At 39.7% G+C, this 72,089-nt stretch overlaps 1 protein-coding gene across 1 annotated transcript in view; it reads right to left on the minus strand.

The window, feature by feature from the left end:
- Window positions 1-72,008: 72,008 nt before the first annotated feature.
- LOC125233935 (transcriptional regulator ATRX homolog) overlaps window positions 72,009-72,089 on the minus strand; it is a 3,804-nt gene continuing 3,723 nt past the window's right edge. Inside the window, exon 4 of the mRNA XM_048140110.1 lies at window positions 72,009-72,089. This exon is cut by the window's right edge and continues 1,090 nt beyond it. Coding sequence (XP_047996067.1) covers window positions 72,029-72,089 — 61 coding nt within the window. The 3' untranslated portion in view covers window positions 72,009-72,028.

The raw sequence follows: 72,089 nt of genomic DNA on the forward strand, positions 1-72,089 counted from the left end.
AACTTCGTGTTTAACATTCGGTCAAGGTCGCTAAGGTTATAAGTCGCCTTAAGTTATACGTTGCTGGTAAAGTTTACCTATTAGGAGTTAGTTTCAGCTTCGGGTACAAAATGGTCTGTTATGTAACGGATGTTTAAACCCTGTAGGTTTCGTATACTGTTTGAACCTTTTCAGGCAACTAAGCCCAACATTTTGATTTATGTAATATTCTGCGATATCTTCGATAAATATATTTAGACGCTTATTTCAATATTTTAAAAGATACCATAGTTATAAACTTATCAGTCATAGAATCATAACATTAACAACAAACAAAAGTAGAAAGCTTAAGGTAGTATGATGTCGAAGTATTGTCGAAGTAATGTCGAAGTAATGTCGAATGTTCGTCACAATAAGAGGGTTTTCACATTATTCGATCTGATATCGGATGTAGGAAGAATTGCAAAGGCAGATATCAAAGATGGCGCCTGTCGCTAGTTCATAGACCAACACACTTTTAGATCTGATACCTATGGGTCATTTACCTGAAATATTTTTTTTTAATTGAATTATGCTCCTATTGGGCTATTGCACAATACACGCGCATCATTTCCATGTCTGTGTATCATAATGCACGCACACAAACGGCAACTGTGACTGTATGCTCAATGAGCTAACAACTACGACACGCTCGTTCTAAAATGTTAATTATTATGTTTAGAAGATATTATTATGTAAGGTACAGTGGGGCAAATCTCGCCTGGGGGACAAATGTAACTGGTCCATTTTTTCCATGTTTTACAATATTTGCATTATTAAACAGAGTGTCCACCGGTTATATATGGTAGCCGTGTTCAGTGGATACATGTAGAACTCAACATAATAGTGTAATAATGGAAAAATGGATCAGTTACAATGCCTAAACGAGATTTGCCCCGCTTTACCTTATCCTTAAAGGAAGCTTTTTTTATTTTTATTTTCTATTTTTATTTTAGGACATTCTTACACAGATTGACTGAGCCCCATGGTAAGCTCAAGATGGCTTGTGTTGCAGGTACTCAGACAACGATATATATAATATACAAATACTTATATACATAGAAAACATCCATGACTCAGGAACAAATATCTGTACTCATCACACAAATAAATGCCTTACCGGTATTCGAACCCGGGACCGCGGCGTAGCAGGCAGGGTCACTACACGCTAGGCCAGACTGGTCGTCAAAAGCTTTTACATCAAGTGACAAATTTCCTCGAGATTTCCTTATTAAGAAAATTATTTCCTTAGATAGGCAATAATGCAAAACGTCTTAGTTTCCTTATCCCAACACGGCACCCCAGAAATATCCATTTACATAGAGAATTATGGCCTGTAAAAACAAAAATAAAACGAGCACCCGGCAACAAAGATCTGGGTCAAAACCTACGCTAACTTTTTGCCTGAATTGTGTACGTACTCGTAACCAAATGAACAAACGCTTGCGATAGTAGATATCTATCTCTATCGCTTTTCCGTATTGGCGTGACAGAGATCGGCGTCTAGCGTCAACGTTTGTCATTTCAGATAGGCCGGGATCTAGGAAACGTCATGACACCTAGCTAACGCCACAATCGCTTACGCTAAGTGTGTCGTAGCCACACGTGACAGAGCCAGACTACGCTTCTATTGGCTCCTTTTTGTGACGCGAGAGTGTGCGAAGCCGAATGCACAAACGCTCACAAAACGCTCACGATAATACATCTTTCGTAGCTATCTATCTCTATCGCTCTTGCGTATTGGCGCGACAGAGGCAGACTACATTTCTGCAGCGTTTCGATGGCGTTTCGTTTCGATCGCCACGTAGCCTCAACGATGTGTCGAAAGTGTAATCGTCGTTGCGCTCCGTATGATATCGTCATCTCACTATAGTTCTTCTGTATTTGCGCGACAGAGCCAGCTGCATATCGTACGCTAGCATCAACTATTGTACGTGTGGCTAAAGGCCCTGATGAATATTTTAATGAGGTCCATTGAAAAGCCCTTAAGTGGATAGTTGGTCCGTAATTGGGGTCACTAAGCCACGGTTATTAAACACCTAGTACCTTGTTCGCAACCTGAGTAATATCTTACTGAATTACTCAACCGTAGACAAACATAAACAATACATAGAGCTCATAAAACTGAAGGACATTTAAAAAGAACTTTTTGTTCTCGTGAGTTTCCAATGACAGTTTGTGAATTTGTGATATGTCTCTTATAAATCTTAATTTACTTACCTTCATGAGAAATTGTGCATCATAACTAGATTCAATTTAAATAAAATAGGTTTTTGAGGCGTATCAAGGATGTTGGCAGCATTTCAGCATTTCCACTGTAACGCAGTGCTGATAGTTTACGAGAATGCCACACGCTCTTTGGTCACAAGTCGCGTCTGATTTTAACTTGTATTCCAATTTTGCTTTCCAGCTAGCTGACTTTGGGATCCATTTCAACTAATCCATATTTTACTCTTTAACTAGGGTGCCCACTGAACACTCGTGCCATATGTGACCAGTGGACATATATGACGCGCTAGTTAATACTTACTTTAAAACGTTGACAATATTTCGATTAACTAGTTGAAATTGTCCCCAAGTCGAAAAGGCCCGATACACCCTTACAAATACTTACATGCATCCTGAATAATTGGTAATATAGATTAAAATATTCTTTATTAATAACACTTAAATAAAAATTTGGTACAATAAATATTATAAACTAGGCAATAAAAAAAAAACTAAAAATCTAAGTCTAAAGACGGCCCCTGAGGCATAGTGCCCAAGATGCTGGCAGCATTTCCTCGCTGAATCGCAATAGGTACTTATACGTTGAGCGAGGAAACTGCCAGCTCTTTTGTCCCCCGTAGTCTCAGTCAGCCGCTTCGCTAAGTCCTTGTATAAAATCTGGGCGCCCGGGCCCCACGGACCAAGGGTCTCGACGCCAAAAGCAACAAAGTAGTAATTGGCGTCGAGACCTCCGTATTTACGTCTTTATTGGTAACTAGCTTTTACCCGCGGCTTCGCCCGCGTAATAAAAGTATTCTTATTGAAACGTTTACAAAAAATAAGATTTTCATTTGGATCCGTAGGTTTCTTTGTAGGTACATCTGTCCGCGATTATTTCGATTAAGGTAAAGCGGGGCAATTCTCGACTGGAGGGCCATTGTAACTGATCTATTTGCTGTACGGTCCGGTTTTGGCTGACTGTACCTTACACATATTAATATGGTTTTAAAAGAAATTCTTGCAATGATTGTAGAATTGTTACACAGCGACCACAGCGTAGGTGCGAATATGTATGTATTTTACCTATATAAATATTTATACTGGGGAAACTTCATACAACCCACATAGCCAGTATCTCGACGCTATGGTCGGTAGGGTAAAAAGTACTTCCTTGCATTATCGCTTACAATTTTTTCCATTTTGCTTATACTTATTGCAAACGTAAACATATAAAAGGCAAGCAAACAACGATCTTCTTACAGCACATTGAATGTAATAGTTTACGGATGCAGGATACTCGCCGATGCCTACTTACTAATACCTTCCCACTGGGCCACCTGCATTTTACACTGCCTAAATATCGATTGCCGACCGATTATTCCGACCCCAATCCCTATTCTTATCCCCGTCCCTATCTCTATCTTTGTCCCCGTCCCCGTTCCGTCCCTGTCCCCGTCCCTCCCCTATCCCTATCCCCGTCCCCGTCCCCTTTTTTTATCCCTATTTATATCCCTATCCCTATCCCGATCCCGATCCCTATCCCCACCCCTACCCCTACCCCTACCACTACCCCTACCCCTACCCCTACCCCTATCCTTATCCCAATCCCAATCCCTATCCCTATCCCTATCCCTATCCCTATCCCTATCCATATCCCTATCCCTATCCCTATCCATATCCCTATCCCTATCCCTATCCCAATCCCAATCCCTATCCCTATCCCTAACCCTATCCCTATCCCAATCCCAATCCCAATCCCAATCCCAATCCCAATGCCTATGCCTATCCCTATCCCTATCCATTTCCATATCCATATCCCTATCCCTATCCCTATCCCAATCCCAATCCCTATCCCTATCCCTATCCCTATCCCTATCCCTATCCCTATCCCTATCCCTATCCCTATCCCTATCCCTATCCCTATCCCTAACCCTATCCCGTTCCTGTCCCTGTCCCTGTCCCTGACCCTGTCCCTGGCCCTGTCCCTGTCCTTGCCCCTGTCAAATTATCATGCTAGGAGGTGAACTTTGAAAAATCCTTTCTTAGTGCTCATCTAAGGAACTTCCGTGTCAATTTGAAATCTCTTGAACCAGAAGTAAAGATAAAAACTAAAGCTATACTTATGGCTATTTTGGATATTTTAACCCCATTGCACAATAACAGGGGAGAAAATTTCTTTTCCACCTCATTAGATTTAAAAATCGTTGTATTTATCGTGATCAGCGACCCGATAAACCATAAAAACGATACCCATATTGTGTTTTTGACTTTACCCCCTTTGCACCCCTTTAGGGGTCAAATTTTCAAAAAACCTGAAACATGTATTTAGTCATATGTCTTTAGGAATCCTCCTGTGAAGTTTCGAATAAAATAGTCAAACTAATCTTGTTTCCCCATACAAACTTTGAATTTCACCCTTTTAAGAGGAGGATTTTGAAAAATCCTTTCTTAGTGCTCCTCTACGCCATATAAGGAACCTATGTGCCAAATTTGAAATCTCTAGGACCAGCGGTTTCGGCTGTGTGTTGATATGTCAATCAGTCAGTCAATATCTTCTTTTATATATTTAAACCCCATTGCACCACAACAGGGGAGAAGGTATTTCACTTCCGCCTCGTTAGATTTTAAAAAACGTTGTATTTATCGTGATCAGCGACCCGATAAACCATAAAAACGATACCCATATTGATTTTTTGACTTTATCACCCCCTTTTCACCCTTTTAGGGGTTAAATTTTCAAAAAACCTGAAACACGTATTCAGTCATATGTCTTAAGGAATCTTCCTGTGAAGTTTCGAATAAAATAATCAAACTAATCTTGTTTCCCCATACAAACTTTGAACCCCCATTTGACCTCCTTAGGAGGTGAATTTTGGAAAATCCTTTCTTAGTGCTCCTCTACACTATATAAGGAACCTACGTGCCAAATTTGAAATCTCTAGGACCAGCGGTTTCGGCTGTGTGTTGATATGTCAGTCAGTCAGTCAATATCTTCTTTTATATATTTTTTTGATATTTAAACCCCATTGCACCACAACAGGGGAGAAGGTATTTCACTTCCGCCTCGTTAGATTTTAAAAACGTTGTATTTATCGTGATCAGCGACCCGATAAACCATAAAAACGATACCCATATTGATTTTTTGACTTTATCACCCCCTTTTCACCCTTTTAGGGGTTAAATTTTCAAAAAACCTGAAACACGTATTCAGTCATATGTCTTTAGGAATCTTCCTGTGAAGTTTCGAATAAAATAGTCAAACTAATCTTGTTTCCCCATACAAACTTTGAACCCCCATTTGACCCCCTTAGGAGATGAATTTTGGAAAATCCTTTCTTAGTGCTCCTCTACACTATATAAGGAACCTACGTGCCAAATTTGAAATCTCTAGGACCAGCGGTTTCGGCTGTGCGTTGATATGTCAGTCAGTCAGCTTCTTCTTTTATATATTTAGATATTATATGAGGTTATATTATCTGTAATATCCATACACAAAAGAAGTATTCCGATCGCCGCTGCATGCTGAGCTTCTTAATGTCCCAACTTTATACTTTCTGAACACGTACGAATCACAAAGAAAATGCTTAAACGAGAGCGTTTTGATTCAAAAGTCCGCCAGCCGCCGCGTTATCCCTATTAGTTTGAACAATACTATGAGAAATCTTAGTGACTTTTCTTTGACCTTAATCCACTTCCTCTACCACGAGGTTTGAATTTCACGTTTTTTTTTTTATTATTATAAATGCGCTTACTCATGGCCACATACTAGCCGAAGCAAAGACGTGGCCTACGATGGAGCGAACCCGCCCAGTGGCTTACTTCACAACTGTAACAATTGTCGCCCGACAGTGACAGTGGTAGGACATAGGGTATTTTTTACGCGAATAATACTCAGAATCGCGAGGTCTTTCGATCCTGCCGGCGTATCATGCTTCCAATTTTATCACTTATCCACGTGGATAAAGCATCCGTCACGCTTTAGCAAGTATGTCAGTGTGAGAGTGACAGATGTCTTATCCACGTGGATAAGTGATAAAATTGGCAGCATGATACGCCGGCTGATAGGAGAAAAAAAATGTCCTAAGACTTCCATACATATACAAAATGTATGAAAAAAATGGTAACGGAATGGGAAAAAAAACCTTGGGACACTTTTTTCTCCTATTAGAATTGAAAGAGCTCGCGATTCTGAGTGGAAACCACATAAAAAATTACAAATCTAAAAATAGTGGGGTGGACAACTTTGAAAAAATGGCCCAAATAAAGAACTGTGTTGTGTACATAATTAATACCCCATGATACATAATTAAGATATAGATAGATATAGATAGCTCAGTAGAAGGGAATCCTACCCCGTCCACGAAAGACGATGAATGATTAGAAAGACAAAGTATGTGTGTAGTAAAGGAACGAGAAGTGAGTATAGTGAGTATACGCTATGTGGATGTGCTCCGGGAGCTATACAGCTCGGCAACAATGCAAGTCCGGCTTCATAGACTCAGTGACCCAATATCCATCCGTAGGGGGGTGCGCCAAGGAGATACCATTTCACCCAAGCTTTTTACGACGGTACTTGAAGACGTCATAAAAACGCTTGAATGGGACGAAACTGGTATCAACATCCATGGTGTCTTCTTGTCGCACCTGAGGTTTGCCGACGATATTGTATTGTTCGCCGAGACCCTAGAAGAGCTCCAAGGCATGGTCGAAGACCTGTACCATGCTTCTTTGAAGATAGGTCTTAAGATGAATATGTCCAAGACTAAAGTAATGACGAACATCTCTGGTGATTCGGTCTCAACCATTATGGTGGGGAACGAAGAGCTAGAGTCTGTCAAGCATTACGTGTATCTTGGACATATTCTATCTTTTGACAAAACACACCAGGAGCAGGAGATCTCGAGGAGAACCCAGCTGGGTTGGGCGGCATTCAACAAGTTGGCGGACATCCTCAAACCTGTTAACATTCCACAATGCCTGAAGACTCGCCTCTTTAACCAATGTGTCCTGCCCACCATGACCTACGGTGCCGAAACATGGACGCTCACTAAAAAGGCTGTGCATAAGATCCGAGTTGCACAGAGAGCCATGGAGCGCGCCATGCTCGGTATCAAGATTCAAGATCGGGTGAGGAATGCCGAGATCCGTCGTCGCACCAAGATGCTAGACGTGGGTTTCGTCATTACCAAACTAAAATGGAGTTGGGCGGGACATGTTGCTAGGCAGAGTGATGGCAGATGGACTAAAATGTTAACAGAATGGTGGCCGCTCACAGATGTAAGAAGCGCTTGGCATCCGTTGGCTCGTTGGGTGGACGACATCCGGAAAATTGCGGGCCACAACTGGATGAGACTAGCTCAGGACCGGGACAAGTGGCGTACTAGAAGAGAGGCCTATGCTCAGCAGTGGGCGATAAAGGGCTGATATGATGAAGTGAGTATGAAAGAGAATATTGACAGATATAGGCTCCGATAACGTTGGAGGTAGAAGAAGGAAAAAACCGGCCAAGAGCGTGTCGGGCCACGCTAAGGTTCCGTAGTTTCCCGTATTTTTACATGTTTGGTTTATCTGTTAGTGTAAGTTGGTTCATAATAAATGAAATGAAATGAAATTTTTTTCAAAAACTGTTCAACCTATCAAGTTCAAAATAATTTTCCTAGAAAGTTTTTATAAAGATCTACTGTTGTGATTTGTTTCAGGAGGATGATTGGCGATAAGAAGCTAACGGATAAGCTACAGTCTTTGGCTCATCGGCGGAAAGTCGCCAGTCTGTCGGTGTTCTACAGATTGCACTTCGGAGAGTGTGCTCAAGAGCTACACGAGCTTATTCCACCGTCCCCTCGGACTACCATCGGACTCTTAAACGCACGGCCGGTCTCCATCCTTACTTGGTAGATATTCCGAGAATTCGGACGAAGCGCTTTGCTTCTTCTTTTCTTATGCGCACTGCCAGGGAGTGGAATTCCTTGCCGGCGGCTATATTTCCGAGCTCATATTACCCGGCAACCTTCAAATCAAGGGTGAACAGGCATCTTCTGGGCGAGCTCACTCCATCGTAGGCCACGTCTTTGCCTTTGGCTAGTCTGTGGTCAAGAGTAAGCCCATTTATAAAAAAAAATAGTCGACTACGGAACCCTAAAAAATAGGCCAGTCACGGGTGCTAATTTCATAAAACGTTACTCGATAGTGTAATGAAGGTTCTTTTCAGTACAGTAATACTATTAAATTCCGTGATATAGCTACCTAGAGCAAAACGATTTCCCATAATCGAGAATACGAGCACTCGTGTCAGTATTCCAACGAGCCATATGATGCAAATTGAGCTCACTACAGTCACTATTGAACCACAAGTCTTGAACACATATCCAATACTTGCAGCCACTGTGTATACCCAAATGCACACACGCTTACGATAAACCCTTTATCATAGCTAGATATCTCTATCGCTTTTTCGTATTGGTGAGACAGAGCCAGACTACGTTTCGGTCGGCGTCTGGCGTCGACGATTGCCATTTCGGTTAAGCCGGCTGAATAGACATTGCAAAATCGACGTAGATGCATTCAGATATGGTTCAACTGAACCACAAGTCTTGAAAAGGCACTGAAGAGACGTTGCAAAATCGACTAAAATATTTTCAAGTAAGGTTTAAATTTGATTTAAACATGACTTGAAAGATATTGTTTGACCTCGGGTCGGTAGAGTTGTGCCTGCTCGTTCACTGAAAAGATCGCTCCCAACTAGTACGATTTCCGAAGTGTACTAGTTTGTTCTTTTAGGACATTTAGTATCGTACATCGAGAGAGCGAGAGACAAAGTGTGGATATGGCGTACAGTAACGCTCGCTCGTACTAGCCGAGAGCTGGGGGGTTACCATGACGTGCTAAAGCCGTTCAGTTTAGGTTGAGAGAGAGGGACGGAGCTATGTAACTGCTATCGCTGTGTCCCTTTCTCTCAACCTAAACTGAACGTCTTTAGTACGTCATGGTAACCCCCCTGATCGGCCGAATCAGTCGGTTCTAGTTCGGTTGCGGTCGGATCATACGGATCGCTTTGCTGTCATTGTCTCTCCTCGGCTTTTCGCTCCTTTCGCTGCCATTCTGTTGCGCGTGCGTGAGTGTACTAAATGTACTAGAGAGCAGAATCCTTTGGGAGTAGTTCGGTCTAGTACAGTGCAGAGAATCGTGTCTTTTGTACTATTAGTACATGTGCTGCACAAGCCTACGGGACGGCTACAGTTGCTCTTGCCAACCGTCGCTTAGTACCAAGAGTGGCCATATTAATTTGTGAATGGAGAAATCGGAACAATCGATGCACGTAGTTTAATATTATTTTGGATATTTAGTTTCGTGTTTTGTGACCCGATTCCTCCCGTGGGTGGCGTAGAAGTAGACTGGGGACAACCTGACAAAATTTCCACAATTTCGTCTTGTTTATTTACTAAGAAGAGCTCTGACACTTGAGCAGTTTCATGTGCTCTGTCTGCCGCTTTTCGGAATACAGAATCAGAATCAGTCATTTATTTGCTAAAACATGGTACAAAAGGTCATGCATATTCAATTTATGAGAGCTACGTGACTGTTTTGTCACAAAAACATGCAAATATATTTCGTAAATAATTCGTTTATGACGTAAAGCATTACGTATGTCATAAAGATGCAACATACACCTGTAGTAGTTTGCATAGTTTGTTTACTGTTTGCTTACTCAAGACGAGCGCTCGGAAGCTTAAGAGGGCTTTCGTGTGAAAAACAGTGAAATCGCAACCGAGCGCTTGATCATACCGTGTGTGGTATCAAATTAAAGGGCTTTGCGAGTTGTTTACGAATATATATCACATTATAGGACTTTTTCTACTTGGTCTAACAAAATATGAGAAAATGTCCAAAAGTGGTAATAATTGTACCGGTGAAGGCTCGTTTTCAAAAAATTGCCAAAAATAAATAATAGCAATTTATAATCACTATAAAGGCATAACAGCAATTTAAGTAAACGTTGCAGATTAATCAAGCACAAATATTATTTCGATATGATGTAGATTTTCAAAGAAATTATCACTTAATTTTAGGTAATTTCTGAAAAAAAATTAACTCGTCTTAGCCTCGCTTACTCTTTTTTGAAACCTTATAATAAAAATGTAGTCTGAGAAGTTTGTAGTACAGGGTATACGAATTATAAATCCACCTGTTTTAGTAATCAAAATTGTCCAAACTTTACAAATAAGATCGACTAATTCAGCTCTGTACGTGAGTTTTTCTAAACGTGCATTAGAGAAAAAATCATAATTAATTTAGTGACTTGGTTTTCAAAAATCCAGTCTTACAAAAATCAAGATAATAAGATGCTCTAACTAAAATTTGAATTAAATAAATCTATTGGATAACGGAAAGTGTAGTATTTCACCGACTAAAACTATCAATTTTACATTATTTTGACGTTTTTTTTGAAAGCAGCCTTAAGACGTATTTGCTGTTTGCACTTTCAGAAGGCTTACCACCAAAATCGAAAAGGACTTGTTTTCGTCTCGCTCATTTCATGAAGTAGCAATTAATAACTTTTATATTTAACTGCAAAATACGTATTATTTTTCTGTAAATACTCGTATGAAAAGTACAATAATTATTTAAAAATAAAGAATTAAAAAAGTTTGTTAAGTATCCATACTAATATTATAAATGGGAAAGTGTGTGTGTCTGTTTGTTTGTCCGTCTTTCACGGCAAAACGGAGCAACGAATTGAAGTAATTTTTTTAAGTGAAGAGAGTTGAAGGGATAGAGAGTGACATAGGCTACTTTTTGTCTCTTTCTAACGCGAGCGAAGCCGCGGGAAAAATCTAGTATTTATATAAATTAACAACTTCAAAATAATCATGACCTGTTGTTACAGGACTTACAGGACTACTGATGTGAAAGTTGCGAGATCTTTCCAAAAAATTAAAACTTAAAGGAAATTTAAATGTAAAAAATAGAAAGTTTCAATTTCCAAATGAAAAAAGTTCAGAATCTTTCCTATCTTAAAAAATTTCACTTTTTTGGAATGTTTCCTTTCACACTGATGTGTACAGGACCCAGTTTTGTCGCACTAGAACCTTAATCTTCTTAAGTTACTATTAAGGTACGGCGGGGCAAATCTCGACTGGGGGGCAATTGTAACTAATGCATTTTTTCCATTATTACACTATGATGTTGAGTTCTACATGTATCCACTGAACACGCCTACCATGTATAACCGGTGGACACTCTATTTAATAATGAAAACAGTGTAAAACATGGAAAAAATGGACCAGTTACATTTGGCTCCCAGTCGAGATTTGCCCCGCCTTAATCGAAATACAATAAAAATATATTTGTTTGCACAAAACAGGTACTATATTTAGAAAATAATACCCACTTAAATATAACAAAAACATATTTTTCTTCTATGTCAGTAAGAAATTATCTTCGCAAGCTTTCACTCGAGTAATATTGTACTCCCTTTCAATTGTACTTGAATTTTCGTTTCTTCGACATATTTAATCGGCATCGTGTCACCCACAAAGACGTCTTCTACGTTCTTGACGTCATACTATTAGAAGTTAGGTTGGACTAATCTCCGCGTCTTCTTGAGTGAAACGTTGTATAAGGATAAGTGCGTAATACGATTATTTTTGGGATGCAGGCGAAGCGTTATAAGGATTGTGAGGGGTGTTGGGGTTATTACGATATTAAAGGCAAGTTTCATTTTTTTTACAAGCTTTTATTCAATTTGCCTTGTTAGTATGTTAGTGTGCGTCAAAACGTAGAAGCTAAATTTGACCCACTTCCCGGTTTCCGATTGAGCTGAAATTTTGCACACATGTAAATCACGTGACAATGCAATATTATGGTATCATGGGATCTGATGATGGCGCAGAAAGGTGGTCATAGGAACTCTGTCATGAAACGTATCCCGACCGAGTAGGGGGTTTTTAGAAACGTCTCGGAGAGCAGTAGATGACTGTTGAAAGAAAGGTACAGTCGGCGATAAAAGCTTGTGCCAAAAATGAAATTTTTGCAAAAAACTTATATCGTTTGACGTCGAATAGTAAAACTTTCTAGAAGACAGAACGTTTGTAAGGGTTTGATAGTCAGTGCAAGCGGGGCGCTCGGCGGGGCGGATGAGCGGTTGAGCGTGCGTCTATCCTATGCAGCGTCGAACATTCAGAACACTTGTATGAGCTTCAATAGGGATGACTACTACATAAAAAAATAGCATTATGTTTAGTCCATCGCGTAAATGCGCGCGCATTCCGCTCGCAATCCGCGCTCGTTAGTTCCCGCCGTCGTCCGCAACGCCAGCGTTCGTCCGGTGCACCGCTATCATTGCGCTCCGCTAACGCTACGCCTACGCTCTCAAAACGCGCTTGTGTGGCCTAGCTCTAAGAGTTGATCAAAAGCGCCTAGCCTTTCAAAGACATACACTAGAATTTTCGAAGGGTATTTTACCACGGCGGCGGCGGTATTTTACCATTAAACCACCCGTTAGTCGCGTAAGTTGAATACCTGCGTGCGTAGCCGAATGCTCACGAAACGCTCACGAAACGAAACACTCGTAGATATCTATATTTCTATCGCTCTTGCGTCTTGGCGCGACGAGCCGGACTACCTTTCGCGGCTTTTCGTTTTCGTTTCGCGTCGTAGAAATGCCATTCTGACACGGGGCCTGGGATTAATAACCGGCTCGGCCACTGACGTAAGTAGTCGCTTTTTCATTCATGTATAATATCTATGTATTTAAGTTTATAATTTTTATATAGTAGTGTGACTTAAAATTCCCTAGTCGAAAAAGATACAAATTTTCTGGAATAACCCATTGCCCCTTAATCATATTGACCTTACCGAAACGAGTTAAGTGACCTCATCAACGTATTTTTCTCGATATCAACATACGAAGGGCACTTATGACGAGGGCACTATTATGTTATTGTTGTTTATATTTCTTTAGGTATACTGCAAATAAGTATTCGGTGAAGTTTACTCGTAAATATTATCTCACGATTTCAGAAAGTACTAGTTAGCACTAGAACTAACTAATGAAGAAAGTAGTTGTAACGAAACTCCGCAATATGGCGCGTAGTCATAAATACATATTTCTAGTCAGGCTTTAATAGATGTGAACAAGATCAATCAAACCTTCATTTTAGACGTTTTTTTAACTCGGAAGACCATTTACAAACTTCCTCCTCCTGTCCTAAGGCACCCCAGAGGTGCAAAGGGCCTGTGTGAGAAATCTAGCAGACTTCAAATATAATAGGACTCACCTGATGTGGTTCTGAATGCCAGCTTCCAGGGGGCCCCCAATCCTTCGATATTTTTGACATATGTCCACAGGCTGTGTGGCACGTAGAAATCTCCTTGTGATTCGTGGCTGCAGCGTATTTTATAATAATTATAGGCTCAAGCTTCCGAGGAGCGAGCTAGCGGCGGTTAGGTTCAGTTTAGAAGAAGTGTGTGTGGTAACACTGAGCTTCAGTGTTGCTCGCTTTGATAAAAGCGTTCTGTTTTAGGTTTGTCCCGTTTTGAAATCTGCTATTCGACTAAGTTTTAATCGATTTAAAATTAAGACATAAAAAAAATGTAATACTTGTGCGTACTCATAAAAATACGGAACATATACCGCCGACCATAAAATAATGCGTTATTTTATCTAAAAACTAGAAAAAACTATGCTAACTTAGGGCTAAAACATGTAATGCTCTACCTAAGTAATGCCTATTCAACAGGCAAAGGGCAGACCTTAACGACAGGTCGCTTAGTAAGAGTATTACCGATGCGTACAGTTACGACTCTGGTAATACCGTCGGCGCCGGGATGCAATTGATGCACGCGCGCGAGACGCCATTGCAATGGTGGTAGTGTGTTATCTATCAACACGACTACAGAACCCTCTCGGAGGGACGTGTTAGTATTGTCGTGGAACCATTTACCTCTTGGTTGTAGCTGGTGTAAATATTCTACGCTCCAGCGTTTCCAGAAATGTTGAACGGCTTGTTGAATAACCTGCCATCTCGCGAGGCGGTTTGGATTGTCGTTAGACAAGTCAAATTCAGGTAAAGACGTTAATGGTTCCCCGATGAGGAAATGTCCAAGAGTAAGGGGTAATGGATCAGTGGGATCATTACTAAGTTGACACAGGGGTCTTGAGTTCAAGACGGCTTCAATTTGACAAAGTAGAGTGTTAAATTCGTCCTGTGTCAGTTTCAGTGTGCCTATGACACGATGTAAGTGTCGTTTCAGACTACCTACGGCTCGTTCGACGAGGCCGGCAAAGTGCGACGCATACGGAGGGTTAAATTGCCAGGTGATTTGCATGTTAGTTAGCTGGTTATTTATAGTAGTCTGATTGGACTCGTTTCGTAGAAACGTATAGAGTTCAGATAGATACCTGTCACAACCTACGAAGTTCCGTCCGCAATCGGAACGAATAGTTTTACAATGCCCGCGTCGGGATATGAACCTACGCAATGCGTTTAGAAAGGATTCGGTTGATAAATCAGGGACTAGCTCCAAATGGGTTGCCTTCGTCGATTGGCAAACGAATACACACACATATGATTTGAAAATTTTCGCGTTGCGAAGTTTACTTGATTTAAGGAAAAAGTGTCCCGCGAAATCAACTGATGTGTTTAAGAAGGGACGAAGTGATCGAACCCTAGTAGTAGGCAATTGAGCCATTGACGGCTGTGGCGCAACAGGTCGAGCGCGAATACATGATATACAGCGTCGCGTACGCATACGTACGGCATCGCGAGCACACAGGATCCAGTAGGTCTGTGCGAGGGCAAACTGCAAAGTTTGAGGTCCCACATGTAACTGTGTTTTATGATAGAAATCTATAAGCAGATTTGTAAAATGATGTTTCTTAGGAAGCAGAATCTGATGTTTGGCATCATACGGTACATTAGCCCGATTTATTCTACCGCCGACCCTGAGGAGTCCGGCATCGTCCAAGAAAGGCTTCAGTTTTTGAAGACGTTTGGTACATCGGTCGTCGTCTTTGAGACGAGAGATGTCTTCAGGAAAGGAATCACTTTGGACAAGTGATATTATTCGACTGAGAGCTTGTTTCGTCTCAGGAACAGTTACATGTTTAGTCGTAGGATTCTCATTTTTACGACATTTGTTTATGAATCGTAATACATAAGCAGTGACGCGTAGTAACCTTGGAAGCGATGAGAATCGCTCAATGAACTCTAAGCTATTAGGTTCATTGATTTGAGTGAGAAGAACATGCTTGCGACGTTCTTCGTCGGTGTGGCATATGACGTTAGTCTTAGGCCACTCAGACTCATTTTTGCTAAGCCAAGCAGGTCCCGTAAACCATAATTGATGGTTCAACTGAGATGGGAGAACACCACGAGACGCTGGGTCTGCCGGGTTATCTGCGGACTGAACGTGGTGCCACTGTGAGGCAGGCACGTTGCTTATTGTCTCCGCTATGCGATTAGACACGTATGTCCGCCACTTGTCTGGAGATGAACGTAACCAGGCAAGAGTTATAGTGGAATCGGACCAAGCGTAGACGTGGTCGAACGATATTCTACTGCTATAAGCAGTGAGGACCTTTTTTATCAATTTTGACAAGAGATGAGCTCCGCATAGCTCTAATCGAGGTATTGTTAGGCGTTTCAGAGGCGCAACTTTAGTTTTACCTATGAGTAGGTGTGTGCTAATAGCACCGTTTGGATCGACAACACGAATGTAGACGCAGGCAGCATATGCTTTTTCAGATGCGTCTGAAAAGCCATGAAGTGACACTTGATGTGTGCTGGGAAGCACATGACGAGGTAACGCGATGTCTTGTAATAACGGCAGTTCGTCGATGAACCGAAACCACAAGTCGCTGATATTCTGTGGAGGAACAGCATCCCATCCTGAGCCTGATGCCCATAAAAGTTGGATTAAATGCTTTACGAAAACAGTCACTGGACTGAGAAACCCGAGAGGATCGTAAATCTTAGCGATTTCCGCTAACATTATACGTTTCGTACATTTGCGTGAGCCGTTAGCTACTTTATCCGTTTGGTAGGTAAAAGTATCAGATTTAGGGTTCCATTTAAGCCCTAAGACCTTGACCGAAGTGTCAGTGTCAAGTGCTGACAAAATAAGAGCATCATCATGATTGGAAGCATCATCGTTTAGATGCGACAGAAACTCGGAACTATTACTGGTCCATTTGCGGAGTTCGAACGTCCCTGCTTTACAAATGGAGGTCAGCTGATGCTGAAGAGTGAGAGCATCTTCAACCGTATCAGCTCCAGTAACGACGTCATCAACGAATACTTCGTTGAGAAGTACTTGCGAGGCAAGTGGAAAGTTAGCAGCTTCATCAATTGCTAATTGACGAAGTGTGCGTAAGGCCAGAAATGGCGCGGAAGCAACGCCGAATGTGACAGAGCACATACGATATTCCTTGACAGGATCGTGGGGAGAAAATCTCCAAAGAATCCGATGGAAGTCTCGGTGTTCTTTACAAAGACCGATGTAGCGATACATCATTTTGAGATCAGCCGTAAAAACGACTTTGTGAAGTCTATACCTCAGAAGAATATCAGAAATGTCTTGATGTAATTTCTGACCAGTGAGGAGATTATCGTTTAGAGAACGACCAGACGTAGTCTTGCATGACGCATCGTAAACGATACGATATTTCGTAGTAGTAGAAGACTTAACGATAATATGATGAGGCAGGTAGTAGGGAGGAGTGCCAGGACTCGCTAAGTCGCTGACTGGTTCCATATGTCCCAAGTCTAAATATTCTTGGATACATTTATTATAGTTCTCACGTAAGGCAGGGTCGCGAGACAGGCGTGCCTCTAGTTTAGTTAAACGTGAGAGAGCTATAGCACGAGAATCGCCCAAAGGTGGAGCGTTTTCCTTGAAAGGTAGGGAAACTGTATATTTCCCATTTTCATCTCGTGTGTGAGTTTCGACGAAAATCGACTCACAGCGCAACTCATCTTTCGTAAGATGTGGGTACTCTGGTATGGATTCCAATTCCCAGAATCGTTGCAGTTTCGTGTCAAGTTGACAAGTGCTCAAATTGACACTAAGGCATTTCATACTGTCATATGAAATTCTACCACCTATCACATAACCAAAAACAGTGTTGATGGCTACGGGTGTGCCCGGAGGACCTATAATATTATCTCGTAACAGTATGCTGTCGAGATGATCATTACCCAGTATCAGTTCAACAGGTCGCGTTGAGCGCAGTTCTGGGTCCGCTAGATTAAGATTTTGGAGGTGTTCGAACCTCTGGATATTCCCAATTGATTGAGGAATATTAGCAGTGTAGCGTGTAAGGCTCGGTAGAATAAAAGCTTCGATTTGAAGTTTAGGTTCGGGTTTGTTGTGGGGTGTAACCTCGCACAACACGTAACCACGAGGATGAACATCGCCAGCAATGCTGGTGAGCGTAGTGCCAGTCACAGAGTACCGTGGCAGGCCAAGACGCTGGACGCACGACTCAGAAATGAGCGTGGTCTGCGCTCCTTGATCCACAAGGGCGCGAACGGACCGCGGCGTGTAAGGCCCCCGGTTCAGGGGTCGTAAATTTACAAGCGCAGTCGTGAGTAAGACTGTACAGTTCTTACCAGAAGGTTGCCCCGTAGCTCCATGTAATGGAGTGGGCGTGGAGGATTCCGCTACTGAGCGCAACTCAGGGGAAGAAGGTGACTCCGTAGTCAGTAAGACGTTTGGAGTAGGCACGTCTTCATGTAATGAAGAGTGGTGCTTTTGAGCGCAAACGCGGCAAGCATGGCGCGACTTGCAGTCATTAGGCTCGTGCCCAGAAAATAAACAATTGGTACAAAGTTTATTTTGTTCTACGAAATGTTTTCGTTCATTTAAAGTGAGCGAATTAAACTTCTCACATTTATATATAGGATGCGAATTATCCTTACAATATACGCATTTAAATTTATTTAAATAATCCGTTGCACTAGTAGCATGTACGCTCATAGTACGTGAATTACGCGCAAACGACGAATTAGTATTTCGCGGCGCATTATATTGCACGTCAGAGTGCGATCGAGCAAGCGACATTGCTTGTTTTCCCGCCATCGCATGGCGCGATGACGTCACCGCCGCCGGGCGGGCCGCGAGCCGGCCGCTCCGCCAGCGGCCGCGAGCGAGGGCGCCGCGCGCGACGCGGGCCCCGCGGAGGTACTTAACGTACGCGCGGACGCGGTCATCACTTCGGATGCCGCTAATTCCTTATCGAGAAAATCGAGTAATTCAGACACGTTGGGAATGTCATTTGAAGTTTTTAATGATAATTCAAAACGTCTACGAATATTAGGTGTAATTTTGCGTAGCAAAATATTTAAAAGTACAAAACTCCAGTCGTCAACTGGCAGCCCTAAAGATTTCAAGGCCGTTATGTTTTCATGATAGCAATTCATTAAGTTACGTAAACTTAATTGTACATTTTTCTCATTTACCGATTCACAGTCGAAAATATTATCGAAATGTTTTGTTGAAATAATTCGCTTATTTTCATAACGCGAAATTAAGACCTGTAAGGCATTCTCATAATTCACGTCCGTAACAGGAATAGACTTGATAAGATTATACGGTTCATCTTTTAAAAACAATAACAAATACCTAAAACGTTCGACATTTGATAAAGTTGTATTCTCATGAACAAGTGATTTAAACAAATCATAAAACGCATTCCATTCAGTCAAAACACCTGTGAATGTTTGCAGTGATAAGCGCGGTAAACGAATATGTGATTGCTGAGATTGCTGAGTGCAGCAACTCGCATGTGACACCCCACTAAATCCGCCGCAGACGGACGTAAGGCTTTGTTTACGCTCTTCTTTAAACGTATCTAAGGCAACTTGAACCTTAAAGTACAAGGAATCAAATTGATTTCTCACAGCTAAATTATCATCGCGGTTGAATGACTCATTCTTTGCCGATAACTTTTCAATTTTCGTTTGAACTTGGAAAAATGATTTTTTAATTGCCGCTAATTCTTTAACTCGAACTCGAAATTCGGCCACATTATCTGAACAGTCTACAATTTTTTGAATATTATTGATTGCTAAATCGCGTTCGAAAGTTAATTGTTCAATCTCCATTGCGGTCATTTTATTATTGTACTGTGAGAAATAATAAAGTTGTCACGAAATAAAATATGACTAAACTTGTAAATATGTTGTTTATGTTGAGTATTAAGATCTCTAAAATGGCTAGGTACTAGCACAATGTTAGTTAGTTAATTAGTAAAATGTGTAATAATATAATTTGTCGCAAATTGAAAGTAAGTAAATTACAAAGATAAGATTTCCGGTCGGTAGAACCCAAGCAACAGAAATTTGAACCCTGTGCCGTACGTAATACGAGCGACAGTTTTACTCGATACTGTATTGTGATAGCACCGATTAACTTGGTTTTCTGATACGTTATATCAGAACCTTAAATTACAATTTAGTACGCAAATACTAAATGCAATATAGTGTACGTTGTACAAAATGAAAGAAAGGAATTGCGACAAAATATATTTTAATTAGACCTAATAGGTATGCAATGGGCGATTCGACGCGCGCACACCTACCGCCCGCTCGACGGAAATATAAACGAATGTAATTTCGCAAAAAATGCTCAAAACCCTATGAAACTATATATAATTAGAATCGTCTCGTTGAGATCTAACTATACGTATCGGTATTTTTGAGAAATATCGTCCGACGCGATCGGAAACTCGATATTTGTATTTGTAAGTGGAGGTAGATTCTCGCTAACTTACGGAACAAAGAAATTGGAAATTTTACTACAAGTTCGCACAAATATCACAAGAAAATTAATAAAATGCCAGATACCAGAGTGGTATCCGGTTCGAAAACTACTTATGTGTGAGAAATCTAGCAGACTTCAAATATAATAGGACTCACCTGATGTGGTTCTGAATGCCAGCTTCCAGGGGGCCCCCAATCCTTCGATATTTTTGACATATGTCCACAGGCTGTGTGGCACGTAGAAATCTCCTTGTGATTCGTGGCTGCAGCGTATTTTATAATAATTATAGGCTCAAGCTTCCGAGGAGCGAGCTAGCGGCGGTTAGGTTCAGTTTAGAAGAAGTGTATGTGGTAACACTGAGCTTCAGTGTTGCTCGCTTTGATAAAAGCGTTCTGTTTTAGGTTTGTCCCGTTTTGAAATCTGCTATTCGACTAAGTTTTAATCGATTTAAAATTAAGACATAAAAAAAATGTAATACTTGTGCGTACTCATAAAAATACGGAACAGGGCCTTCACGCTCGCGCCACGCCTTCCTATCTTCAGCGACCCTTGTGGTCTCGCTCCAGCTCAAACCAGCCGCTCGTAGCTCCTTTTCGACGGACCCCTTCAATGAGTGGACAGGGCGCCCTTGGCCACGGCTTGCATTTTTCATTTTCCAACCGAAAGCAATGATTGCGTAATTTACAAACTTAATTGGTTGGCCCTAATTAAATTTTGTTAGTTTTGCTTTGAAGTTTTTATTTCGTCACGTTTTCAAATTATCGGTGATAATAAAATATAAAACTAATTAGATATCTTAGTTAATAGACAAAAATAGTTAATGAAATAATGAAGTGATCAAAGTCCCGGGTTGCTGACGACCGTTACAGCCAAATTATCTTCCATCCTTTCGCGGACGTGTTCAGTGGCGCGGCGTGACTCGCATACTACACGGCGGTTACAAGAGCTAGCGACGGAAACTGGCACATGATTAAGGTACGTCGCCAAAACTTATCGTTGTCGTTTTACGTATCTCTATCGCTCTTCCGTGCGGGACAGAGCGAGATTGCTTTTCGATCGGAGACTAGCGTCAACGATTGTCATTCTAAACTAGCAGAGCGCAAACTAAGGCTAACTATACATAGTGTCTTAAAACAGTAATTGCTATCTTGTTAATTACACCAATAACCTGCTCTGATCACAGATTTCATATAATTATACATATATCAAGCAAACGTAGACGTATCAAGTAAACGTACTTAGCGTGTCAAGCGAACTCGGTCAAACCCACCGAGTATTCCGTCTTTACTTACACCTTTCAGCTTTCGAGCGTCAATTTTTGTACGTTGAAGTCAACAAAAACATTAAAAAGGCCTCGTTACGTGATATTTAATTGCAACAACACAAAAATTATGAACACTCAAGGGCCTGAGATATATTTAAAATCACAGGCAAGTAACAACTTCAGTACAAAATCTGACACGCTCGGCCGCCATACAAATATATGAACTTGTTTCTTCTATCTAAATCTAATTCTGTGGCCAATGTAAACTAGTGTCTTAATAGTAGATTGTGTAACAAGGGAGCAAAATGAAATATTTACGACTAGGGCGTACATTGAATCCTGAACAAAGCCAAGGATTCTATAATTGAATCATTAGCGCAGCGAGGAGTTAAAAAATAGAAACCTGAGCCTAGTGAAGGATTCAAGTATTAACGCCCAAGGTGGAAATAATTTTGCTACCTTGTGACATTATACTGCTTTTCACATCACATATGGGGACATTTATATGTAACAATATATTATTTAAACAAAAAAATGCACGCAATAGGAAATGATAAATGTACAAAAAAAATGTCTTTGAACAGAAAAGGGTCACTTTGCTCCTTCATAGCATGGAGGAAAAATACCACTTTGCTACCTCCTAGAAGGGAAGAAAAAGCCCCTTTTCCAAAATGGTGATGTGAAAAACAATAGGTATTGTTAATTACACCAATAAACTGCTCTGATGTTTAGACTCTGATTGTATATTGTTGAAAATTTAAAAGTGTACCGAGCATTTGGTGGCAATCGAATTCGCGCTCCGTCTAGGCACACCTCGGACACTGGCGATCAAATATATTGAAAGAGGCGCATTCCTTAGCACACAGTCTTAGCTCGTGTAGGTGAACGCGTACTATGCTTGTATGAGTGAAATATATGACTGGTCGACTGTTCGTGTTTTTGACAGGCGGTAACTGTGAGGTAACCGAGAGGGGGTGGGCGGCACTTTCAGCGGGGAGCGGTAGTGGCCATACTGTACGATAGTACTCTTTATTATACTGACTGTGGTCTGGGTATGCGTGTGACGCACACAGACACTCCACAGCAGGCTCCTGCGGGGCTATCATGCTTACTATTTTATCACTTATCAACGTGGATAAGACATCTGTCACTCTCACACTGACATACTTGCGTAGATAAGTGATAAAATTGCCAGCATCATAGGCCTGCTGCTATGCTATGGAGTATAAATAAAATGTTCATTGTTCTAACTTTATGTCTCATTTTCTGCGTTGTCTCTCTGTCTATTTACACGCTATAGTAATTTGTGGAAATCTTTAAGGATCGCTCCCGGAGTCGGTTATATATCTTTTTTCCTTACTTATTGCTTGATTAAGTTCGTGGTGGTGAATAAAGTAGTGAAACAGGCGTTTATTAAATAAGTTGTTTTTATGAGACTTGATTTTGCTCACGTCCTCCTCAATCACTCTGTATATACATACCTACGCACATCGATTATACAGAGTGGGGCCTGTAACAAAGGCGAAGAATTGAACTGTAGGCTATTTTCCTTATACTGATCAACATTTGTTCAGTGACTTTTAAAAATTATGAAGTCTTTAAATTTTTAATTTTTCATACAAAATAAATATTAGCTTCAATGTACGCCATTATTGTTGTCATTGACGTTGTCTGTCACACTTTAGACTTAACAGAATTCGCAATACATTACCTCTTAGAAAAAATTTTCAAGGGTGATAAAAATCAAAATACAAGTTATTTTTAAAAGTCGCCGAACAAATGTTGATCAGTATAAGGAGAATAGCCTAGAGTTCAATTCTTCGCCTTTGTTACAGGCCCCACTCTGTATAGTCTCAGACTCAAGTTTCAGAGTTGGACGAAAACGAAATTCTGATATTGCATTGACAGGTTCCAATAAGCTTATTATACCCACAGCACAATGAGGAGGGACACTGACATTTTATCCCGCCAGGCGGCGCCTGTGTAAGTGTCTAGGCATGTCACTGTCATTCATATGTGTGAGAGAGAAAAAGCATATCATTTTCTCGCTCTCATGTATGAAATTCTTTATCTGTGAAATCTGTCTGAAAAAATTCATAATCTTAAAAAATAAGACTGTGTGTGGACAGTTGTGAAATTGTATGGAAATCCGTGCACTCGATCTGATTTCATAAGATTATGATTTTTTCAGATTATGATTTTTTTTAAGACTGTCTGTTGCCGGCCATAGGGTGGCGCCATCTGTGAGTGTGCCTCCTCATTGAACCCACAGTCGATTTCTACAAGTTTTACGACGACGTGCACGGGAGAAAACCAGGTTTAATGAAATTCTTAGCCCCATGACCCATCATACAATGGAAATATCAATACTATAATATTAATCCAATTAACTAAGTAGATAGCATAATTTATTTCTTAATAATAAAACGATCTAACACAAACAGTCATGCGAAAAGTCCATTTGTAGTTCGTTAGGCGAATTAATTACTCTATTCATTTAGCAAAACGAAATGGTACAGGCAAGAACACAGCTGTGAATACAGACTAAGTGCCAAAAGTATGTATACAGGACTTTATTGCCTGTACATTAAGGTGTGTATATATATATTTGGTAGTTTTTATTTACAGATGTGTTGTTGACTGTACAAATGACATCTGTTACGTGACACGTACTTAATTGAAATGTGTTAGTGTCAAATTGAATTTGTCAAAGAGGCTTTAAACTCAATTTGGGAGATTTTGAAGGCGTTAAGGGTGGATAGGCTTTAGGTCATTGTTAAGATGAGTCTTTTTGAAGCATGATGTCTTGTCAAGATGGTATAATTAAACCTTTGAATAGTTTAAGAACGTCACTCACACACTCGTAATGAGTTAATGACTGTGACTGTTCACAATACTGACAATGAGGAAGCACACTGACATTTTATGCCGCCTGGCGCCGCCATTTATTTTTTGTCACTCGACATGGACTGTGACACTTCTTCGCCGTTCATTGTGTGTTCAACAAGGAAATATTGACATATACCAAAGACATATATAACTCCGTATAGACGGATAAAGTCTAAAAAAAACGTACCTAAAAGCCCTAAAGAAAAAGGTACGGTGGCCTAGATGGCGTTACAACTTTGGGTAACGCTCGGCTAGATGACGCTAATATTAATATTTGACATTTTAACACATTAATACTCGATCCTCTTTGCATACACTGATCCAGCGCAATAAGTAACTACTATTAACAGAGAAGTCACTAGACATCATCAGATACAGTTTTTAATACATAAAACTCAGAAAACAGGAACACACCACGACCGACCCTCTAAAGGCCGCGATGATTTCTCACAGGCACAAACCACCTCCGTAGTTTTGACAATTTGGCCCATATTCTAAGCTTGACATGTGCTAAAATGTCAAATATTCATATTAGCGCCATCAAGCTGAGCGTACCCCAAGGGTGTAATGTCATCTAGGCCGCCGTACCTTTTTCTGCACGGTACTGAAGTACGTTTTTTCTTAGACTTTATCCGACCATACGGAGTTACATATATGTCTTTGATAGTAAAGAAGAAAGTATGAGGGCGAGGCGGACTTTGACTTAATGGCTAATCAAAGTAATCAATGATATCCAATCAAGTATAACATTTCAAAGACAATGTCGCTGACATCTAAAATCGACCCACTCGTTCCAATTACGCAGAGGAGGTATGGATATGGATCCATAAATTAATTAAGTGCGGCTCAGCGATGTTGCTATACTAGTTATACATCAGAGGCTAGTAAATACAAAACACAAAAATACAAAACTGATAAACAGACCCCTCTTCCCCACGACACGTGCCCAGGGCCTCGCGATAGATTGCGGCACAGGAGTAATAGGGGGGGCTATTACTATGTGCAACATACTAAAAAAAACGTACCTCAGTACCATACAGAAAAACCGGCCAAGTGCGAGTCGGGCTCGCGCACAAAGGGTTCCGTAGCAGCAAATATAATAAACTTATTATGTCAATTTATACACCTGCCAAAATTACAGTTAAATCAACCTATCTCAAAAACTATAAGAGATACTTTGATCAAACCAAAAATCGTTGAAAGAGTTAATTAGCATGCATCACCTCTATTTTTTTTAGAATTTTATACCCCGTAGTTATAAAAATAGAGGGGGGGGACATACTTTTTACGACTTTGAGAGCTGATATCTCAAAAACCGTTCACTTTAAGAAAAATGTTTTTTAGAAAACTTTATATCATTTTAAAAGACCTTTCCATTGATACCCCACACGGGTATGTACATCGAAAAAAAAATTTTCATCCCTCAGTTACATGTATGGGGGGCCCCACCCCCAATTCTTTTTTTTACTATTTAGTGTCATAATTTTGTAGCGGTTCATACAACACATATTCCCATCAAATTTCATCACTGTAGTACTTATAGTTTCCGAGTAAATCGGCTGTGACAGACGGACAGACGGACAGACGGACAGACGGACAGACGGACATGACGAAACTATAAGGGTTCCGTTTTTGCCATTTTGGCTACGGAACCCTAAAAAGGTACGGCGGCCTAGATGGCATTACACCTTTAGGGTACGCTCAGCTAGATGGCGCTAATATTAATATTTGACATTTTAACACATATCAAGCTAAGAATATGGGCCAAATTGTCAAAACTGAGGTTCAAAAGTTTTAAGCCTGTGTTAAGAGATGGCAGTCTATGCACTATGATTACACATTTTCTCTGTAATACTCGATTCTCTTTGCTATGTACATAGGGGCCACATTATTCTAATGTGCTCAATGCCTCTAATAAGTGAAAAACGGCCGTCTGATAAATATAAAATATTGACTGCAGTGGGCTTCATGGGCATCCGTCTGCTCGTTTGACTCCTAAATCAAAGCTAGACTATCTAATATAATCGCGAACCCACACATCCTAATTACAGAGACACTCTTTGTAATAAGCTGGTAGGTGTCCGAAAATTAATCAAGAGCCGCTCTATGCTGTACCTAGATTTTCTTTTTAAGACACACAAATCACGTATGGAAATGCCTGATCAAAGTTTTTTGCACATCGTGATGGTTTCAAACTGAAGACGACCCCTTATTCATAAACATTCAAAAGTTAATATCAAGCCGATAAAGTTCGTGTGTCCCTTTCTATCACACCAATTTCGTCGGAAAGGGACGAACGAACTTTATCGGCTCGATAATTTTGTGAACGTTTATGAATGTAGGTGTCTAAAAAAGATGTCCTTGTAGCTGCAGTCAGAGACGCTCGACGGCGAACGATACGTAGCTGTCTCTGTCGCCTCAATACAGAAGTCCAATAGAATGGAATAGAATAAAAATAGATCCATATTTCTTTTGAAGGGAATTTTTATGAAAAATTAAAAAATGAAATATTTATTTTTCAAGTAGGCATTACAATGCGCATATGAACGTCAAATGAAGCTACGTCGGCTCTAACCCTACGCCTCAGCCTCGAGAAGATTTCAGTCCCCCCTCAGTTGGGAGGGGGGTATCCACTATGGGACCGGCAAGAAACTCGATTCAAAACATTACATCTTATAATTAACATGCATTAAATAACAAGATACAATTCAACATGCAAAAGTATTCATCAAAAAAAAAAGTTAACAGACAGAGTACCTACCTAACTCTATGAAAATTAATTTCAATAAATTATATAAATATTTATGAGTATGAGTATGAGTATTTAATCCATAACCGTAAGTTTTGACACTAGCAGATCGGTATCGTATCGCTGTTAGATCTTAGAACGCTATTAGAAATTAGTTGACAGTACGACGGAATAGGCTACTTGCCTCCTAGTCAAATCAGCTTCTTTTTAACATAAATACATACATACATATAATCACGCCTGTATCCCATAAAGGGGTAGGCAGAGCACATGAACTACTAAGTTTCAGTGCCACTCTTGGCAAAAAGGGGTTGAAAGAAATCCAAATTGTGACATTGCAGTGACAGGTTGCCAGCCTCTCGCCTACGCCACAATTTAACCCATATCCCACAGTCGACTTCTACGAAACCCACGGCAAGAAATTCTTAACCCGTCACCACACGGGAACGGGACGGGCGTTCTTTTTAAGAACTGTCAAAACGAATTTGAACGACTTACTAATATGGAACGAATGGATCGAATTGAGTGACGTCACGGTCAACTGAGTTACTTTATATATTTCTACTTGACTTATTAAATAGAAATTGGATTTAAAAATAACTTCTGTCCATGATTTTCTTATAATTATCTGATGCACGAAATAAAGTGCATGGTATAAAATATTTTATTTTAACTACAGTCAAATTCCCTATTACGGTCAGTAATAACAAAGAGGATCGAGTATTATAGAGAGTTACTGTGAAAGTAAAATGTGTAATCACAGTGCATAGACTGCCATCTCTCAACATAAGCTTAAAACTTTTGAACCTCAGTTTTGACAATTTGGCCCATATTGTTAGCTGGATATGTGTTAAAATGTCAAATATTAATATTAGCGCCATCTAGCCGAGCGTTCCCCAAAGGTGTAACACCACGCCATCTAGGCCACCGTACCTTTTTCTCTAGGGCTTTGAGGTACGTTTTTTTCTTAGACTTTATCCGTCTATACGGAGTTACATGTCTTTGGTAATAATAACGGCACATGTGGAACGTAGCGCTGTATGGAGGCATAGATTAAATATAACAAGATCATACCATCCCATACATTAAAATGCGACCGCCTAAGACCGCGCTTACACTCCACCACACATAGATGGCGCCACAAAAAAAATGTCTTGTAGCTTTCGATTATACTTGTAGATGGCGTTAAGTGTCACTTTTGACATAGATTTACGGCTCGGAATTGACACTTAATGCCAATCTACAAATAATCGTTGGCAACAAGGCATTTTTTTGTGGCGCCATCTATGTGTGGTGGAGTGTAAGCGCGTTCGTAGGCGGTCGCATTTTAATGTATGGGATGGTATGATCTTGTTATATTTAATTTATGATGGAGGTTATCAGTCTTCTATATTCACTATCCTCTCATGCTTAGCGTTGTAACCACAAACTGTGTCATTCAGAATGACGCATAGATTAATCAAACCTAACCTTTATTAGTATGGCGTTACGAACCTAAGCACGCGAGTTTATGAATGAATCGATCTATACATAATAATAATAATAATAATAAAATACTTTATTGCACACTACAGAAGAAAAGAAACATAATTCAGAACAGATACAACGTGGTAGGTAACAACGTGGTGGTACATATATACAGGATGCTTATTAATCGGTAGACATAGACCTCGTGGTTGATGGATCACCGCACTCTTGATTCATCATTCGGATTAGTGTGCAAGTTGCCTGTATAAGATGTACTAGCTTTTGCCCGGGGCTTCGCTCGTGTTAGAAAGAGACAAAAAGTAGCTTATGTCACTCTCCATCCCTTCAACTATCTACACTTCAAAAAATCACATCTATGGGCGTTAGCAGAATTTGAGTCCCCCCCAATTTGCGGAAGTTGTTAACAAAAATTTTATAAATTGTTAAAAAAACTGACAGTGAGTTAATTTTTGTTAACAACTTACGCTAATTGGATGGTCCCAAATTCTGAAAATGTCCCTATTCGTCGTTCCGTCATGCCATGAAAGACAGACAAAAATTAAAGGAAAAAATTGAAAATTTCCCAGACAGGATTCGAACCTGCGACTTACGGCGTTAAAAACAAAAAAAAAAAACAAATTTCAACTTTCATACACAGATTGACTGAGTCGGTGAGTCCCACTATCATAATTAATTTAAAATGAGCAATATCATTACATATATCTGTAAATAGTTTTCATCACACCCGCACTTTAAATGTGCTATTGCACACAGGCGGAGCGTGAGTTAGAGGAAAATCGTTCTCCCAAGGGAATAATGAAATTTCTAGTACCGTACTTACTTGTTTACATCTATTTACATATTTTTTACATTGCGAGTGTGATGAAAAACATTGTGTGTAACTCGGGGAATGTGAATATTACAAACTCGAGTCTTTAAATCACTCCGACAAGCCGTCGCGATTTAACTCACTCTCGTTAGTAAAATTCAACTTCCTCCCCTTGTTGCACAATGTACTATTATGGCTATGTTTTATAATTATTTACCAATAAAATCTGTATATCAGCATGTTTTTCTTTTGTCAAGATCTAATTTAACTTAATTAATTATGTTTATAAAAATAAAATGGTATAAAAGGTAATATCCTTAGTTAAAATCAGTTGCTTGTTAAGGTAGGGTACCTATTAAATTAACTACGCCTACATATTATTATTCAGATTTCAACAATTACCTAAATATTCTTATTCAACGTAGGTACAATTTCAATTTCCTCCTGACTTATTTAGTACATCAATCCATACAAATATTATGAATGGGAAACTGTGTGTATCTGTTTATTTGTCCGTCCGAGCGACGAATTGACTTGATTTTTTAAGTGTAGATAGTTGAACGGATAGAGAGAGACATAGGCTACTTTTGTTTCTTTCTACACTGGGAGAAATTTGCATTGTGAATTTAACAAGTTCGACTTGTTGCGGTTTATCCGTTTGAATCAGCCAAACGTATGTTTAAAACAATATGTGTCAGGTTGTTTTTATAAAATCGACTTGTTGATTCAAATATATTGCCGATTCAAATGACAAGTAACTTGTTGTTTGAACCAAAGAGCACGTAGGCGCTATTTTAACCAAAAAACTTGTTGAACGAACATGAAAACTGGTTGTATTTTCTCTCAGTGTAACTACTCACTCCCCTAAAATCTGGGGCGGGGGGGGTGAACGTTTGTATAGAGCATTCCGAAATTTTAACGCTAGCGAAAGCCATGAGCAAAAGCTGCAAGTATAAAACAATATCTACCTTTCATCTCGCATCAAACGTTTCAAACGTTCTCTTAAATCGATATGAAACAAGTAACAACCTCATTAACTTAACGTCAATAGAAATTCAAAGGGGACGTACCATTTGGAAGGACAAAACGATCCGTTGAAGGACCCTTAACGCTTTCATTACTTTCTAGTGCTTTCCAACTCGATTCGACTGACCTTACCCTCGTACATTCTACATACAAAGCCTGTACAGTCAGCAACAAAAGTAAATCCATACTAATATTATAAATGGGAAAGTGTGTGTGTCTGTTTGTTTGTCCGTCTTTCACGGAAAAACGGAGCGACAAATTGACGTGATTTTTTAAGTGGAGATAGTTGAAGGGATGGAGTGTGACGTAGGTTACTTTTTGTCTCTTTCTAACGCGAGCGAAGCCGCGGGAAAAAGCTAGTACTTAAATAAATAAAATAAAAATAAATAGTACATTACGATACTAATGCGAAAAAAAGGAAGTTCGAAACGAGTGGCGATAAATTAAAACACGACCGAAGGGAGTGTTTTAAATCGACACGAGTTACGAATTTCCTTTTCGCACGTGTATCGTACGACGTTTTTCAGTACAGATGAGACTCCGAAGTTTGGACCTGGCATATAATGAACCACTTCTCGCACTAGTGCGTAAAAAAAACACCATCTGTACTGAAAATAATATTGTCTTCGGTTACCGCGATAGTTAGTTATGAAATAAAACTATGGAAACAGATTAAATCGCGTATAATGAATTTACAATTCATCCCGACATTTCGAACACTTTACAGCATTTGTGGTCAACGGGTGACTGAGGAAAAATTACAATGTGCAAAAGCTGTGCAAATTTATTATATGGGGGTTTTTGGGGGGAAAAATCGATGTAGCGTAGCCTTAGATCCCGGAGAACGCGAATTTTCGAGTTTTCATGTGTTTTTCTTTCGCGTTAGTAAACGTACAATATGGTCGTTCGTCGGCTCCGCGTAGCTCAGTCGTACGAGGTTGGTCTAATGTTCGCAGACAGATCGCAGGTGTCACGGGTTCGAATCCCGGCTAGAAATTAAGTTTTTGTTTTTTTTTGTATTTATAAGTTTTTTTTAATCTAAAGACGTGATATAATACAATAGTACCGAGCGAATGATGTGTGTCATATGACTATATGACATATGATGTGTGTGATACATAAACAGAATAATTAAATATTTCTAACCACGAACTGTACCTACTCCCATAAGTAATGTCATTAACTATCCGTAACCATGTTTACAACAACATTGGTGCTGAGAAAATTGTCACAAACTTACATTAATGAATTCTATGTCTTGTTTAAGACGATCCATTCTCCATACAAAAGCTCTCGACTATATCCTCCCTGGTTTTTGAAGATAGAGCAATGATTTTTTCAACACAGATTATTATTATTTTTATCTGTGTCGGACCGTTTTGATTTTTTTGATATTTTTATTTTTAAAGACGCTAGAGCCCATCAAAAGTGTCTCAACACGACCTTATTGGTTATGGCGCAAAAAAGGTGTGGTATTCAAAATTGCCAAAAATACTAAACGGTCGGGACATAGTTTATTTCATTGGTATTCAGATTCTCAAGTTTTGTTACTATTGATTAAGTTTTGAAGGAGGAAACAGTCGAGAGCGGAACCTCGCAATATCTTTTAACTAAGTTGTTCTGAATGGACATTTTTTTTTCGATAGATCTAGTTAATAATACTAGTATATTTAACTAATATTCCCATATTGAAATGGGGGGCTCCTTTCCATTTTAGCATTTTCATTATTTCAATTCATGTCATCTGCCAAGTCGAGCGCGAAGCAAACACTGCCGTACCATTTAATTTACCTATTTCGTTGTGTCTTTTATTATTTTATTGAGTAGGTAAGAGGTTTTTAAATTACTATGATGAGCCGAAGCCAACACGTAGAGGCCCTTTTGACGCTTTAATGAATTGTAAGGGGTAGGTACACCGAGCGGTGAGTGTCATTATGTATATTTTTGCATACCAAAAACTGAAAGGTGGTAATATATTATTGGCCGGTACCCTAAATTTTACGATTTCTTGAACTCTGTGGTAATGTTTATTTGAATAATATGCGCCGTTTACGACGGTAGCAGTAATATATTTTCATTAGGTTCCATTTATTCGCGGGTTTCGATATCGAGTCTATATACAGTGTGTAAATCCTATACGGGCAATAAATTTAATTTCTTTATTAAGATTTATTTTTTGTCACAAAACTAATTATAGGGTCAATAATAAAATTTCCAGTTAGTTTTTGAAAATAGCCGAGCACCAATGCAATTTATCTCATTTTGTTTTATTGACAACTCACTTTTTGTGACAGGTTGAATTACAGTATCGTTTTTAAGAAATGATAAACAATATTACATAAACATACAACTACAGGCGATTAATAAAAAACGCTATCAACGAATATCTGAATTTATTTTAAGTCCAAACATTTGGTAGACTGAGTTTTTATAATGAGCGTGCACTCGAGACCTTACACTTAAAAGTCGACTCTGGGATATTGGTTCAAGTGTGATGTGTTTATGAGTTTGCAGGAAAGAAACTCCTCTGAAACCGCACGGTGCGAGACCATATAGGTTACAAGGTGTGTGGATGAGCGCCCTGTCGATGGCGAGCGGTGCGATGATGAGAAGTGGCCGTTGGCATTATGTCAAACAGTTCTTCAGAACACAACCCATTGTACATGCGATATAACACACATAAGGAGGCGAAGTCTCTCCTTACACTTAAGGGTTCAATACAGCCTTAGAGTTTAGATCGTCGACAATTCACAGCGCGTCTCTGGATTGAGTCAAACACAATTATCTTTCAACTCCTTAATTGCTAAAAGCTGGCACTGAAACTTGAGCAATTTTATGTGCTTGCCTACGTGGTACCTTTAGGACCTTTGCACTTTGCTAACCACCGTTTAAATGTGTGCTCGTTTCGAATTTACACCCCGTATGTGTACCTTTCAAATGTCAACAAGGTAACGTATCGGAGTAAGGCGATTCTGTTTAATTTACGAAGGTACAGTAATGGCGGCCGTAAAAGTTCGCATTTACGGCTTGTAGGCGAATCGTGTTTGTATTTGCGTATACGTTTACTATTTGAAACTGGTAATGCATGATGATAGGTACTTGAAATATTACATATACCTACTTGAAAATTTCGACCCTTGCCGCCGTGACCGAATGGCTGAGTGGTTCAGGCATCCGTCGCGAAAACGGAGGACGCTGATTCGAATCCAGCTTTGGACACTAACCTGATTGAAATTTTATCGCGAACACACAAACATACACACATATGTTTGGTAGTGAGAGTGATGACATTTTTCTACGTTTTGTTTTAAATTGATTGAAATATGACTATTTAATTATGTAGGTATGCCTTAGAGGTTCAATCGAAATTGCTGCCCATATCGATTAAAATATAAGAAGGGTAAGGTGGGGAAAGATTGAAGGGCTTTTCTTGATGGATAAGATGAAATATGTTCCGTATAATGAAGAACTACGGGCGGCTTTCCATCTTTCCCCGCAAGGAAAACCCTGCCTTCCCCCGCCTTACTTTATAACAAAACAATAATATATGTTCTGGAATTCAAAATACTTAACCCCACGGGCAAAGCAGTGCAGTCTGGCCGTCACAGTTTCGTTTTCTTTCAACCCCTTTTTGCCAGGAGTGGCACTGAAACTTGAGTAGTTCATGTGCAATCACGCCTGCATCCCAAAAGGGGTAGGCAGACTACCCCTTTTGGGATGCAGGCGTGATTGTATGTATGTATTAGGTAATAGGTATACTTATAGCACACCTCGGACACTGGTCACACTGGCGATCAAATTATAAGAAAGATGTGCGTTCCTAGCACAGTCTAAGCTCGTGTAGGTGAACGCGTACTATGCTCTTATGAGTGAAATATGACAGGTCGACTGTTCGCGTTTCTGACATGCCGTAACTGTGAGGTAACCGAAGTGAGCGGGACTTTCAGCGGGGAGCGGGAGTGGCCATACTGTACGATAGTACTCTTTATTATACTGTGCTTATAGGCCACGTGCACAATTGAACATGACACAAGTAAACATACTTTCTCCATCGCCAAACAGACAGAAGGACTTCCCCTCGACCCTCGACTAAAGCAAATATCATGTCTAATATCGATGTCAAGGACACTCGGCGTTGAGAGGATTCCCTCTTGATCATTCAATCATGTAGACATGAAATACCTATAGGCCTCAGCAGCGGCTGATCCATACAAGCCGATTCCCACAGGCTTGCCTAAAATTGATTACTAGTAAAGTACCTAATGTAAAAGTAGGTTTCTTTTCGCTCAGTGTTACCTAGCAGAAAATTTCACCAGCCGCCACTGCTACCTATGTAATTTTTAATTCTAGTAAGTATCCGTTTTCAGGACTCATTAATTGTTTGGAGGAGCTGTTCAATTTCTCCATACAGTAACATCTCCATACAGTAAGTGAGGCTCTGAAAAATCTATGTAAGTATGTATTTTACGTATAATTTTGAAGTCAAAGCGTCTTCCATGTAATCGTTATGGTAAGTCACTTACCCCCTTATTCATAAACGTACTCTAAAGTTATCAAGCCGATAAAGTTCGTTTGTCCCTTTCCGACGTATCGGTGTGATAGAAAAGGACAAACAAACTTTTTCGGCTTAATAACTTTAGAGTACGTTTATGAATAAGGGGGTAAGTGACTTACCATAGCGATTACATGGAAGACGCTTTGACTTCAAAGATTATACGTAAAATACATACATAGATTTTTCAGAGCCTCAGGTGCCTAAAGATTTAATCAAGAATTTCTTCGCAAAATATTTCCTTATCTATGTTTTTCTAATGCCATTGATAGATGAAGACGAATTCTATTCCCTGGAATTATGAGGCAATAGCAAGCGAGATAAATGGCGGCCATTATTCGCGAGAGAGATAAAGCTTTCGACGTTTCGCAAGATTGTATTAGAAGTTATATTATGGGCATTATTACAAGTATTACAACTTATGTTGGACTTGTAAGGTTGCTTATTACTCAGAACTAGAGGCAGAGATGGGCATCATTCGAATTATTAACTACATGGCCTGACTAACTACATGGCCTGAAACTTAGTATTCAGCTAGATATAAGTAATTTGTGCGCCCTGACAGGGTGTCATGGAAGCTATTTGTAAAATTTTAAGATCCTATGTACATACATGACTTATACAAATAAACATCTTATCTTATCTTATCTTATTTTTCGTGTCACGGTACTATTCGAATACTATTCGAATAATCGATCGTGTACTATTCGAATAAACGATCACTGGTCACTGGATTTCTTGCGAATAATCTATGGGTTTATTAAATACATCCATACTTACTAATATTATAAATGGGAAAGTGTGTGTGTCTGTTTGTTTGTCCGTCTTTCACGGCAAAACGGAGTGACAAATTGATGTGATTTTTTAAGGAGAGATAGTTAAAGGGATGGAGAGTGACATAGGCTACTTTTTATTTCTTTCTAACGCGAACGAAGCCGCGGGCAAATGCTAGTAGATTATAAAGTTTAGGGTAGGCTGCGTCCGCGTCATTCAGCCACAATGATGTGGACTACCGCTATTATTGTGAAGGCCGAAGGGTCAGTTGCTCTAATACACAATATTAGTGTTAAATGCAAAGGCCGATGGCAGAGCTCCCCGTAAGCTCGAAAGCCCGGAGCGTCCAAGAGCTAGGTCTTCAAGTACAGAACAACAGTATAACTGTCTAAATCATACAATACAATACAATACAAATACTCTTTATTGTTCACCAATATAACAAGATTACATCACATAACTTTAATTAACTATGGTAGACAACAGGCGGTCTTATCGCTAAAGAGCGATCTCTTCCAGACAACCTTTGCACCAACAAATCAACAAATCATCATCATCATTTTAGCCATTAATCGCCCACTGCTGAGCATAGGCCTCTCTTCGTGTACGCCACTCATCCCGGTCCTGGGCTAATCTCACCCAGAAGTGCCCCTTAGTTTTTCGAATGTCGTCCACCCAACGAGCCAACGGATGCCAGGCGCTTCTTACATCCGATAGCGGCCACCATTCGGTCAACATTTTGGTCCACCTGCCATCACTCTGCCTAGCAACATGCCCCGCACAATTCCATTTGAGTTTGGAAATGACGTCACCCACGTCCCGCACCTTGGTGAGGCGTCGGATGAACGTCGAACTGTCTAAATGCAAAGGCCGAAGACCCGAAGCGTCACGGAGGTCAGCGCCCAAACATAGAGTAAATACTAGTGTCTAAAGCCACAGGCCGGAGTCTGAGATCTGCATAAGGCCAACTGTTAGCAACACTAGCAAATTAGCAATGTTTAAAAAGATAAATAATGTGAGGGTAGAAATGGATTTTTATTAAAAATAACAGACGGGTATTCTGGAAAAAAATGGGGCATTGTTTATCGAGTTGTGACAGTGAGTGGTTATGTGCAAATTAAAACTATGTAACGATTTTGAAAAGTAATTATATCAGTTTGAGAATCAACAGTGGTATACTTTACAAAAATCACCGTAAACCCAACGACCTCCAATAAATCCGAAGTGGTAAGAACGTTGAGAGAAACTTCAGGTATGTGTTTTTTTTTTTTACCTGGATTGCTAGCTGCAAGTACACGCCTACAATGTGGAATATCAAGAAGTTAAATTTGAGTAGGTACTGTACATAATGCCAATAATCTCAAAAATTATAAGTTTATTGAGCAGTTTGTAATATCAGTTTGTCAAATTAATTTTCGTTACTTTACGAAGTGATCTTGTAATAAGTCACACAGATATCCCAGTAAAATACTCAGTAGACAAAGATACCTACTTACATAACTTTTTGTTATTTAACAATAATTTTATTTAATTTATAAAGGCGTTGTTAAGGGTAACTTGTTTATTTTAGCGATGTACATTCCGCAACGTGATATTTAAAGGTTTATATCTAATTCAGTAAATAATCATCGCTAAAAAAAAGGGTACTCAACAATGAATGAAACGTTGCATACATTAGCAACTAATAAAACGCGTGTTTCCGCCTGCATACGCTGGCCAGTGTAAGTTGACCCCACGCTTCAAGTTATTTACACGCGAATGAACATCAACGTTATTCTGGTTTTTTCTCCGGTATGCAGAAATCGGAGAGCTTCTTGAATATGAAAATTACTCAGGAAGGTTATGGCAACTTTAAATCTTTTGCCCATTCCATAAGGTTGATATTTCAATGAGTAATTGAATGATTACATTTAACCTAATATTTATTTTTTTTATATTAGAATCCTTGCATTTAAGTACGTGCTAGGGTTTTGTATAGGAAGTATGTACGATGAACGTCAAATAAAGGAAGTACAGTTTTGCATTGTGCGGTGACTACGTTGCTATTTTAAGAGCAGTAGGCAGAATATTTATTTAATAGTATTGGTTAATGTTTTATTTCAATTTAATGAATACCTGATAACTTAATCGTTTAGTATAGTTACCTATTAACCCAACTGAACCAAATTGCTATTAAGCATTACGTGAAACAATTTATGAATAAACAAAGAAGGTAATAAATGTGCCTAAACTGTTTATAGTTTCTGTGAGATTGGTCATTTACGATTACGACTCACATCGCTTAGGTAAACGACAATATCACTGTTTAAATGCTTAGCCATTTTTTATGTACCTACTTACTTACCTATAAGAATTTCAATGAACTAATGACGTGTTTATTTCTTTACCCTACGTTTCTTCCTTACTAACCTCCTTTCTTACACTAAAATGTAAAGACTCTCCCAAGAGAAAGTAGCATGAGCACTTTGAGTCCATCGCCGGATAGGTCAGCATATACGCCACCGCTCCCTCGTGGTACGAGGAACAATGACGGTGGTACTAGATCATCCAGACCACCAACACGTTCGGGAAACAGGCGACGACGTGGGCAGTCGAAATCGAAGGCCCCGTTACGCCACCAGCGTAAGCGAGAAACGTATCGAAGCCGATCTCGTCGTCGGACTCGACGACTTACTAGGTCCAAAGACAGAAGCTCATTTAGTAATTCGTCGACGCCTAGTTATACTACGAGCAGTAGCGCTTCGCGCCTTTATCACCGCTCTCGCAAGAATCGCAATAGAACTACCGTACGTCGAGTGACTCAGCGTGGTACTAGCTCATCGACGGGCAGTTCGGACGGTCACGAGACACGTGAAAAGCGACGTAGTCATAGACGTAGACGAACCAATAAACGTAAGCGCAGCGCATCATTTAATTCGACTTCATCGGGTTCAAACCGCGAAGGTCACGTTCGATATAAGAGGCATAAAGTCAGTAAGAACCGTACCTCATCTGATATATTTTTTGATCAATTTTCAAAACTAATACAAAATAGGCGGACACGATTTGAGGGAGCTCAGAATGTTATTCCTGATTTTGACCCTGACACCAATGCGCAAACAGCAGCTGTTTGGTTACGTAAAGTTGATGACACGGCAAAAATTTATGGTTGGGATGATAGGGAAACAGTCTATTATGCATTACAAAACTTTCCGGATATGCTAAAAAATGGTATCAAGGTCAAAATTCTATAAGCTATAGCTGGAGACAATGGAAGAGTAAAATACTAAAGACATTCCCGGACGACCGAAATTATGCTGACAGATTACATGAAATGCTCGAGCGTAAAAGTCAAAAAGATGAGTCATTAGAAGAATATTTTCATGATAAAGCGCGATTGGTTCGAATGTGTAACATTATGGAAAGAGACGCGGTTGACTGTATCATAAACGGGATTTTTGACCAAAATGTAAGATTGAATGCGCAAGGTTCGAATTTCCGAAGACCATCCCAGCTACTGAGATTTTTAAGACGAATTTCTAAAAAGAGTCAGCTACAAAAGAAGACAGGCTCTCTGAATAGCACAAAATATAATCAAATAAAACAAAACGATGCCAGCTCTAACAATGCAACCAAAACACCGACAGCGCCATCATTCCAACCACGCAGCAGATATAGGTTTAATCGATGCTATAACTGTAAAGAACTGGGGCACACGGCTGATGCGTGTAGAAAACCTCTGATTCGTTGTGAAAAATGTAATCGCCTCGGTCATGATGCAATACAGTGTACTCGAGACTCATTTTACGACAAAGGTGGACTTTCTGGTGACAAGATAAATAAAAACATCGAGAAAAAGCCTAATGATGCCAATAACAAAGTTTTGCGCATTACAGCCGAAAACAAGGACCCTAACGGCAAGTATTTTAAAACAATATCCTTAAATAATGTAGAATGTTCAGCGTATGTAGACTTTGGGAGCCGATTCACTTTAATAAAATCTACTTTTGCGGAAAGTTTAAGCTTAATCTTGGATAAATCTAATTTGCCGGTTATGAGAGGATTCGCTTACGGTTGCGTTACACCAATAGGTAGGGCGTCAGTTAATATTGTGGTAGACGCAGTTAATGCAATCGTAGAAGCATTTGTTGTTAACGATGAACTTCTAGAGACTGACGTATTAATTGGTCAATCTTTAACGGAGTTGCCAAACGTCGTGAGTCTTAAGCTACCGACACGGTTAATATTGTACTGTGACGAATCCGAAGTGACGAGAATACAGATATTTAATGCGGCTGATTGTATTGTGGATGGCATAACCACGCTTGAAGTCGAAGCTAGTACTCCGTACACAGGGTTTTTATTTGTTCCGGGTAATTTTTGCATGAAACAAGGTTGCGAGTATGCTTTGCTACAGGGAGTTTACAAATTTGATGAAGGCAAAGGACGCTGTCTAATCCTAAGTTGGGCAAAATCGCCAATAAGCCTTAAGAAACAAAGAATGATAGCACGCGCCATATGTCTGCCTGCCAATGTAAACTCCAATGTAGTACAAACAACTCCTATAGACATACAAACAATTGTTCCTTCCAACTCAGTAGTGCAATCATCAAATCAGATAAAAGAACCAATCACACTAGACATGATAAATGTTGGCCCCAGGGTAGCGAAGGAGCAAAAAGAATCCTTGCTTAACCTGCTCAACAATTACCGAGATTGTTTTGCTTTAAACATGCAGGAATTAGGACTGACAGATGTTACCGAGATGATTATTCGACTGAAAGACGATACTCCTGTTAGTTATAGGCCATACCGTCTCCCGTATAGTGAGCGTGCGAAAGTTAGAGAAATGATAGGTGAACTACTAGCTAATAACATTGTACGGGAATCTAATTCACCATATGCGAGTCCGATAGTTTTAGTTCGTAAGAAAAATAATGAACATCGATTATGTGTGGATTATCGTTCATTGAATAAAAAGACTATAAAAGATTGTTATCCGATGCCTGTGATAGAAGATCAGTTAGACCGATTAAGTGGGAACTCTTGGTTTACTAGTCTGGACCTCGCATCGGGATATTATCAGATACCTGTATCTGAAGAGTCGCGCCAATTCACAGCTTTTGTCACGCCTGATGGGCACTACGAATACACTAGAATGCCATTTGGACTAGTAAATGCGCCAGCTGTATTCCAAAATATGATCAACAAAGCTTTAGGCACGAAGCGATTCGAACTCGCCATGCCTTATATGGATGATCTTTTGTCAACAGGTAATACATTTGAAGAAGCTTTTAGAAAGGTAGAGGATATTTTAAAACTATTGAGAGATGCAAAACTAACGTTAAACCTTAAAAAGTGTTACTTCTTTCAGACCGAAATAAACTATTTAGGGTACGAAATATCCGAAACCGGTGTAAGACCAGGAAGCGCGAAAATTCAAGCTGTCTCTGAGTTCCCAGAACCCACTAATGTACATCAGGTACGACAGTTTGTAGGCCTAGCAAGTTTCTTTCGCCGTTTTGTTTATAATTTTGCAACAATTGCTAGACCTTTAACCAGACTAACTAAAACAGATGTACCGTGGACGTGGGGAGAAACAGAGAAAAATGCTTTCCAGGACATTAAAACCAAATTAATTTCTCGTCCTATTCTTGCTTTGTATAATCCAGATTATTATACTGAGGTCCATTGCGACGCGAGCAAATTGGGGGTAGGAGGAATGCTACTTCAAAAGCCCGATAGTGACAGCCCATTACGACCTGTCGCTTACTATAGTCGTCAAACGACACGAGAAGAAGAATTCTGGCATTCTTATGAGTTAGAAACCATAGCTGTCGTACTGTCGCTAAAAAAGTTTAGGGTGTACTTAATCGGGATCGAATTTGTAGTAGTGACTGATTGCAATGCTCTGAGATCGACACTGACGAAACGAGACCTGATACCAAAAATTGCAAGATGGTGGCTAATGCTTCAGGAATTCAATTTCAGTATAGAATATAGACCTGGGCGCAACATGCAACATGTTGACGCACTTAGTCGGAACCCGGTATCTGCACCCAACGAGCAAGAAGAATTCAATATTTTGAGCATAACAAGTACAGATTGGCTACATACGGTACAAATGACAGACCCAAGAGTTAAACATATCAAAACTATCTTACAAACACACGAAGATGACATTAAAGACATAACTAAAAATTATGTTCTACGTGACAATAGACTATACAGACGGGATGGACGAAAACTAAAATGGGTGGTACCAAATGGAGCTCGCTGGAGATTATGTCAGATCAATCATGATGAGGCAGGGCACTTTGCTGTTGAGAAGACGTTAGAGAAAATGCGCGCTGACTACTGGTTTCCTAAAATGAAACGTTTCGTTAGTAAATATGTAGCAGCGTGTATCAGTTGCGCTTATAACAAGGAGATGGCAGGCAAGAAAACTGGATATTTGCATCCTATTCCGAAAGTTAGTTGCTTATGGCACACATTACACATGGATCATTTGGGCCCATTCATTAAAAGTAAAAGGGGTAATACTTATATTTTGGGCATTATCGATGGCTTCAGTAAATATATCTTCATTAGAGCAGTTAAAAACACTAAATCTAAAACCACTGTTAAGGTTTTGGAAGATATATTTACCGAAATAGGCTGTCCAAAAGTTATTATCTCTGATCAAGGTACGAGTTTTACATCAAAAACGTTTAAATCATTTGTAACGCAAAGGGGGATAAAACACGTTCTTAACGCCGTAGCAACTCCTCGGGCAAATGGCCAAATTGAGCGCTACAACAGGACAATCCTTAGCTCCTTGGCAGCTATGAATCATGGGGTGGATGAAAGAGATTGGGATATAAACACTTCAAAATTGCAGTGGAGCCTTAATAATACACTAAATAAAGGGACAGGTAAATCACCTTCCGAAATAGTTTATGGGCAAAGGACGACTGGTCCTGCAGAAGGAATTTTAAAAGGTGCCCTTCAACAATCTGAAGATGTTACAGTTGATGAAAGAGAAAGGATACGACAACAAGTACAAGATAAAATTATTCGTAACCAACAAATGATGAAAGAAAGATTTGATCTAGCTAGAGCACCTACAAAAACGTTTAAAGAAGGCGACCTGGTCATGATCCCAAACCATAACCCTGATAAAGGAAAGAGCAAAAAGCTAGCTCCAAAGCATCGAGGTCCCTTTAAAATAACGGCTGTTCTTACTAACGATAGGTACCAAGTCACAAATATCGAGGGCCACTCCCAACGCAAATATAGTAATATATTTCCGGCCGATCAGCTTAAACGTTGGATTACGTTCCAAACTTCTCCTCATAATAGTGCTGACGAGACTGATAGCGATGACTCTGTATTGGCTCCTGAAAGTAATGCTACTTAAAATAACAATTATTTATAAATAAATATAGATTTCGTGGTATGCACCCCGTGCTAGTTGCAGGGGTGATGTTATGAAATCGATACTGTAATTAAAAAAAAAAAAAAAAACTAATTGAAATATATTTTTTCTCTGTAGTTGGTCCTCGCGTGAATTAAAGCTTGGACATTGTTGTTTGATCACATATGATGTAAATTTAACATCCTTTCCCTATTCCTACTCTTTACAGCCTAGGTTTGGTATGGAATGGAGTAGCATCGGTTGCTACCAAAGAGATGATTTATTCAAATGAAGATGTTGAATTCATATTGATTTTAAACAGCGTATCTGACCCGCGGGTGGCAGTACGATTGATGAATTAAAAGCAGACCGTAGCCCGAGGGAGGCAAGCGGTGGTAATGATGTCCTTGGGTGACACAGTTATGACGTCCCTGGTGTGTGTGACCACGTCTACGGTGACGGGTACACAGTACGTGAGAAGTATCAGATCACGTCTACGGTGACGTGTCTACAAAGGAGGCGCGATGTCTACGCCGAAAAGTGTGCAATTTCTAGACTATTGTTAATTATTTAACTTTAAATTAATATTATACTATTGTTAATATATCTCAAAGTTTACTATTTCAGTTTTTTTGTTTTGTTCTCTCTTCCGTGCGAAAATTTATGATGTATCAGATCAAAGACTAGTCTAATTAATTGTCTTAAATTTTAGTTTAATTCTGAACTTGTATGAGGCCATACGCCTTGTTTAGAATGGCCGAGCATTAATCGGAATGGGGACATTCCTTCAACAGAATGGCCGTCTGTTAGCAACACTAGCAAATTAGCAATGTTTAAAAAGATAAATAATGTGAGGGTAGAAATGGATTTTTATTAAAAATAACAGACGGGTATTCTGGAAAAAAATGGGGCATTGTTTATCGAGTTGTGACAGTGAGTGGTTATGTGCAAATTAAAACTATGTAACGATTTTGAAAAGTAATTATATCAGTTTGAGAATCAACAGTGGTATACTTTACAAAAATCACCGTAAACCCAACGACCTCCAATACAACGTTCCGAAGCATTTAAGAATTTAGTGTTCGACGAGTACCTACTTAAAGAAAATTTATATTTGCATTATAAAAATAAATGTTAAATTTCAATATATTCAATCATTATTCGTCATTCGAATAACTTTTGCCCAACTCTAGTGAAGTCCTATGTATAGTTAGGCAGTTAATTCACCGTTAGTTCTGGAAGCACGCAAACTTTTATACGGACCTGTTTACTTGAAAAAGGAACGGTAGGTACACTATTGTTCACGTATTGTTAACAATATCTGGGCAACCGAGCTTCGCTCGGTTCTGTTTCGTATCCTTGACATGTGTCGCCATCTAGTTCAAAAATGAATAGTACCTACATCGAGCGAAAGAATTCTCAGCCTTAACAACACAACTACTCCACACGAGATGGCGCGCATTTCGCCACAAAAACTCAAATAGTGTATTTTTCTATTCGTTTTAGCCTTGACCTGTGTCGCCATCTAGTGTTTGCAATAAATAGTACTTACATCAACCGAAAGAATTCTGTCTTAACAGTACAACTACTGCACACGAGATGGCGCGCGAAGAAAAACGCATGAAAACTCGAAAATTCGCGTTTTCCGGGACCTAAGGATAAGTTAGACCGATTTTTCACCCCCAAAACCCCCACATAACAAATTTCTGCGAAATCGTTAGAGCGGTTTCCGAGATCGTCAGTGTAAATAAATATATATATATAAATAAATAAATAAATAAATAAATAAATATACAAGAATTGCTCGTTTAAAAGTATAACATTCTTGTTTGAATGTTTTGTGGCTCTGGTTTGTGAGTTAGTAGAAATAGGGCAGGAAACCAAACTATTGTCAATAAATACATACCTACATCCATACATAGGTATTACATAATTTTAGAACAAATCGAGACTTAATCGGGTAAACACTTACTTTTTTTTTAATTATGGCAATCGTCTTGAGACGTTTTTGCCAGCTTCACGTCAATATAATAAAGGAAAAGATTACGAAGAAGAAAGTCAATTATTACTGGCAGACTCAGAACTGGGCTAAAAAAATAATTGTTAGATGATAGAATTTATAGAGGGTTAGTACAATTCATAATACCTACCGACTACGGATATTAATGTGTGAGTTACCAATTAAAACAAATACTTACTTTAAAGGGTAACACTTACATTTATATTTGGCTCGACGTTTCGAACATCACATCATGTTCGTGGTGGTTAACTGGTTATTAAGTCCGGTTTTGTTCTAAAATTATGAGGGCCAATCGTGTTAGTTTAAATCAATATAGATATAAAATATCGGCCAAAAATACCATTAATGGTGTCGGGTGTCCATGGGCGGCAGTGATCGCTTACTGTCCGGCGACCTGTCTGCTCGTTTGCCTCCTATCCCATAAAAAAATGAATGAAGATATACATGCAACAATCGTTTTTAACCTCATATTTAATTGATCACACAAAAGTTACCGGATCACTTAAAAACAAAAACACCACACACCTTTTCGAGAATCAATTGTATCAATTGTATTGTATTGTGTTGTGTGTGTCCTCTCTCACAATCCAAAGATCCTTAGTAGCCCCCAATCCATATATCTATACGCCTATTTCGATATCCGCATCTGTTGCCTAAGTAATCCCTTCTTAGGCCAGACAATATAGGCAAAAAAACTGTTTTCAGAAATTAATTCACAGCAAGCTGGAAATCATCTCATTACCTTCGTTTGGTTGTAAATTAATGTAATCTGAGTTTACTGTATCCTAGAATTTGTGGAAAAAATTTGAGAGCCGAAAAAGATTTTCCATTGAATTGCCAAGGCGCCCGTCACCAATTTCAATGGTACTATAGTAAAACTAGCTAGGTTTGGTGAACCAGACACATGTTAAAAAGGCTCTTTTGAATTTTCGTCATCATAATACCAAAATTATGAAAATTAAATTCACGGCAGCCATTATTATAACATGTTTTAACTACGAATTCACATTTTTTTAAGTACTGTTTGGTTCTTGGTTACCTTTTTAGGGTTCCGTAGTCAACTAGGAACCCTTATAGTTTCGCCATGTCTGTCTGTCTGTCCGTCCGTCCGTCCGTCCGTCCGTCCGTCCGTCCGTCCGCGGATAATCTCAGTAACCGTTAGCACTAGAAAGCTGAAATTTGGTACCAATATGTATATCAATCACGCCAACAAAGTGCAAAAATAAAAATGGAAAAAAATGTTTTATTAGGGTACCCCCCCCTACATGTAAAGTGGGGGCTGATATTTTTTTTCATTCCAACCCCAACGTGTGATATATTGTTGGATAGGTATTCAAAAATGAATAAGGGTTTACTAAGGTCGTTTTTTGATAATATTAACATTTTCGGAAATAATCGCCCCTAAAGGAAAAAAAGTGCGTCCCCCCCCTCTAACTTTTGAACCATATGTTTAAAAAATATGAAAAAAATCACAAAAGTAGAACTTTGTAAATACTTTCTAGGAAAATTGTTTTGAACTTGATAGGTTCAGTAGTTTTTGAGAAAAATACGGAAAACTACGGAACCCTACACTGAGCGTGGCCCGACACGCTCTTGGCCGGTTTTTTCATTATTTGATCGGAGTTTCTGTCAGACGTTCTTTAATGTTCAAGCACGTTCAAGTCAAAAACTGAGAAAGATTAAATACATATTTTTCCACAAGTTCTTGAATGGAGCAAATTCGGTTTACACTTATTTAGAACCATGTGGATACCTCCATTATGTAGAACCATATGGATACCTCTATTTAAAGCGATTTGCAGGGTACTGGGAAAAAATCTTAAAAAAAAGTCCAACATAACTGGCCTATCCCCCTCCCCCTAACCTCGTCTAACCTCAACTTTTCCAATTCCGCCTCCCATTTCTCAGGGTTGCCACACTAATCCGGGATCCAAACTTTTGCGACGCGAAATATTCAAAAATGTTTCGAAAGTTTCAACGTCAAATAGTACAAAGCAGATGTCTTTGTCCAGAACTTTAATTTCTATTGTGGGGTTGTGGCATTGTTGTGAGACCGAGATATATCAATTGTTTACCTACATATTATAAATGGAAAAGTGTGTGTGTCTGTTTGTTTGTCCCTCTTTCACGGCAAAACGGAGCGACGGATTGACGTGATTTTTTGAGTGGAGATATTTGAAGGGATGGAAAGTGACGTAGGCTACTTTTTGTCTCTTTCTAACACGAGCGAAGCCGCGGGCAAGAAGTAAGTATTACATAATATGTATATTTAAAGTCACACACAGGTCGAAAGCGATTAATTAACATTATGACTTTAAATATGTGTATAAAATGCGAGAACTGAAAGTGTTATATAAATTCAGAGATCGGACGGATTTGCGACATTCTTAGTGACTTACTTAACTTAACTTAGTGACTTTTAGTATGAGATGACGCACAAAAATCTGATCTCTGTATACAGGGTGGAAAATCGAATGCCACATGGATGGCAACTACCTTAAATATTGTAAATAGCACATTGTGTGTAAGGGAGACTTTCCTTTGTTTTTTAAAATAATAAATTCTGCATTTAAGGATTTATGAAAAATCGCTTGCCTCAGTCGGGACTCGAACCGGTCAAATGTGACAAAAAATAACATGCCAAATAATGTGCCAAATTTTCATGGCCTTCCGTTATTCTGATTGTATTTGTTATTTAGAGAAAAATGAACCTTATCAGTAACCCTTTCAATCTGCATCATAAAATACGGCACGTTATTTTTTAAGGTAGTAGGTCTACAATATTTAAAGTAGTTGCCATCCATGTGGCATTCGATTTTTCCACCCTGTATAATACATATGTATACAACCGGTTTTTATGGATTTCCGTTAACTGTAAGAGTTCATTAGATCAAATGCATTTCATTACCGTAGGGCTCAGTCAATCTGTGTAAAAATGTCCTATAATATTGTATCACCACTGTGTACTATGGAGGAGTGGTACTTCCTGACACAGACTTCTTACCTGACCTGACCTGAGACCCAACCCTGTTATGTCACTAACGACTTAGGATTCATTAATAATATAATAACGTAATTCCATTTTCATTTCATTTCATTCATAATCTGTGAGTAGGCTACTTGACCTTTTTTTACTTCCTTTAATACCCAAAATCTATAAATATTGTTTTTTATGTCAAATACTACAGAAGACAATCATTTATTGTGCCAAATTCGATAGGAGTCTAGTAGCCTATATTCTGTGAATATTCGGTTCGGTAGCTTTGTCATTTGTCATTTTGATATTGGCCAGTTGCTTTTCGGTGAAGGAAAACATCGTGAGGAAACCGGACTAATTCCAATAAGGTCTAGTTTTGGAAGTTCAGATGGCAGTCGCTTCCGTAAAAACTAGTGAAAATGAAAAAAATGAAAATGAAAATGAAATATTTATTTTTCAAGTAGGCATATTACAATGCGCATATGAACGTCAAATAAAGCTACGCCGGCTCTAACCCTACGCCTCAGCCTCGAGAAGATTTCAGTCCCCCCTCAGTTGGGAGGCCTACGCCAAATCTTGGGATTAGTTGTCAAAGCGGACCCCAGGCTCCCATGAGCCGTGGCAAATGCCGGGATAACGCAAGGAGGATATATATTCGGTTCGGTAGCTTTATAGATTCCCGCACTGCATATAGCGGTGTTTGTAGTTAAACCCTGAGCCGAAATTGCCTGAACCGCAAAATGATTGGAGCAAATGCAATTAACTCCTTGTCGATGGACTTTAGTAACTGGCAAATGGCTCCTAGTAGCAGAAACATTACCTACTCGTACTAATCTATAAGTACTTAATATTATAAATGGGAAAGTGTGTGTCTGTTAGTTTGTCCGACTTTCACGCTACGAATTAGTTATTTTTTAAGTGGAGATACATAGTTGAAGGGATGGAGAGTGACATGGGCTTTGTGTCTTCAACCCCCCAACAGGCGAGACGACTAAAAAACTAATTAGTCCGTCAGTTAGATTATCAAAGAATTTTAGACACATATTTTTTCTTTTTTCTCGTAAACGAAAAATGACGACGGTACAGTGCGTTGAAGTTTCGCGTGACGCCTACGTACAATTTTTACTTAGAAGTGACCTCACAAGCCCCAACTCCGGAACTTTGATGCTCTATATCTTTGTATTTTTTAATTAAAAAAATGTTTTCAGTATTTTAGGAAAAAGCGAAAAATATGTTTTCAGTATTTTAGGACGGACGGACTAAACAGAATGCCATTTTTTTATGTAGTCGTCATCCCTAGTCCCTAAAATTTTTCAAATTCAACGCGAGTGAAACCGCGGGAAAAATCTAGTTCAGTATAAAACAATCTTCAGTATCAAACACCTTTCATCGCGCATCAAACGTAACATACTCTTTATTTAGGACATCAATCAAATACCGCAATGTAATGAAACTCGCTTGCGAGATTACATTTAGTGATAGCGATACGCGCGATGGCACAATCTTTTAGATGTTCTAAAGATTTATCAGCGTAAGTAAGAATTGATAACTGCAAGTCAATTTCCATGTAAAATGGTGGGTTAACCTCGGGTTAACCATTTTCGGTTGTGCAAGTGACCCTTAATGACATAAGGAATCCCTTAATGACATAAGGAATCATGCTAACCCTGTAGCGCGTGCTACGTGCTACAGCCGGAGCGTAGCAGCGTAGCATATCGAAGTGTAGCGTAGCCGATAACACGGGGAAAACGCGCACTAGAAAAACCTACCATGATAAATACCTTGCTCTTGTCAATTGACAGGCTAATTCTAGCTTAAAGTTCTTCTACTCATGTGCGTTTTGAGAGCATAGACGGAGCGTTAGCGGAACGCAATGCTATCGGTTCGCCGGAATAACGCTGGCGTTGCGGCCAGCGGACGCCGGCGGGAACGAGCGCGGATTGCGAGCGGAATGCGCGCGCATTCCGCTCCGCTAATGCTACGCTATCAAAAAGCTTTATGTGTGGCGGAGGCTTTAATAGTTTTTATATCATTAAGGACATCGAAAGAATATAGTGCATTTCACTATTCCTTGCCCGTAGCTGTATTGTTGAGACACACTATGACTGAATATCATCTTTCAGCTATCGTTCTGATGTCGGTGTCTGTAAGTAGGTGCTAATCATACATACAATCACGCCTGTATCCCATAAAGGGTAGGCATAACACATGAAACCACTAAAGCTTCAGTGCCACTCTTGGCAAATAAGGGGTTGAAAGAAAACGAAACTGTGACATTGCAGTGACAGGTTGCCAGCCTCTCGCCTACGCCACAATTTAACCCATATCCCATAGTCGCCTTCTACGACACCCACGGGAAGAAAGGGGGTGGTGAAATGCTTAACCCATCACCACACAAGGTGCTAATCGCGGTCTAAAAACCAAGTTTTTAGATCTCTACAAGTGATATACACTTCGATACGCTACGCTGCTACGCTCCGGTTGTAGCACGTAGCACGCGCTACAGGGTTAGCATGATTCCTTCTATCATTATGTCATTAAGGGATTCCTTGTGTCATTAAGGGTCACTTGCACTACCGAAAATGGTTAACCCACCATTTTATATGGAATTTGACTGTTGACAGCCCACTAACATTGAGTTAAGCAGGTGGGGCAAGTGGCCCTAAGGCCGTTTTCACATTATCCGATCCGATATCGGATGTCGGAAGGATTTCAATAGAAAAAATCCAAGATGGCGTCTGTAATGTATGGGATATCGGTCCGACATCCGACATCGGATCGGATAATGTGAAAATTGCAAAACCCAACATTGCATTTTCAAATGTTGTGAATAATTTGCTTTGCGTGGTTAAGTGAGCATTTCAATTAATTAGGCTTTGTGTAAAATTTATTGCAAGTTTGAATGCCCGTGTATATGATTTACCTATTTAAATAAATTCACGTTTTTGCGAAAACCACTCACAAATAATATTATTATGTAGGTATTCATGTAATCAGAGCTCAAACATCGATCGGACGGGATAATGAGGATGTGTATGCACACGTCGCATTTCGATAATTAACATGGCCGCAGAAAAAGACCAGTTAATAGTAAGGACTAAAAGAGTGTACACGTTTCTAATGGGTTGGCAACGCGCACGTGACACTCCTTTAGTTGCAGGCGTTCATAGGTGACGGTGACCGCTTTCCATCAAACGAACCGTATGCTTGTTTGCCACCGACGTAGTATTAAAAAAAATACTTTTTTTATTGCGAAATGCTCCATGCACACATTCAAACTTTTTAGGGAAATGGGGGGGTAAGAAACAGGCAAAAAGTAGCAAAGCTATATCACTCTTCATGCCTTCAACTACCTCCGCCTTAAAATCCGTTTTGCCGTGAGAGACGGACAAACCAACAGACACACACACTTTCCCATTTATAATATTAAAAAAAAAAATAACATAAGTAAAATAAGTACGAGTAAGTATATAAGTATAAGTATGGATGTTCGGATTCAGAAACATTCATATTGCTCCAGCATTTGCAATTTGCAAACGTAAATTTTTGGAAAAAAATGGTGTCATAGTGATAAAGTAACGGCTCCTTAAGCAATTGTGTGCCGTGTTACTGTTATTCCCGCCATCTGCCGATTGTATTACTGCCTCAGACGTCAAAACCATATTACTAATTAGAATTGTATACCTCTGCCACATACTCGACGAGCGGCGTACTAGCGAGGGAAATAAGAAGAGGCATAGTGTGGCCGCGCTACTCGTCATGCCGCTCGTCATGCCCGCCGCTCCCTATTTTGTCGATCCGCTCCCTTTTTTGGCGCGATTCAATAAAGGGCCGGCAACAACCTAGTGCGATTAATCGCGCGAGTAGGGCAGCGTGTGGCCGAAGAGGGCAACATCGCGGCAGCGCGAGAAGCATAGAGTGGCAGAGGTATTAGCACCGTAACAGTGCCATACCGCAATGCTATTGATACACTGAGAGAAATTTGCATTGTGAATTTAACAAGTTCGACTTGTTGCGGTTTATCCGTTTGAATCAGCCAAACGTATGTTTAAAACAATATGTGTCAGGTTGTTTTTATAAAATCGACTTGTTGATTCAAATATATTGCCGATTCAAATGACAAGTAGCTTGTTGTTTGAACCAAAGAGCACGTATTTTAACCAAAAAACTTGTTGAACGAACATGAAAACTGGTTGTATTTTCTCTCAGTGTACCCAGTCTTTATTATTTATTAGTCTGCAGCATTGAACATCGCAAATAATCACCCAGCAATTACGCGTAATTAGGCGGTTAGACAATCGCAGTACTGACAACGCCGTGCCGTGGTCGCACAACGACCATAGGGGACTAGATTATAAACAACCTTGGTAGGCTGACTACGATTGGTGGGGCGTAACTTGCTTACAATGTAATAATAATGCTACTGTCAAAGCCCGAAGTACGGTAGGTTTTACCAGTAAAACCTAGGTTTTAATTTTCCGTACAAAATTCGAGTTTCCAGTACGTCACGCTCGTAGTAAGTTCATACTAAAATCGCTACGTAAAAGGAAAAAAAAATTAGGACTCATTTTTTTATCGTCGGGATCGTATCAGTTCGTGATTCTGAGAAGAATGAGCCCAAACACGTCCAGATCTGGTGAAATTCGATATTCGGGATTTAATTTGGAAAACACCCGAATACCTCCAGACAGCAAGCGTCCGGCCGCTACGCTAAACGAAGTAGGTATACTTTTTCGGTATTAATCGTCTTACTTACGGCTAAATAGGTTAACTGTCTGCTCAAGTAGGTATATGTTCAAAAATGGTATATCACATTAATAATGATTATATAATAATATTGTATATAAACCCTTATTAACCGTGTCCAATTTATGACGAATATTATCATGAAACACGATAATGAAAATGCTTTGTGTAGAATTTAATTTATTACACTGAATATTCCATGTAAGTAACACGAAATCAGTTTTATACGAATAAATCACCAAATGTCGGGAATTAATAATAATATACGACATACGTGTCATAATTGGATTTATTTTGGTGACGAAGCTTAATTACGTTAATTAATAAATGCAATTGAATGGACTGTTTTCAAAATAACATGACTAATAATGTAATAATATTTGTGGCTTTCGATCGAGAAGGGTCCATGATTCATGTAGAATAATGTCTTTTTCTCATACATGTTATGAAATATAGATGTTATGTGCCTTATAATTAGCCGCGAAGTATGACGTTTCAGGTGCGGCTAGGACAAGAGGTCGATAATGGAATTTCATACAAACATTGCAGGCCAAGGCCGGCAAAGTCCTCTTTTTAGGGTTCCGTAGTCAACTAGGAACCCTTATATTTTCGCCATGTCTGTCTGTCCGTCCGTCCGTCAGTCCGGCCGCGGATAATCTCAGTGACCGTTAGCACTAGAAAGCTGGAATTTGGTATCAATATGTATATCAATCACGCCGACAAAGTAGTAAAATAAAAAGTGGAAAAAAATGTTTCGTTAGGGTACCCCCCCCCCCCCCCCCCCCCACATGTAAAGTGGGGACTGTTTTTTTTTTTTTTTTTTTCATTACAACCCCAACGTGTGATATATTGTTGGATAGGTATTTAAAAATGAATAAGGGTTTACTAAAGTCGTTTTTTGATAAGTAATATTAATATTTTCGGAAATAATCGCTCCTAAAAGAAAAAAAACTCCACTAACTTTTGAACCATATGTTTAAAAAATATTAAAAAAATCACAAAAGTAGAACTTTATTAAGACTTTCTAGGAAAATTGTTTTGAACTTGACAGGTTCAGTAGTTTTTGAGAAAAATACGGAAAACTACGGAACCCTACACTGAGCGTGGCCCGACACACTCTTGGCCGGTTTTTTTAATTTCCTGTCAGTGATATTTGTGACATAACATTAGGTATTTGGCCATAAAAAAAAAACTATAAGGGGCTTTACAGACGTGCCGACTGCAACTGGTACAAGGCCCAAGGCCTCGGAAATATTTGATTTTTGGTGAGTTTTGTTACATTTTTTATTCCTTTTTTTTTTCATTTTCTGTTATTTTGTATTAAAAGGGGAACGAAAATTTAATTATTTTTGCGTCTATCTCTCTTTTTTTTTCTCTCTTTTTGCGTCTTCGGCCGACAACTCCTTTTGTCCCGGCCTCTGTAGTAATGTACCTACTATTTCACCACACCAACTGGTAAAGGCTCTTATTGCTATTCGAAAACAGATAGCGAAATTGCATTTTATCCAGAAGAGGGCAAAGTAATTTCATACATAACTATGATGTCTTGAGCTGGCTGGTATGATGATGATTTTAAATCATAAATATTGAATAAAATAATAGATTTGATTTAGTTTGATGTTTTATACTTAGTCAGTATTTTGTTCGTGTTGGTGTGGTGAAAAAATTTGTGTTTCACTCGCTGGCAAATGATGTCTTGAAACGCTCGCAAAGCTCGAGATTCCACATTTGAACTGCTCGCTACGTTCGCGGTTCAATATTAGAATAATTTTAGAACACAAAACTATTTAAAAAAATGATTTAAACTGTCACTTTGTTTAATTTACCTTTCAAAGAAACAATGTAAGACAAAACACTTGCTAACAGTGTTGCTATAAATGAAATTAAATGTCCTTGGTCTCGAAACCTACACTTCTCAGTCTTCTCTGAAAGGAATCCATATCAATTGACATAATAACACAAAACTTTTCCCCTCACTATAGCGAGGAAACTACAACGCAAAAAATGCGTTTATCACTGCTTCCAGTAGTTCCACAGGTGGTAAATCATCTTTACTACTAGATTCACCTACTTTTATCAATTTTTCCCCTCACTAGCTCGGAAACACGTGTTTTGTCCTTTAATACCGGCGGGTAAAAACGCATTTTATCCACTAGTGGGTAAAGTAATTTGACCTTGAATAAAGTCAAATTAACTGCTTTAAAATTGATAATTCTAGAAGAATAACTTTCTTGAAATTCGCACTGTTTCCTATAAGTATTTTGACTTGTCCTCTGCAATGTTTCTGCACTCACCCTGTCGCTCGCACTCACCCGCGCCGCCGCCCGCCCCCGGCCGGCGCACCGCGGCCCGCTATATCCCTTAAAGGCATCCTCACTATGCTTTAAGAGCTATATCGTATGCGTGGGTACGCGGGGCGCCGGCCGGGGGCGGGCATCTTTTACGTAGGGTTTTAACGATCTATGTACGACACGGTAAATGACGAATAACAACACGGGAGTAGAAAAAATCACTAACAAGTGTAAACGATTTACGTAAACCGTATTTTTCAGCAACAGCTCCTCATTTATATTCTACACTTGCTCCATTAAGTTTGCAATAAAACCGGGCGCTTTTCCTCCTTAATTGGACGTTTCACCTTTATACTCCATCAACCTGGCGCAGGCGTTTATTACACCTGAATACATGCTTCTTATCCTAAGAGCGGTTTCGCACTACGAGCTACGTCTGATCCGAATCTGGTGAAAATATGGTATGTAGTTATAGCACAGTAATAAATCTTCTAACAAATTTTTTGCCGCGCAGTTTGTCCTTGAGTAGCGCTCGCACGCAGCCACAACGCAGTGAGGCGTCAGTACGCGCGCGCCGCGCTGCGTGGCGCTGCCGTGTCGCGCGCGGCACGTGCGAGAGTCTAATACCGATCGCGGCGCCGCTGCCGGAGATTAACTACTGAGTCGTCCTTATACTGTGGCAGTAGTCGTAGAACTATTTCTTTCCGTCATTCTTCGGACCTTTTCCGGTGTCGAATTCACTAATCCCGAAACGCACTATTAGTCAATACACTCTAATTCGGAAAGCCCCTCTTCTCATTACGAATTTAGGCCCAGGATACCATATTTCCAAAAACTCACTATCCGCCTCAATTCAGACTCTATATTTTCTAGACGATTCCTATTTCAAATCAAACGAAGAACGATTTCGTTTCAAACGAGTCAGCATAGTAAGAGCGATATATTTCGAAAATAACTATCATTTTATCGAAAATAACTGTCAAATTATCTCTATCACATTAGTGTGCTTGGCCCGCAGGTGGTATGGTGAAAATAAATAATAGTACCTACCTCTTATAAAATAGACTAGGTACTACTCTTATAAATAGACTGCCAATTAAATAGCCATTTAGATAGACAGTCCTTTTTCCGTTTTCAAAAAAGAGAGCAAAGAAACAAATGAACGAATACTATCCAAATCTCGACGATAGTCCACAAAGTGCTCTCAACGCAATTTCGGTTAGTCCACACTTTCCCAACTCACAGCTCTCGTGGTCTCGAATCTAGATTCTGAGAACTGAGCTAACTTTATTACATAAAATGGGACAAACATGAAACTTTGGAGATATCTTCAGTCCAGCGAATCATAGTACCTAGGTATGTGTGGAATTCCGAGCTACATTTTGAAATCCATTTAGCAATATGGTGAGAGGATTAAATTTGGACTTTCTCAAAGTAATGTAGTGTTTATACATCGCGTACATCATTTAATATGTACTCGTATACCATTCGTATACTAAGGAGTTGCAGACGTCTATAGGCTACGTAGAGTGCTTCCTATCAGACTGGCTGTATGCTTGTTTGTCACCCGTCGGTAGTAATGTATAATAAATATTTCTAAACGTTTATTGATGAGGATGAGTTGCAAGATTCTACCTCTCCTCCGCAGGGTTATTAATGTTATCTTATACTTTTAAACGAGCAATTCTTGTATATTTATTTATTTATATATACCGACGATCTCGGAAACCGCTCTAACGATTTCGCTGAAATTTGTTATGTGGGGGTTTTCGGGGGTGAAAAATCGATCTAGCGTAGCGTTAGATCCCGGAAAACGCGAATTTTCGAGTTTTCATGAGTTTTTCTTTCGCGTTAGTAAACGTAAAATATGGTCGTTAATTTCGCCGCGCGCGCATCGATTCCGCTTAGCTCAGTCGTGCCTTTCGAGAAACGGGCCCCAGGTATTTATCTACACGTATATAAATGCCATAGAGGATTGAGTTTATAGAGTTTTTACTGTTAAAGTAAAATATTTAGTCACAGAGCATAGACTGATTGCTGCCGAGGGTACATTCCAAATCCATAAGTTTTGTGATACTCAGCTTGATTGCTAGCGTGTATTATTATTGAATTGTTACCAGCATTAAATTTCTTTAAACATTATTCTCAATAGGACCAAACTTCTGAACAATTCGTATTACTTAAATCCAAACTGAATTGGTACAGAATGCAGTCACTGGCCCACACCGCAACTCTTACCAGAATTCTATTAAACTATCCCCCATAACTCAAGTGAAACAGGAACCTCAATATGTGCTCAAGTGTGTCCGTATTCACTGAAGCAAAGTTAAAGGAGTAAAGTTTCCAAATTCGCCCCCGAGGCCGAACCAAGTTCGGTGTTGCAATAAATAAGGATTTTAGCGACAAATTACCTTCTCGAACACGCGCCCTTACGGAGTTCGGAACTAGCGGGAAAAGAAATAGAATACGTTGTCCCGTGTTTGCTAAACGGTCACATCTCGAAAAATTTTTTCGAGAAATCGCGTGTCAGTTTTGACACACGTTTGTGGGTCAGTATAATACTCAGACGAAGGATACTATAGACTTGACGTAAGCGTACACCCGTAAGGGACAGATATAGAATAATGGAGCGAATTTAAGAAGTACTTTAAAAATGGCTGACAGTTTACCATAAACAACCTACGTAATTTGGGCGGATAATAAGCTTGACAAGTCACGTAGGTACTTATTGTTTGCCACAAACTCGTTTGTGGCAGCGGCAGAAAAGTGAAACTATGACAAAGACAAAAAATAACATTTTGCTCTCTGTCACTCTTATTATAATTTGTATGTGACCATCTCGTTCGGTAGTGGTATTATTATTTGGCTGTCTAGTCTATAGTATCCTTTGTTTAAGGTATAAGAGCTCTCATTGGGTTAGAGTCTGTTCGTAAAGAGAAGAGTCGTTGAATGTATTACAATTGGGCCCCATACATTTCACGACGAACAGATTCTAATCATGTTATTTTGGGACTTAGTTTCTGCTTCAAAACATACTGCTTCAATCTAGTGTCACGTGATGAAATTTAATTTGGTGTATTTCTTCTTTCTTTATGGTATAATTTTGAAAATGAAGACAGAGCTCAAAAGTTTCTCATAAATTTGTGAAATACGGCCACGATTCAAAAATAATTATCATATTAAACGAGATATTTGGATTTGTGTCTGTATTGCAGGAAAGAAATAGACGATTTTTTGTGAAGATGTAACTATAATAATATGTAATAAATGTATCTTCTGAAATGGCTTTAGATTTTTTTCCGAATTAAGGCCTTATCTTAAATGATTCTGAATCCGAATTATCAATAATCTCAAAATCAAAAAAACTTAAGATGTGACCGTTTAACAGGCACGGGATGTCACTGAACCGTTTGGCACGGATGCAAACAAAGGTTGGAGCAATTTTCTAAAGAGCCGGGCTATGGACTAGCTTCGAGTTTAGCTTGCTATATTACATATGTTTGCGATGTACATTCCTTTTTATTACTGACTTTTGTTTAGCTTGCAATGTATGTACAGTCAGCATCAGTAGGTAGCTCTGCTGATGAAACAACGCACCAAAAGTATCTGACATACCTGTAGGTCCTGTAGGTATAGTTATTTGTTATACACGGGTGCAAAAGCGAGCGGTTCGAGATTAGAATCCTGAACTTGGCGAATTTTTCAGCACACGAAAAGTAAAATACATTTTCACCACACCAACTGTTAAACTTAAAAAAGGCTTAGTTTGCTATTCGAAAACAGATAGCAAAATTGCATTTTATCCACAAGAGTGCAAAGTAATTTCATACAAATTTTAACTTGATGTCTTAAGCTGGCTGGTGGAATTTACCTATGAATGATGATTTTGGATCATAAATATTGAATAAATTTATCAATCAAATCTGTCGATTTGATTCAATTTGACGTTTTATAGTTAGTAAGTATTTTGTTCGTGTTGGTGTGGTGAAAAATGTTGTGTTTCACTCGGTGGCAAAGTTTGTTTAACCTTCGTGCTGAAACCCTCGCAACGCTCAAGATTCCACTTTTTGAATATTGGAATTTTTCGCTTGCTCGGGTATCAATATTGGCTCGTGCGGTTAAACAACTACTTTGCCCCCTTGTAAAACAAATAACTATTGCACCCAAGTGTAACACAAAAATATTCCCCTCACTATAGCGAGGAAAGTACATCGCAAAAAACGCATTTATCACTAGTAGTTCCACAGGTGGTAAATCATCTTCATCACTAGATGCACCCACTTTTTTTTTTTAATACTACGTCGGTGGCAAACAAGCATACGGCCCGCCTGATGTAAAGCGGTCATCGTAACCTATGGACGCCTGCAACTCAAACAGTGTCACAAGCGCGTTGCCACCCTATTAGAAACTTGTACACTCCCTTTTGCTGTGTTAAGTACACAGCAAAAAGGAATGTACAAGTTCTAAGGAGGGTTCGGGTTGCCGACGACTCAAAGGACAATAGACGGAACAAGTTAGTTCCGCAAGTCCTCCCGTCATCAGCACACCGAACCCTCGTTGAGCTCTGGCAGCCTTACTCACCGGCAGGAACACAACACTTTTACTGATGAATGGAGTTAGGTACAACTCTTTCCTAACTTATTCCTCTATGCTGTACAGTCCAATGTTACGATACAAGTAGGTACGGAAAAGAACTCGTGGCGAAATTTATCGTACGTGTATCGTACGACGTTTCAGTGCCACTTTGCGTCCTAGTGCGGGCAAAAAGCGCCATATGTACTGGAAATAGTACATTTCGATACAAGTGCGAAAAAAAGGAAGTTCGAAACGAGTGGCGATAAATTAAAACACGACCGAAGGGAGTGTTTTAAATCGACACGAGTTACGAATTTCCTTTTCGCACGTGTATCGAACGACGTTTTTCAGTACAGATGAGCCTCCGAAGTTTCGACCTAGCATATAATGAACCACTTCTCGCACTAGTGCGTAAAAAAACACCATCTGTACTGAAAAAGTATTTTGTGCCAATACTTATTAGGTCGATAAAGTACTTGCTTGTTGCTTTTAGTAGGTAAATATGGACTAGGATTCGCAACCGCGACCTTCAGAAAGTGGAAATGAGATGACGGCCACTGTAGTAAGTATATTTTCTTTAAGTTACCATATAAAGCTTGCGTTGATACCTAGACACCTATAGATATTGGACCTAAGCCAGCCACAAAATCTTCAGATTTATCTGTGCGATAAAACTGCATTTGGAGAGTAGCTACCCAAACTAAAAGATAAAAGTGAAGATTTAGGGACAGAGACGAGAAAATATATGTAAAGTCGCTCAAAAATACACAGAGTGGAGCTGAGACTGTTTATATCTATCTACGCGCTTACAGTACTGAATATTGGAAACAGCCTTAGACGAGGTATCAGGAAAAAATATGTTAAAATAAGCCTGACAGAAATCCTGAAAATTAAGTAAGAAAAAAGTAAGAAATTTTTACAAGGTAGATACATAGGTACACTCGGTTTGGCCTAGCGCGTAGTGACCCTGCCTAATAAGCCGCGGTCCCTAGTTCGAATCCCGGTAAGGGCACTTATTTGTGTGATGAACACAGATATTTGTTCCTGAATCATGGATGTTTTCTATGTATATAAGTATGTATTTATCTTTAAGGTACAGCGGGGCAAATCTCGACTGGGGGGCAATTGTAACTAATCCATTTTTTCCATTATTACACTATGATGTTGAGTTCTACATGTATCCACTGAACACGCCTACCATATATAAACGGTGGACACTCTATTTAATAATGCAAACATTGTAAAACAGTCCAGATTTGCCCCGCTGTACCTTACCTCGTCGCCTAGCACCCATAGTACATAACAAGTTTTGCTTAGTTATTTCAGTCGATGTCAATATAAGGGATCATCCATTAATTACGTCACACATTAGGGGAGAGGGAGGGGGCCGGTCGACGAAGTGTGACAATGTGTGACAAGGGGGAGGGAGGTGTCCTAAATTTCGTGACGTCACATTTCAAAATCTATCATAATCTAAGGGTTAAAACACGAACTTTAAACTGTTACTTTATGAAAACCTCATAAACATATACAAATACAGAATGTTCGGTAACCGGGTGAAAAGCCGAAATTAGGCAATAGCCTAGGCCATTTAAAGCATTCTTTAGCTATAAATGTCTTGGACAAAACTTGATTCGTCGTTTTTTTTTAAACTTCTCAGTGAAAACTCCAAAATTTCAGACTAAATCGATATGCGTACTCTTGTTGACCGCAGCGAAGCAAGGGCTACGTTTTAACTCAAGCAGTTTGCTTTTGTATGTCCGGATGTCTCGCTCTACAGCTCGCATTTCCCAACCGATTCGCGTGAAATTTTGTGACCAGATTCTATGACTCAATAAATTTTTTTTGTCGTCCCAGATTTTGGAAATTGTAAAAATTTACAAAGTCATGGGGCCTCACGCCTTAACTTTTAGCCGTATCGATATCTTAAAAGTCTTGTCTTTTAGATGCATGTATATAGAGTGCTTGGCAAAAAAATCAGACGTTTTAGAACACAGGTTTAGACGGTAGATGTAAAAATATGTAATATTGCATGAGAATAAGCATTTTAATTTCGCCAATCTACGTATGTGTTAGGGTGGCTCAGTGGTAAGTCACCGTGCTTTTTTTCAAATTTCTAATCACCAAGTTCTGCGTTCGAATCCTCCAGGTGCCATAATTTTTGTATTTTTTTTGCATTTGAATTTTGTATTATAATAATTATATTTTAACCAACTAAGCGATATATACATTTTATATACATATAATCATTTTTTTTTTCAGTAGAAAGTAAAATCCTGTTTGCTTGATGATCGAAATTTGCATTTTTATGTCCGTATATTTTCCTCTATTCAACCGATTCTCGTAAAATTTAATTATGTAACGAGACTATTTATATTTATTTTTTATGATCCAGTGTTTAATAATTTTGAAGTACAAAAAAAAACTTATTATTTATAAATAAATGTAGTGCCGAAGATGGCAAAAATAAGTACTAACCAATTTGATATAGAAAGGATGAGCTGAAATAATTACGATGACTCTCCTACAACGTCACGCCACAATATTCTCACAGATGGCGTTAAACAGAAGATAAAAACTTACCTCGGAAAAATCAACAAAATTGTGTCTGACCAGAGACCTATATAACTTCGTCTGACTAAGACTCTATACTCTCTGGTTTGACTAAAGAAAACGGACGCAAACATTAAAAATTTGTGCGTGGAGTCCCTCCGCGCGGCATAAGTGAAACTTCGTAACATAATTATGATAGCTGTTGGCAACAAGAAGAAAAATAATAAAAATACAAAAAGTTTTGCATTTGCCGGGAATCGAACCTAGAAATATGACCAGCATGAGGGCAAAAATGTACCATGAATAACACTGCACCACCGTGGTTTGTACTAATCGGTGCGAATTTAAGTGTTATGTGCTGCCACTTTCAAATAGATTGAATTAGTGAGTTGGCGATGCATCGTAGTATTTAAAATAGTTGGGTTAGGGTTTTCTTGTGACCCTTAAAAGCGAAAATAGGAATCCCACTTCGCGGGCTACCGTCGACACGTTTACAAAACAAAAACTGATAACAAAACCAAAATGGACGACGAGGGGGAAGCACCCACAAGGGGGGCTCGGGGGGCGAAGCCCCCGCCAAAAATAAATACCACGTAGTACGTATTGAAAATAAGTTAGGTTAGGGTTTTCTTGCGAAGTATAAGATCGAAAATAAAGGGGGGGGCTCGGGGGCGCAGCCCCGCAAAATAGAAATACCGATTAAGTATCCAAACTAAGTAAGGTTAGAGTTTTCTTGTGACCCTGAAAAGCGAAAATAGGCAACCCACTTCGCGGGCTAGCGTCGACACGCTTACAAATCCAAAATTGATAAGAAAAACAAAATGGACCACGAGGGGCGAAGCATCCACAAGGGGGCTCGGGGGGCGAAGCCCCCCGCCAAAAAGAAATACCAACGTAGTAAGTATTGAAAATAAGTTAGGTTAGGGTCTTTTTTACGACGCTTAAGAGCGAAGATAAGGGGGGCTCGGGGGGCGCAGCCCCCGCAAAAAAGAAAGATCAATTAAGTATCCAAACTAAGTAAGGTTAATTAATGTTTTCTTGCGACCCTTAAGAGGAAAAATAAGGGGGGCTCGGGGGGCGCAGCCCCCCGCAAAATAGAAATACCGATTAAGTATCCAAACTAAGTAAGGTTAGGGTTTTCTTGTGACCCTGAAAAGCGAAAATAGGCAACCCACTTCGCGGGCTAGCGTCGACACGCTTACAAATCCAAAATTGATAAGAAAAACAAAATGGACCACGAGGGGCGAAGCATCCACAAGGGGGGCTCGGGGGCGAAGCCCCCCCAAAAAGAAATACCAACGTAGTACGTATTGAAAATAAGTTAGGTTTAGTCTTTTTTACGACGCTTAAGAGCGAAGATAAGGGGGGGCTCGGGGGGCGCAGCCCCCCGCAAAAAAGAAAGATCAATTAAGTGTCCAAACTAATTAAGGTTAAAGTTTTCTTGCGACCCTTAAGAGGGAAAATAAGGGGGGCTCGGGGGGCGCAGCCCCCCGCAAAATAGAAATACCGATTAAGTATCCAAACTAAGTAAGGTTAGGGTTTTCTTGTGACCCTGAAAAGCGAAAATAGGCAACCCACTTCGCGGGCTAGCGTCGACACGCTTAGAAATCCAAAATTGATAAGAAAAACAAAATGGACCACGAGGGGCGAAGCATCCACAAGGGGGGCTCGGGGGCGAAGCCCCCGCCAAAAAGAAATACCAACGTAGTACGTATTGAAAATAAGTTAGGTTTAGTCTTGTTTACGACGCTTAAGAGCGAAGATAAGGGGGGCTCGGGGGCGCAGCCCCCGCAAAAAAGAAAGATCAATTAAGTGTCCAAACTAATTAAGGTTAAAGTTTTCTTGCGACCCTTAAGAGGGAAAATAAGGGGGCTCAGGGGCGCAGCCCCCCACCAAAAATAATACCGATTAAATATCCAAACTAAGTAAGGTTAGGGTTATCTTGTGACCCTGAAAAGCGAAAATAGGCAACCCACTTCGCGGGCTAGCGTCGACACGTTTACAAATCCAAAATTGATAAGAAAAACAAAATGGACCACGAGGGGCGAAGCATCCACAAGGGGGCTCGGGGGCGAAGCCCCCGCCAAAAAGAAATACCAACGTAGTACGTATTGAAAATAAATTAGGTTTAGTCTTTTTTACGACGCTTAAGAGCGAAGATAAGGGGGGGCTCGGGGGCGCAGCCCCGCAAAAAAGAAAGATCGATTAAGTATCCAAACTAAGTAAGGTTAAAGTTTTCTTGCGACCCTTAAGAGGGAAAATAAGGGGGCTCGGGGCGCAGCCCCGCAAAATAGAAATACCGATTATGTATCCAAACTAAGTAAGGTTAGGGTTTTCTTGTGACCCTGAAAAGCGAAAATAGGCAGCCCACTTCGCGGGCTAGCGTCGACACGCTTAGAAATCGAAAATTGATAACAAAACCAAAATGGACGACGAGGGGCGAAGCACCCACAAGGGGCTCGGGGGCGAAGCCCCCGCCAAAAATAAATACCACGTAGTACGTATTGAAAATAAGTTAGGTTAGGGTTTTCTTGCGAAGTTTAAGATGGAAAATAAGGGGGCGCTCGGGGGGCGCAGCCCCCCGCAAAATAGAAATACCGATTAAGTATCCAAACTAAGTAAGGTTAGGATTTTCTTGTGACCCTGAAAAGCGAAAATAGGCAGCCCACTTCGCGGGCTAGCGTCGACACCCTTACAAATCGAAAATTGATAACAAAACCAAAATGGATGACGAGGGGAGAAGCACCCACAAGAGAGGCTCCAAAAAGAAATACCACGTAGTACGTATTGAAAATAAGTTAGGTTAGGGTTTACTTGCGAAGTTTAAGTTCGAAAATAAGGGGGTCTCGGGGGCGCAGCCCCCCGCAAAATAGAAACACCAATTAAGTATCCAAACTAAGTAGGGTTAGGTGTTCTTGTGACCCTGAAAAGCGAAAATAAGCAACCCACTTCGCGGGCTAGTGTCGACACGCTTACAAATCGTGGACGACGGGGGCGAAGAAAGAAATACCACCGTTGTACTTATTGAAAAGAAGTTAGGGTTTTCTTTCGGCGAAACACCCACCCGGGGGCTCGGGGAGGGGGAGGGGTAACCCCCACAAAATACCAACGTAATACCTATTGAAAATAAGTTAGTTTAAGGTTTTCTTGCGACGAACAAGGGTGATTATAAGGGGGGGGGGCTTGGGGGCCAGCCCCCGAAAAAGAAAGACCTATTAAATATCCAAACTAAGTTAGGTTAGGATTTTCGTGTGACGCTTAGAAGCGAAAAGCCCACTTTGCGGGCTAGCGTTGACACGATTACAAAACAAAAGTTGATAACAAAACCAAGGGCAGGACTATGATTCTTGCCATTTTATCACTTATCTACGCGGATAAAGCATCCGTCACGTTGTGGCAAGTTAGTCAGTGTAATATTGACATATATGTTATCCACATTGATAAGTGATAAAAGTGCAAGCATGATAGCCCCACAGTTTTTATATGTTAAATGCAGAAATTGCCGTTAAGGCCTTGAGTTGAGTGCCTATAGCGTACGAGTATATGTCGCTTGAAACTGTTGCTGTCATGAGGTCATGACTTGACTGCGATAATCACTAATTATCTTTCAGTTTTGCGTTCTCTAAGCATTTCGCGAAGGTCTACAGCTCCCAGAGCCACTAGTTACTGTAGGTAATTGTTTTGGTTTTATTTCGTGTTGTAAAATGTCTATCGTATACCATAAAATAAATTTGTCTAAGCCATGTACATATAGCTAAAAATGTTCAAAATGGCCTAGACTATCACCTGTTTTCGGCTTTGCATCTGGTTATAAAATTAAATATAAAATACCAATTGTTATGTCGACCGATTCTGAATGTGGAATCTTGAGCGTTTCGGTGTGTTCAAGGCACGTGGAAAATATTAACTGCAAAACACGGAACAATTTAGTTTGATTCATTTTTTTTAATTTAAGAATCAAAATTATCATTAAAACGTTTATTCTACCAGCCACAGCCAGCTCAAGTTAAAATTTCTATGAAAATACTTGGCACTCTTTTAGAAAAAATAAAACTTTTTCATTCGTTTTTGAAGTACCTATCAAAATAGCCTTTACCTGCTGGTGTGGTGAAGAATAATTGAAGTACATAAATGGAAATAAGATTGATTTCAAACCGCTGTTTTCATTCAATAAGTTCTACGTGTAAATTTTCAAAATTGACGTCACACTAGGGAGGGGGGAGTCTAACAAATGTGACCAGCTGTGACAAGGAGGGGGGGAGAGGTCAAAAATCATATTTTTTAGTGTGACGTAATTTATGGATGATCCCTAAGAAGTAATAACGTTGAACTAGCACGATAAATGCAAGTAGTTCTGAGGAAATAACTACGATCGAAAACAATTATGCGCTACTTATACTGTACTAGATTCACGACACGAGTCATTTCCTTGAAAATAAATTCACTGTGCCTTTTACCCGCTTAACTTCCGAACTAATAGTGCAAGAGCACAGTGCTTAAGCGGAAACGGCAAACCTCTTGAGCGTTCAAAAACTTCCTTAAAGCATCCCCTTTAACGGGATTTTCAATCAAGTCGCGCGCTTTATCAGTCACAGTCGACAAAAAATCTGCCTATGTACATTGTCTATTACCGACGACAACTGTAACCTTCGAGGCAGCGCGATAAAGTTGACTTTCTCGCGCGGTGAGAAAATTCTTGGAGGTGAAGTCCGTAGACATAAAAAATATAGACCGAGGGTATTAAACAGGATCTAAATAACCTTATTGTCATCCGCTACTCTACACTCGTGCACTCTCTTGTATGCTTCATTACAAATACTGAAAGAAACAGGTATATCTACTCGATCTTCAATGAGTACTTTTACTTTATGATATATATTTTTTTTTAAATTTTAATAACCTTTATTAATAACACTTAAATAAAAATTATGATAATTAGATAGGTATATGGATTTTTGGTGAGCAGTTGCTATCAGATATTTGCCAGTCGCTTTTCGGTGAAAGAAAACAACGTGAGGAAACCGGACTAATTCCAATAAGGTCTAGTTTACCCTTCGGGTTGGAAGGTCAGATGGCAGTCGCTTTCGTAAAAACTAGTACCTAAGCCAAATCTTGGGATTAGTTGTGAAAGCGGACCCCAGGCTCCCATGAGCCGTGGCAAATGCCGGGATAAAGCTAGGAACATACTACGCGGACGTCCGTCGTAAAACGACCGCGACCGCGACCTATCAGTGTGCACGGAACAAAACATCCAGAGAGCCAGATTTCGATCGGACGTCCGTGCGCTCAAGGCCACGTCCGCGTCCGTCGACCGATAGTTTGCACGGTTATGTGTATTTCCATTGTCCAGATTCCCGTCCCCGCGGTCGATTTACGACGGACGTCCGCGTAGTGTGTTCCTAGCTTAACGCAAGGAGGATGATGAACTGGGTATCAGAGCGGTTTCGCACCGTCCTATCCGAATCCGTCAAAATATGGTTATCTATTTTTAACCCCCGACGCAAAAACGACAGGGTGTTATAAGTTTGACGTGTCTGTCTGTCCGTCTGTTTGTTGTTTGTCTGGCTGTTTGTGTGTGTTTAGATTTAGTTTTTTTTTGTTTGAAAGCTGAATTAGTCGGGAGTATTCTTAGTCGTGTTTTATAATATTTTGTTTTCAAAATTTTTATTTTGTGGTTCGTTTATTATGGTAATTTACCTACGCACTAGATCCTATCTCCGTCATCAGATTTCTTTTCCGCCATGCTTCGGATCTAGTGCGAAGCGTAATTTACCATACAAATAGTTCAATGGCTACTACGGATGTTACTTTCAAGGCCAACAAACTGGCTAATTGAGTTGATTCGGTGTCGACCTAAGTGCGTTTTCACATTAGGTATCTGGTCCGATATCGGATGTAGGAAGGATTTCAAAGGCAAAAATCAAAGATGGCGGCTTAGATGAAAGGGATATCGGTCCTACATCCGATATCGGATCGGATAATGTGAAAACGCACTCAAGGTGCGAACGGTATACATTTTTTGGTGGGCAAACTGGTTATCAGTCATAATATATAGTCGTAAATCTTACACATCTTCCAACGCTGCCCACTCCACTCGTACCCCGGGCCTGCTGAAGATCTGAACATCGTGACACCGGACTTGATAGCCTGGCTTAGCAGTCTGATTGATTTTAGATATAATTTGCCATACGATTAAATAAATGGAAATGGATTGGACGCACTCTTCGGAGAGGGAAAAGAAATAACGCGAGCATTGCTTTCGACTGGAAACCGCAAAATGCAAGCCGTGGCCGCGGCACTCGTGGAAGCGGTCCGTCGAAAATAAGTTTTCGAGCGGCTGGTTTGAGCTGGAGCGAGGCCACGAGGGTCGCTGAAGATAGGAAGGCGCGGCGCGAGCTTGTGAAGGCCCTTTGCACCTCTGGGGTGCCTTAGGACTACAACACAACAACACAACACATAATACGATTAAATAAATAGTCGTAATGCAAAGTGGTGCCACCCGTCTAGGGGTTTCTACCATCTATGTCGAATTCGGGAGGGAGAGCCATAAAGGCAGTGACTCGAAGCGTTTCGTCACTTTACACGCCCCGTAATAAGATATCGAACGCTCTATCACTCTAGAAAATGTCTTTATTATGCTTGAAACAAAGCGTGTTGACGGAATTGTAAGGCGAGACCCATTTATAATGCTAGATTGCCAGATATTCAATACTGTATTTATCAAGCGTGATCACGGTTTTGTTGCGACGGTTTATTGGAAGGGGAACTGTGATGAATTAGATTTGCCGGAAAGATTTCAAAAATAAGGATAAGACAATTCATATTATATTATATTTGACGACCGGTCTGGCGCAGTCGGTAGTGACCCTGCCTGCTGCGCCGCGGTCCTGGGTTCGAATCCCGGTAAGGGCATTTATTTGTGTGATGAGCACTGATATTTGTTCCTTAGTCATGGATGTTTTCTATGTATATAAGTATTTCTATATTATATATATCGTTGTCTGAGTACCCACAACACAAGCCTTCTTGAGCTTACCGTGGGCCTCAGTCAATCTGTGTAAAACTGTCCTATAATCTTTAATCTTATCTCTTTATATGATATCGACTGAACGTTCACGTTTGATGCGCCTTGCGCTTGCTCAAATTGAATTATTACGTTGCATTATAGTAATTCCGAAAGTCATCTAATTACGAAAGTCGCATAAAAATCATCATTATTTCCATCATATCAAGATTTCCTTTTCGGAATTACCGGAGCATTTCTGTCATTCGGAATTATCCTAATGCACCTTACCTAATATTTTTTATCAGGCGCTTTCTGAACTTACTAATTCCACTCAGGAAAAGGCGCGGGTCGCGCACAAAAGCTCCTAGTTTTCTTTTTTTAACCCTCGGCGCAAAAATAGGGGGGTTATATGCACAGAACTTAATTTAGATAGAAGAAACAAATTCATATATTTGTATAGGGGCCGAGCGTGTCAAATTTTGTACTGAAGTTGAATCTTGCCTGTAATTTTAAATATGTCTCAGGCTCTTGATTGTTCATAATTTTTGTGTTGTTGCAATTGAATATCACGTAACGAGGCATTTTTTATGTTTTGGTTGACTTCAACTTACAAAAATTGACGCCCGAAAGCTGCAAGCTGCGAGTAAAGACGGACAACTCAGTGGATTTCACTGAGTTCATTTGACACGCTAAGTAGATACGTTTGCTTGATCTATGGTATATATGACATCTGTGGTTATATGTATATAAGTTTGACCGCTATGTATGTCTGTCTGTGGCACCGTAGATCCTAAACGGGTGAGCCGATTTTGATGCGGTTTTTCTTTTTAATCCATTGTTCTTAGTCTTCTTTAGACCATGTTCTACTAAAATCGATCCAACCGTTTTCTACCTTTTAACCCCCGACGCAAAAACGACGGGGTGTTATAAGACGTGTCTGTCTGTCTGTCTGTGTGTGCGTGTGTCTGTCTCTGGCATCGTAGCTCCCGAACGGATGGACCGATTTAGATTTAGTTTTTTTTTTTTGTCTGAAAGCTGAGTTAGTCGGGAATTTGGTCGGGAGTGTTCTTAGCCATGTTTCATGAAAATCGGTCTACTATGTCGCGGTCGGGGTTTTTTTCAAAATTTTAATTTTGTAAGCCATTGTTCTTAGTGTTCTTAGAGCATGTTCTACTAAAACTCAACTTTCAGACAAACAAAAACTAAATCTTAATCGGTTCATCCGTTCGGGAGCTACGATGCCACAGACAGACACACACACAGACAGACAGACAGACAGACAGACGGACAGACAGACGGACAGACGGACAGACGGACAGACAGACGGACAGACGGACAGACGGACAGACGGACAGACGGACAGACGGACAGACAGACAGACAGACAGACAGACAGACAGACATGTCAAACTTATAACACCCCGTCGTTTTTGCGTCGGGGGTTAAAAATCGTTCCAACCGTTTTCTACTTTTTAAAGATTTTTGTGTAAGATGTTTTTAATTTTTTTATAGTTTGTAATTACAAACCCGGAAAGTATCATAAGCATAACGGCGAAAGGGGTTTTATCGATTTTTTGTATAGATAACCTAACCAAGGCAGGGCCGGGCTCAAAGAGTCGTTTATTAAATTAATTTGTCACGGTTTTCGGTTCGCTTCTCGGTAACAAAAGCCGCTATTTTGTACAGAATTCAAAGACGCTTTATACAGGACCTGCGAAATTTTGAATAATGTTTAATATAACTGGTTATGAATTGATCTTTATAAATTCGTTATAATTAGAAGGCCGGCTGTATAAGGTATGAGAATTTTGTAGCTAGTAGACTATTAGTATTATTTGATCTGTGCTAGTAGCTAATCCTATACGTACCTACCTATAGTGTGAATCTTCTGAAATGGTTTTTTGGCTTTTGCCGTAATCTGTTAAACAAAAGCCTTTTGTTTCTATTATTCACGTAGGCTAACTCTCGTCTCCACGGCACGTGCTAAAGTCTCAGTGTAGTTAAAAATACTTAAGAGGATCCGGTAGCGAAAATGCTAAAATGGAAAGGAGCCCCCCTTTCACCTTGGGAATTTTAGTTAAATATACAAGTGTTTTTAACTAGATTTATCGAAAAAAAATTGTCCATTAAGAACAACTCAGTCAAAAGATATTTCAAAAAAATCTTTAAAATCGAGGTTCCGCTCTCGACTCTTTCCTCCTTCAAAACTTAATCAATCGGAATGAAATTTGAGAATCTGAATAACAATGAAATAATCTATGTCGGACCGTTTAGCTTTTTTGGTTAATTGTTACCAATCTTGAGTATCACACCTTTTTTGCGCCACAATGAAAAAGGCCGTTTTTGGAAATTTTTGATTGGCTCTAGAGTCTTTAAAAAGCAGAATATCAAAAAAATCAAAACGGTCCGACACAGATAAAAATAATAACAATCTGTGTTGAAAAAATCATTGCTCTATCTTCAAAAACCAGGGAGGAAATAGTCGAGAGCGTTTGTATGGAGAATTGACCCCTACCGTATCGTCTTAAAAAATAAAATTTTGAAAAAACCCCCGACCGCGACATAGTTTTCATGAAACATGGCTATGAACACTTCCGACTAACTCAGCTTTCAGACAAAAACTAAGTCTAAATCGGTTCATCTGTTCGGGAGCTACGATGCCACACAGACAGACACACACATACACAGACAGACAGACGCGTTGCGTTTTTGCGTCGGGGGTTAAAGACCAACTATCATGATAGCAATAAGGTTCAAATTTATGAATTAAGTAGCGGGCCGCTAAACATCATTTTTAACCCCCGATGCAAAAACGACGGGGTGTTATAAGTTTGACGTGTCTGACTGTGTGTTTGTCTGTCTGTCTGTCCGTCTGTCTGTCTATCTGTCTGTTTACAAAAAGCTTAGAAAATAATAAACCCAGTTATCAAAAATAACATTTATTATATTAACCTTCATCAAACACTATCTTTTTACCTTGGAACGGTAAAATACCCGATTGTTTCTTT

This window comes from Leguminivora glycinivorella, chromosome 15 (genome assembly GCF_023078275.1).
Source record: "Leguminivora glycinivorella isolate SPB_JAAS2020 chromosome 15, LegGlyc_1.1, whole genome shotgun sequence".
In the NCBI taxonomy this organism is placed as follows: domain Eukaryota; kingdom Metazoa; phylum Arthropoda; class Insecta; order Lepidoptera; family Tortricidae; genus Leguminivora; species Leguminivora glycinivorella.